Source organism: Rhea americana, unplaced genomic scaffold (assembly GCF_003343005.1).
Source record: "Rhea americana isolate MKP2758 unplaced genomic scaffold, rheAme1 scaffold_338, whole genome shotgun sequence".
In the NCBI taxonomy this organism is placed as follows: Eukaryota; Metazoa; Chordata; class Aves; order Rheiformes; family Rheidae; genus Rhea; species Rhea americana.
The window spans coordinates 617,062-689,150 of record NW_028186466.1 but is presented as its reverse complement, the minus strand read 5'-3'; the positions used below and the strand labels follow the sequence as shown (position 1 = coordinate 689,150).

The following is a 72,089-nucleotide window of genomic DNA, read 5'->3' as shown; positions in this document are numbered from 1 at the left end:
TCTTGACAAGTCTAAAATAGACAAAGGAATAATTTGATAATTAGGAAGTGTAATACAACATTTTATAAAATAACAAAATTCAGAATGTAGGTATCTGAATAAATACATGTTAACTTATATAACTGCTTGTGCCTATATGTACTATATTTTCCTCATCAACAAAGAAGGGATATTAGATTTTGTGTAAAGATTACTCTTAGTTAAAAATTTCATAATTGTTGCCAAACAATGAGAATCAACTTTTCCTTTAGGAAGGGGGGAAAAAAAAGCATGCTTAGAAAATAGGATTAACATTGCCTACTTAATTCAAATTTACTCACTTGGTGACTTAAACCATGATTAAAATCCCTATTACAAATTATTTTGGTATGAATTAAACTACTATAAATTATTCACATCAAACCACCCTGCTGTCATTCTCCAGCCTTTTATTGTTGTTATTCCGATGATCATCATTTTTAGAGTATTATATTTCAAAGCTTTTAACAATGATTCCCTGGCCATCTTCCCAGCTTTACTTTACCTAGTGAACTACTGGTTTTATTTCCATATCCTTCAACCATGCCACTCCACACACATGGAATTACTTCTTTTGGGCAACAAAAACAATTCTGAATAGGTCATCTTCCTTTTTGATACCCACCTCCTCTGTGCCTCCATTCTTTGTAATACTGATGTTACATCAGCATGTAAAAATGCATGTAATCTTCCTCTGTGTGGTACCTCCACAGCTGCCCTGCTGACAATTTGATCACAGGTTTCATCTTCCCTGTCTGTGATTATTGACATCCCAAGTATCTAATCTCCAATTTGTGGGGAACAGGCACAAAACAATAGCTCCCATTTACCACTTGCTCCTTAAAAATTATTTTCCAAAATTTTAAACTGCTCTCCCTCACAGCCTCTAAGAATCTAGCAAAGGCTTTCTCCTCCTCCCACTGACTATACTGGGCATTCTGCAGTTATGTACTTCACTGATCCTTCCTCTTATTTTCCATTCCACTTGTGAATATGTTTTCTTATTTATCTACACATCACATCTTAATTTTTCTCTTCTAATGACTAATTCTCCTGGTCAATGGCACTTACCTCAATGAAGCAACATTTGGGTATAAGGGCAGCATAGCAATTAGGCAGAGCTGTTTTAAAGGGGCTGGGAACAGAACCGGAAACAGTTTGCCAAGAAAGGAGGGGATAACACAACTATTTTTCCTCTGTATCAGGTAAGAAGGAAAACTGTGGTAGGTTTGTTTAAGGGAACAGAAGYACAAGGTCAGATCTTTTGCTTCTTTGCAAGACCAGTTCCTGTGCCTTCAGTTTTGAATAACAGTGGAAAATGCTAGCGTTTAACTCCTCCTCAAATTCGTAAACACTCATCTTTTTTTTCATGAATATTCATTTAGATGTTAAGCATGTGCAAGCAGGTTCACATTCTGCAAACATTTACATCCAGAGCCCAAAACAAACGTGTCTTTTGGTTGGCTCTGTACTTCCAAATCATGTGACTTAACTGCCTGTAAGTCTCATTTAAATCTGGGTTTCTTTCTTAGCTTTTGTTATTTTGGAATTTTTTCTCATTTCCCATATTCTCTGATTATTAGGCAGCAAAACTGCAAACTACAACCTTTGCCATTATTCCAAGCAACCATCAGTCCTCATTTATGAAAGCGAAGCTGAGGCTACAGGGTGAGTTGGGGAAAGATAACGATCATGTACCACATCAGCCTCTGCATTCAGATCTCCATGTGGGGCTGACCAGCCCAGCTGCCTGCAGCTCCTTGTCCTCTCCTCTCCCCCAGTACTTTTCAGGTTGCCATGGGGCAAAATGATGGATACCTGTATACAGCAGTAAGAAAGCTGCATAAAAGGCCTAGGGTATGGGGAATGTGGCGGTAATAACAAAAGCCATGACATTTTGGATCTTTGTTTCTGACTGCATCATGATGCCTGGATGAGGACAGATACTGCATTTGCAGCTAATTGGGCTGTATCTAAATGAGCATGAGCCATGCCGGGGTGGCGGTATGTGCCAGGGTGCAAGGTGAGCACCCAGAGGCACACTGGGGGGCGCACAGCGTGTCCCACACATCATGTGCTCCCCCTGCCTTTGCTCAGCAGCCCACCTGGCCCCCACCCCCTTAGCACAGCCGGGGAGGGGGGTGGGATTTGGAAAGGATTAAATATAATGATTAAAAAGCCTCAGACAGGGCAGAAATCTCACTGCCTCTGCTGCATCATTTCTAATGCCATCTGAAGGGAAACCCACTGCAGCCCAATTTCAGTCTCCCTAAGCTCCCCATGCGGGACTAGGGAAAGTGGTGGGGGTGCAAGACAGTGCCCTGGGGGGCAGTAGGCTCCAGAGCAGCGGTGAGGAGGGAGGCCAGGCAGCGAAGGATGGGGGATGGGGATCCTGGCTGGGCAGCGAAAGGCCCAGCATGGGACAAACGCCGGGGCGCGGGTGCAGGCCTGCTACGCTGGGCGCGGTCGCTGCCGGCCGGGGCCTCAAGGGTTACAACCATAGAGCCGACAGACTCCGCGGCAGAGCGGGGGGCAGGAAGTGCTCGCCGGTGCTGTGGGGATGCAGCTGRTGGCTGTGGCGGCCTCCGCTAGCTAGGCGCTGCCTCAGCCTGCGGCCGGCACTGCCCGCCTGTAGCTTGGCCCGTGGCAGATGGACAGAAGCCATCATCAGACCAGGTGAGCATACTGGGACTGCAGAGGGCTGCCCTGGGGCTGCCAGACCCCCCTGCTCAGTCTCCCTGTGGGTCTCTCCCCTACCCGCCCTGGTGCCGGCGAGGAGTTACCAGGGCTGTGTCATGGTGGAACTGCAGTGCTGTCCTGGCTAAGGGTGTCTCTTGGCAGCTGGAGAGAGGGGGACACGCACTGATGGTACACAGTGGCTGGGAGTGGGGTGGCAGAGAGCAGTGGTGGCTGGGAGCAGGGTGGTGGAGGGCGGTGTGTATCTTGACTCACCCCCTGTCCCCACAGGTGATGGCAGCATGAGTGAGCATGAGGAGGACAACCCCCAGCCAGGTGGTGCAGCAGCAGCCCGACCCCATGGGGCCCTCTCGAACTTCTTTGTGAGGGAAGTATCATCAGCAGGCTGCGATCCGGGAATCGCCTGTATGCAGCCAGACCTCCTCTCAGCAGAGACAAGGCCAGAGAAGGCTCCTCGCTGCGGCTTCCGGAAGCGGAAGGACACAGTGGTCCACCAGAGAGCATTCATGGGAGAGAAACCATACATCTGTGTTGAGTGCGGGCAAAGCTTCAACCGCAGCTCGGACCTCATCCGCCACCAGAGGATCCACACGGGGGAGAAGCCATATGTATGTGCCGACTGTGGGAAAAGCTTCAGCCGCCGCTCTCACCTCATCCAGCACCAGCGTGTCCACACAGGTGAGCGGCCATACCAGTGCAAGGACTGTGGGAAGAGCTTCAGCCAGAGTACCCACTTGGTGCAGCACCAGCGCAACCATACTGGTGAGAGGCCTTATGTGTGCGCCAAGTGTGGGAGGAATTTCTATCAGAACTCAGGCCTGCTCCGCCATGCCAACTTCCACACGGGCGAGAAGCCCTATAAGTGCCCCCAGTGTGGGAAGCGCTTCAGTGACAGCTCCAACCTCATTGCTCACCAGCGGCTCCACACGGGAGAGAAGCCCTACAAGTGTGCTGACTGCAACAAGTGCTTCAGTGAGAGCTCCAAGCTGGTCATTCACCGGCGCATCCACACTGGTGAGAAGCCTTACTTGTGTGCTGACTGTGGGAAGAGTTTCAGCCAGCGTTCACACCTTGTTCAACACCGTCGCACCCACACCGGGGAGAAGCCCTACAAATGTACTGAGTGTGGGACCTGCTTCAGTGACAACTCTACCCTCATCCGTCACCGTCGCACCCACACTGGGGAGAAACCTTTCAAGTGTTCCCAGTGTGGGAAGAGTTTCAGTCGCAACTCCTATTTAGTCTCACATCAGCGAGTGCATGTGTGGTAGGCAGTATCACTAGGTGTGGGCTGTGGATCTTCTAGGACGCAGCTCCTGATCCAGACCTGTTCAAAATGTATCTAAGGGAGGAGAAGTGTAGATGAGGGTATGTCTATGGGTACCAGACTCTAGGCCCCTGGGTTGTTGTAAGCAGCCAGCCAGAACAGTACCTGTGGCCTGTGTTGCCACTTTTAGCCATCTCCTTCTCTCAGTGTACCTCAGGCATAGGCAGAAAATAGGCAGTAGTTCTGGTGAGTAAGTTCTGGATCCCAAGGTCCTGTCCTCCTTTCTTCCAAGTACTAGGCCTGGGTTCTGTCTGCCACATGACCAATGTGCAGGCATTTCCCTCCACCTTCCTGTGACAGGTGCCTGGAGAAAATGTGCAATATGATRAGAAGCTGCTTGCATGTGCTATTCTGTGACCAAACATCAAATGTCAGGCAAGATGCCTGTGTCTTGGTCGTGTAATATATGCCTAGGTGGCCATGTCAAGGAAAATAGGATGGGAAATGGGGTTCTTGAATGACTCCTCAAGGAGCACACTTAGCTGAAATGTTGTGGCCTATACAATGTTGTATAGGTTTATGGAAGCTCACCATGCCATAATGTTGTGATCCAGCTATGATGGTCAGGATGGCCAAAGCTAAATAAGTCTTACTGAGAGGCTGGAGACTGTATCAYGCACAGGCAGTGTGCGGGCCAACTTGGAGCACAGGCAAAGGTCACTTCAGTCTGCTTGCAAAAGGAAAGTGTAGACATACCTGAACCAAGGAAGGAATGCATTCAAAAGGTTGCTGCAGATGCTGCTGGGATGGTGGGAATGGCGTGGGGGAGCTATGTGATAGGGACAAGGCTCATTCCGGAACTCTCAGAACTGGTAGGTAACTGATACAGAAAATTGTCTAACCTGGAGGTTWAAAAAAAAAATCAGAATTACATTTGCTGCTGCTAAGGCTGTGGTACACAACTTGACAGGTGTATGCAGTTTGCCCCTAAGTTTGTGCTGATGTGGCCTCCTGGTTCTGCAGAATTCAGATTCACACATATGGCCCAAGGGGGCTTGTATAAGCTATTGTTGTGAAATGGGACAGAACAGCAGCATACTGAAACTGATTTGATTCCATACCAGTATTTCCCAAGTCCTGTTTTGACCAGTGTTTGTGTGTGTGTAAATAACATCAATATGGTTGTATTCACATATATATGAACTTGCTTTTATAGAAGTGTATCTTTACACTCAAATGTGAACATTCACACAGGCACACACCCTGGTAGTGGTCAAAAGGGCTAGCTGTATGACAACATACCATATCAGTACTTCTGAAAACTTTAAACATTCTGTATATAGTAGCACTTCTCAATAAGAAGCCGCAAGAGATATACTTGTATCAAAACACTTAAAATTTCGTATCCAGACATTCAATTTTACTCTGATTGCTTGGTGTATGTATAGGATCTGGAATTGTTCCTATAAATGTGTACACATATGTGTATAAACACACAAAATGGTGGCACCTATAGTTGTAAAAAATGACTTCTAAATGGCACTCCATGTCATTTTACATACGTGCATATCAACTGCATTTGAAAGAAGTACCTCACTGATTAGGGTTTTAACAAGGAATTGCAATGCAACACTTTGTTTATATTTTTGACTCTGTTTCTGATGATTATTTAGTGATGATACCTGACTGGTGTGCTTGTCCAACATTGTGGGAGCTTAGAAAAGATTTTGAGTTTTGTGGTGTATTTACTAGTCCTGCAACTGGCCCCATGGCTTCAGTATGTCTTTGGAACAGAGCAATACATACTGAAGCCATTGGAAGGACTGGGGCTAGGATGGGGAAAAGACTAAGGGAATAAAGATACGAAGGAGATCTAGGGATTTGAGCAGCTGCTGGCCAGGGATGCTTGTGAATGGCTTGTTCTGCAGCTAGTTCGGCAGAACTTACTGCTCTCCAAGGGACTGGCTTCCTTTCTGCAAGCTGCTTCTTTACACTCAACTGCTGATAAAAATGTTATTTTCATATTAAAAAAAAAAAAAATCTTGGGGGGGAGCATGTTTACAGCTCCTAAAGGAACAAGGCACCTTTTTGTGCGGCCGCTCAGGGAAGTAGAAAGAGCTTTCTGAAATGAAGTGGGCTTTGTTTGCACAGGAACCAAAGCCTTCATTTGGAAATGCACATTTTTATTTTTAGATTTCTCCCCTCCCCTCTTTTCCCTCTACCTGCCCCCCACCCCTGATAGATGGCTTCAAACAGCGTTTTCTTGGTTTCTAACTTTATTCTGGAAAGTATTTTGGAAATGTGACTAATGGTCATCTAGTTGGTTCCAGAAGCTTCAAGATTTTTATTTACAAGCAGACTTTAAAAAGGAATACTACAGTTTTCAGTTGATAGGTTCATTTTCAACTGAATTCAGAGGTCCAGATATAGAACTGATCAATTTGTGTGGGCCTGTCCCATTCTGGTTTGTTTCCTAAAGGAAATCTACAGCACTATAAATGTCTGCTTGGCTGAGATGGCCTGCTGGCCTGGGAAAGTCATCTTGTGAATGCATTTTTTCTTTGGGAAGTCCACTGTAGCAGATAAAGGAAATCACATTTGGGTCTGCATATGAGGGCGAGCTCAAAAGGGAAATCCTCACATCAACATTCTGGTTTGAGAGGCCAACTGTCCTTGAACACTCCTTCACAATAGTCTTCAGAGCATCTCTTTTCTTTCTACATGCTTTGTGAAGTGCTGTGTATACTTAACAGTGCTCTATAAATTAAAACTAATGATGTGCATTTATTTCTAAGATCTTTGTGAACTTATTTAAATCTGTGTACCAAATCAAGGTGGCCCTAGGGTTTTCAGCCCATTGCCTGTGCAGTAGACTTAGTTGGTAGGATCAGATGTAAGCACCATCAGTGTAAGCACCATCTCTGGATGTCCTTTCCACAGCCAGTGTTAGTTTTCCCTGTTCAGTGTCACTTGGCTGAAATCATTCACTTTCCCCAGATGGTCTTCCCTTTCTTGTTCATGACCATCTAGCTTGAGGATCTGGGTACCACTCTTTCTTTGCTGTTGCAGAAGTTATAGGGTATGTTCCTCTTCTTCCAGGAGTTATAATCACCTTGTGGGCAGCAGAAAGTCATAAGCCAAATTCAGAAGATGGTGGTATGGGCATGTACAAAAGGTCAAGAACCGCAGCAGCTAGCTTACTGGCTTCTCTACTTGCTGTCTCCTCCCTCAGGACTGTAGACGGAGACTACTGGGGAAAAATCAAAAGGTAATAAGCTACTGTCATTTCAGCAGAGTATCCCTAGCTCACTGCATTCTAGGCCCTTCGTCCCCAGCTCATGCGCAAATCCTCCTACCGGTTGAGGGAGTTCTGCAATTTCATATTGTGCTATTGGTGCTTAAATACTGCAATGATGCTATAGCACTTTAGAAATGCCTAGGATAGATGGACAAATGGATGAATGATGTCTCTGGAATTRTTTTTTTTCATCCCAGTGTCCTTCATTCTATTTTTTTCTCTCTCCCCCTCCCCCCCACCCCGAGTGACTTCTTGAGCATCCCAGTTTCTTCTTTTCTTTTCAGGCTCTTGATAGGACCAAATCTGGAAATACATATGTCATCCTTCATGGAGGGATGACTACTACTTAGCACAGCTGATGTATAATGCAAATACGGATCCAGAGGTGAGGGTTATTCTTAGAATTTCTCTTCAATTTCATCTGTTGTATCTGCATGAATCTGAAAAGCTGGAGGATGGTACATACCACTCACCATGGCTTCACAAGAGAAAGTAGCAGAATCTTATTCTGGAGTGAAATAGCAACCTACTGTTAAATGAACTTTTTTCTAGCAGAGCTGCCAGCTGCTCTGGGATTACCTTTCCAGTTCTGTCACCTGGGTTGTATGGGATGCAGTTTTGCAGCCCCCTGCTAGCAAAGTGTATGTAATAGAGATCACTGAAATGCATCTTCTTTAACATTCCACCTTGCTTCATTGTTTATAATTGGGGAAAAATATTTCTCTGATCTTAAGTGAGAGGTGTGTTTTCTGTGTTTAATACATTAGAAGATGTATTTAATACACATTCCCTAAAGCAAATTTTGTAGATATATCAAGCAAACAAAACTGTCCCTGCAAGCACACCAGACTATTCACTGTGGCACTTTTTCCCTTTTGTCCTTACTATACTGATAGTACCAGTACCAGTTGCAACTACTGTAGCTAGCTCTGGCAGTTTTTTTAGGTGTGGAAATATCACTGTAACTTTACCTAAGGTCATATAGTCTTGACTCCCAAAATTCAATTTTTCTAGAGCCGAGTATACAGCAGAGCAGCTTAGTAACATACTCTAGGAATATGTTACTAAGGTGAGTCTCTGTTGATAACGCATTGGTCATTCATCTTGACCAATAAAAACTGCCTTTTCAGCCACAAGTCTGAGCATAAAACATGAATTCAGCTGTAAAACTCACCTAAGAAACTGTTTTAACTCTAATCTATGCTGATCTTTGTGTTGCCACAGTTACATTAGCATGAGTTTCAGTTACTGAACTATAGATGAGTCCTTTTGTGTTTCCCTGTGCTTTAGCATTTCTATAACCTGAACATCATACATCATGTAAGTCAGCTGATCCACCTCTCCGTTGTCCCTCCCCTTTTCTCATGAAAGTGCTTGTTGGCTTTTTGCTGGCCTTTTTTTTTAATAGTAAATGCCTGCAGCCCATGTTGAATCCACCTGGTAACATTGCTCTTGCAATCCTGATGGACTTTAGCAAATGGCCATTTTCCTCCCACAGATCTGACCTGTTTAGGACACTAATGCATGTGAATAGATGTGAGATACTAGGAACAAAGGAGACTTTTCAGAGGAAGAAAAATTTTACTCTTTCTTCGTGAGGTTTGTTATGGAGGAATCAAAAACCTGGGAAAAAGTTCAAAAGGAATGGCTTATGTGAAATATTTTTTACTGGAATGAATAGTAAAGAAAATGTCATACTGAAGATGCTACACTTAGATTCTCAATAATGTCTTTTATAAAAAAATAGTTCAAGTGAACTTGCGGCACTTCATATCTTGTATCTGCCTACAATTTCTGCATAGTGCAGGCCAACTTAACTGGTCACTTTTTCTGTTCTGCTGTGTTAGCTATATATTAGGCATTAATATGCGTAGCTTGTACATGTCTTACAAACCTAACTTTTTCTATCTCTATCCTGTAGCATACTGCGCACCTCTAAGTAAATACTGTTTCTCCCTTCTGCAGAGAGAATCTGGATCAGTAATGCCAACATTGATTATCTGGAAAAAATTTATTGTTTCCTATTTGAAGCATACTAGTAGGCAAAACAAACAAACCAAAATACCAGGTACATACCTTAGGCTGAGGTCTGGTGAGCATTGTAAGCTGACCCGATTTACAGCTGCTCCTTGAAAGGGCCTTCCTTTTCCTTCCTGTCCCACTAGCCATGCATTCCCATCCACTCTGGATTGGCATTATTGCTGCTTTAGCAGCACAGTAAATTGACTCACAAAATGCCCAGTCAATTTTCTGCTGGATCAGTTCCTTGAACTGGTTCATTGTAGGCTCTCTGAGTACTAATTAGCAACATGACCGTGGACTGACTTAAAGTGACTGTAAAACTGCAGCCTGGAGATGCGGGGATGATTCCTTAGATCTTACAAGCACTGTTTTGCTCCAGCAGGGCCAGACAGTCCTAAGCTTGCTCTAAGTGGTCAGCAGAAGATCCTATAGCTGCAGATAGCTGACTGCCTGAGGGACTGTGAGGGCACACTGGGATGGATGGGGTAGCATGGTCAGAGCACAGAAACCCTTCAAAAGTAGATAAAAGCACCAATAAGTTACAGCAGGCCATACCAGCTCCTCTTATCTTCATGAACTGAAAAAGTGCAAAGATGTGCAGACTTCTATGTTCTCTTTCCTTTGGCACTCTGTGAAAAGCAGAGCTCAACTGCGCCACTTAAGACTTGTTTGAACAGCTGTGTGTACAGGCAATTCAAAATAATTCTACCATTCCACAGCCCTGCTTGCAAATCTGTCTGGCTTGGCTGCATAGCTGTAGGGAATTAGCTGAAGTAACTTTCCTCTGGAAAAGTAAAGCGTGCAGAACTCACATTTATAAGGCCTGACCACATAAGGGGTTTCTGTTTGGAAATACAGCTGGTCTGATCCATAACAAGCTTCTTCAGAAAGGATTTCTCTGGTTATGGTACAAGTGCACAACTTGGTCCCACTGCCCTGAGCAGTGGGGGTATGAATGGCATGGTATTAAGAATGGCAATGCAGCCAAAGCAAAGGTGCTGTGAGACATTATGCTATCTGAAAGGTGAAGAGTTGAGCCAGTCACTATGTGAGGGAAACAGAAGAGGTTGAGTGAGGACAAACATCTAGGACAAAAAATTGGAGAGTTGGATTTTCTAATCATGAGGCTGATGGGAAGACAAGATATACTGGAGGTGGTAACAGCTGCATGTGAAAGGGTCACCATTCTTCAGGACCCCAAGGARTTGCTCCCTTTTTTGGCTTTCTGGAGCTCTTGCAATTTCCCTACTGCTAGTGATGGGTTGCAGTGGGCAACTACTTGCTATGTTTGCACCTCAAGCTGATCTTCACCAAAATACTGCTGTACTGTCTAACCATATTTCAGGTGGTGCCGTTTCCCATCTCCAAGCATAGAACTGCAGAAGAGGCTTTCTCTGTCCATCCCTCTTCTGTCAACATTTTCCCTCACAAAAAACCAGCCTCTCCTTACTCACCCCAAATCCAGCAAATAAAACATACGTCTGCCTTTCTGAAGGGCAGAGCTTTGGACAGACCAATGTCATTTGATCTGCCTTTTCCTAGCCTTAGCACAAACAAACCTTTATGTGACCATAGGCCAAACAGGAAGGACAGGCCAGTTTACATTTTTTTTTAAAGAAGAGCTTTTTTAATAACTGTCAAAAGAAGAGAAATAGCAATAGCGATGGGAATGCTGATGGTAGAAAGGGAAGGAAGGAAAAATAGAACATTTTTTCCTTGTATCTAGAGTGATAAGGATTAAAAACACTGACTACTCAACCTCACTTTCTTAGAAAGATGTAGCAAGAGGATAAAATATGGATAACCTTGTTCTGGACCCTTGAAATCTAAGGAGTTACTAAGCATGATTGCAATGAAGTTACATCTCATGCCTATTCTGAGCAGGTTGCCATGAGCTCGTTCAGGGTTTGGCTTAGGGTAATCACATCTCACAGGTACCTTGTCATTGCTCTTTTCTGAGTAATATGTGATGTAGCTGCTAATGTTAATATAACTGTGGGCTTCAACTGCACCTTCCATCCCAGAGTAGAGAGAGTGACTAATGTGTGAGAAGAAAGGGTGAATTCCTGTCTCTAGAGAGGTAGCCTGAAACTCCTCAGGCTCTGAAGCCCTTGGTGCTACCCCTTCACTACTATCAGTGCTCAGGCCAACGAGCTCCTAGCAGGGCTGTTCTTGGGATGGCCAAGGCACAAGGAGGAGGGCAGGAAAAGGAAATGGTTAATATTTGTAAATACTCATTCCAAGAGGCACAAACCAAAGAGCCAGAAGAAGCCGGAAGAAATGTAGATATGGCTTGGAATGAAAGAGGAGATGAATAATTACAGAAGCTCCCCTCCTAGCATATGAGAAGAGATCACATCACTGCTACTGTCATCTCATAGCCTAGTGTGGGTTCAAGGCAGTGACAGTACTGATTTTCCAGAGCTGAGAAGAAGAGATGGACTTCTGGACTACATCCACAATTTGTTACCTCACTCCTGTAACACTAAGCTGTTCAGTACATGCCTGCAAAGAATACCCACCTATTCTCTAGTTAGTGTCCCTATATCTTCAGTATCCTTCCAGCACTTAGAAAAAAAAGTATAATTAGAAATTATAGCAACTTTCTTCCCAACCCACAGAATAAGCAACATAACTCAGCTGGTAAGTTCATAGTATACGACCATTTATTTTTGTCTCACATCCAACATGTGAAGGACTGCTAAAGCAAAGCTTGTGTGAAGACACTCTGTGCTGGGTCTGTGCACAGTGAGGTTTACTGTATTGGCACTTATGAAATCAGGTGAAGGATTCCTGCCTCCATTCACAGGGCTCCTTCAATTGCCTGCAAAAATCATATTTCTTGTGGAAAACGTGCATCTCTGAGGCCATGCTTGCATGATTTCCTGCAGTTCCAAATAGCTCTGTCTGACTTGTGACAACAGATTACTTTGGATGGCTGAAGCTGTTGCCATCCCCAGCCCCCCGCTGGGTTATTTTTAACCTGGATTGCTTCCCTGAGCCAGTGCTCAGCACAGTCCCACGAACAGCATTGCTGGCATCAGTGAAGGAAAATGGTGTATTGCAGTGGGGGGAGGGTGCTAACAAACAGCTAAAGAGCACAGCAGTTCCTTAAAATTGCCACCATGCCATCCACATCATGAAACACCTGCCCCGGGGGAGCAAAAATAATCTAAGAGAAAGCAGAACCATGGCATTAAACAGAATTGTCCTTAACACACAAGAAATATTTCCAAAGGAGGAAGACCAGTTTATGAACCTTTTATTTTCCAAGTGTACAACTGAAGTCAGTGCTCAGCTCTTGTTAAGTCGCTTGGAGGGAAAGATCTGCCATGTCTCTCCTACTCATCCTATTGAGGCTGTGGTTCCACCTGCATTTATTTCTAAAGCAGTATCAGTTTGAGTCTCCCTCATCTCCTCTTCCCTCTGGGCCATTTATTCCCGTGTACTGTGTGTTGTGCCAGTGTGGCTGTCTGTGCAGCTACATTGTGAAGCAGCATGGAGAGTTTCAGTGGCTGAAGAGTAACTATTCCCACCCTAATTCAGGTTATTTTTAGCTGGATCAGTTCCTCATCCAATTCACTCTATGGTCATATAAACAGCTGTGTCAGCATGACAGAGAAAATTTTGGAGGAGAGGGAAGCAGAGGCTTAAACTAGCTTAATCATCACTACTCCCAAACTATCACTTTGAATGCTTAACAACAATTATTTAAAAATCTCTATAGCCTCCTCTCTTTCACCTTATGTAAGAAAGAAGGCTTAGGGAACTTCACAGGGTTGTAACACAAAGAGGAAATAGCACTGTGTCTATTTTTGGCTGCAAATTTCTCAGTGAATCAAGGGAAGCTGAATGCAAGGAGCCTAACTGAGCCTGCTGCTATGAATAGCATCTGGAGGACCTTACAGCTTGCCTACGTACTTGTAGTTTTGCTAGCCTACATGCTTAAATGTCACATCACATAGAGATCAAAATTTGCCATCTTAGTAGTCTGTCTGGTCTCCAAGCATGAGTAGTTCTCTAGATGTGTGCAAGATGTGTTTAGAAAGTGCTCTTGTGATGATCTGCTGGCTTTTTATACCAACATGAGTCTTGCTTTGTGCTGCTGTGAGCATGCAGCACAAGAAGTGAGGCAACGGCATCATCTCTGCACACTGCCCTGCAAAGCAATACTGTTTTCATGTGCTACAGCTTAGCATAACCCTGACTGCTTCACCCCTTCTTCCTGCTCCCCTCCTGGATCTAGCACACCCTTGTGGATGGGGTAGACCAAAAAAGTGCTCAGCTGTGGCGGTTTGGCTTAGTCTTCTGTGCTGTTGTCCCTGACCTGAAAACTTTTCTTATCACAAGGAAGTTTGATATAATATGGGTAGATTTTGTTTCTCTTTTTCCCCTTCCCTGAGCCTTTTCCTCCTGGGATGCTCTCTCCTACTTGCTTTCCTCCCTCCTCAGTCATATGGTTCAGTAGACAGTGCATGAAGGGGAGTTCCTTCTATGTTTATGGAGACCATTGCATTGGGGAAAAGTATTGCAGGTAAGGGATTAGTGTGACTCAACTGAAAATATGTCAGAGTGAGTATATCCAAAGGCCATATGTTTCAATTCATGTTTTTTCTAGAAAACTCTTGTAGATGACCAGAAAAGACCAAAGACCACAGCAGTCTCAGAGACTGAAAAAAAAAAGAAGGGAAGGTGTTGCATTGCAAAATGCTGAGGAAAAAACAAAGAACAGCCTTAAGCACTTATTCAGAACTGCACATTGTGGATAAACATACCACTAATTCTGTACTATCATTACTGTACATCAAAATGCACTGTACACCAAAATGCCAATTCTAGTTAGCTAGATCCTAGTGACATATGATAGCATGGTCAAATAGCATGCCTGGACACACTAAATATGGCTAAATACTGGCCACTATCAAAAGACCATTCATAATCATGAGATAGAGCTTAAAGATGGAGTGGAAAGTATAACTAACAACCTAGAGAGTTATTCAAAAACAAAAACTTTGCTTAGTTAATAAAAATCATTCATTGTGGTATGCATCCTGCTCCTGTAGGCTGTCTTGGCAACTGCTGCTGCAGGGAAGATTGGCTGGATATGCTGATAGATGAAACTTTTGCACCACCTGAAGGCGAAAGGAAAGGATTTCATGAGACAGTGACTCCTGTCCACATTCCATTCAAAACGGAATATAAAGCTATCAGCTGAAGAAGAAATGCCACAGCACTAAAACCCCTGACTTACTGCCACATTTACTTCTTTAAGACTGCATTAAAAAAAGACATACAAAAATTCACGTTTTCATGTGGTCTCAAGGAAAAAAGCTTCCCCAGGAAGATAATGAGAAAATATGAGGCATAATAGCACATTATCTAGTTAGAAATCAGGCCTGTTTCTGGAGACCGTGGTCTGACACAAGCACAAGAGTAGTTGAGAGCGCAGGTATGCTATTATTTATCTGGCGACTAGCTGTTATGGGCTGTGGCTGGTCAGGACTAGATGTAGAGGGATAGGGGAACAGTAACATGAAAAGATCAGTCACAGATGCTGGGGGGGAAGCTAGAACGAAGACAAAGACAAAAACTGGCATGGGCAATAGGCTGGGGAATGGACTGCTAAAAATCAATGCAAAAGGGAAAGAGGCATCCAGGATGGTCACCAGCTGTTTAGGTGATTTATTGTGGATTCAGCAGTTACAAAAGGAAATTGAAAGGGAAAAAAGGCATCTCTTTTTCCTTACGTTGGTGTTTCTGAAGATGCAACTCTGGCGCCACTGCTGTGGCATCAAGGCAGTTTGAAAGTTTTCTGTCCTCACCTGATTCCAACAAATCCCTCCCATCTCCAAGCAACAGATCTGTGTCTGTTCTCCCACCCAAAAAAACAAAAAACAAACAAAAAAACCCTCAGAAAACCTGGTGTCAGAAATACATGTCAATTAGCCTTGTTTCTTATTGTGTCTATCTATGTGAAGTGAACTGCTTGCCATCTTTTCCAAAAATCTGCTGTCTTCTAGGTGAGATTCACCTGCAGTGCCCATTTTCTCAGTCTCAGAGGAACTGCAGAGACCTAGCTGTGGTTTTTCTCAGAGGTCCTTGAGGTCAAATGAGAGATTTTACACATTCATGTGATGTCATTCAGAAATGACCTGCAGATGAAGAATTTTCCCTTCCTTGGGTAGTGTTTTTTTGCCTTTGGGTAGGGATATTTTATATTGTCTAATATTTTATATTGTGGGGTTGTTGGAGTTAGTACCTAAATACCTAATTCAGCCCTCACATAGCAAAATTAATGTCTACTGAGTTAACCGGTATTGTAGATGGAGTTTTGCCTAGAGTCTTTCAGAAGCTGTGCATCCTTTCGATGAGAGGGTGTGACCAGTAACCCACAGCTTTCCAAGCGTCTCAGCTACCTTACTGCATTAGCCCCACTGTGGCCTTCTCAAATATTGCACAGAAAACTGGTCAGCTAGAGCATCATGTTCAGAAGCATCATTATTAGCATTCTGTGAAGGGGAGGGGGAAAGAGGGTGAAAATCAAAGTTGTCTGTGAAATAACATTGCCTCAAAAATAACTTTGGGTCAAAATATTTTAATTTTATTTTCATTTTAACTTTATATACTTCCATAATTTAGTTACATTTAAGAAATAACATTTAATCATAATGAACAAAAATATGAACATTATGATATTAATCTATGAATAAAAATGGAAATATTCAGTCTTTGAAAAATAGTTTTGATATTTTTCCAAAAATAACCTTTCCAATTAAAATCTTTCTCACAATAAATACCTGCCACTGAAGTTCATACTACTCTTGTTACCTTCTACAGCTTCTCTATGATCATCAGCTTTATCTCAGCCTCTTTTGCCTTCTCATAGTGCATAATTACCAGATGTGAACCTTTAGTTCTTAATCTATCAGCAAAGACCAGAGCGTTGTTAACACTCAGAAAAGTTTAGATCTGGATCCCTACAACAGCTTGCATGCCTATTCTTATTCAATTGGAAAGAACATAAGGAGATATTAAATCAAGATTTTAACACCAAAGTTGGTGCTAGCTAAGGCTAGAAGTTGTGGCTCTTTTGAAATGACCAAGGTTAGCTTCCCATATCTATTGCAATAGATGGAAGAAGCAGAGCTGCAGTGGAGTGCATTTGATACTCATGCCATTTTAAGACTAGGAGAAAAGTGGAAAAAATGTTAGTCATTCCTAATTTGCACAGTGGATTTGCATCTGCTTTGGTCTCTTCTCTACAATCATGACTACAGCTGCAAAGTGTAATCTCTGGAACTAGGGACAAAGCTGCCATTTATAGTTTTAGAGTTTGTCCCAGGAACTCAAAAAGCTATATGAATATTGGCTTTTGTGATCTCTGTTCTGCATCCAGGGTTCCCCAGTCACCCACAGCAAGAGTTAAAAATAAATAAATTAATAAAAAGGGAAGAAAAGTGGCTAGAAAATAAATAATTTAATCTAAAAGGTATGGAATGTGAACTCTCTATAATACTATATCCAGAGCTGAAGAACTGAGCCTAAGTTCCTCTTTCAATACTTTCTCTAGCAGGATTCTTAAGTAATTAATATTCAGTAATAAAGCATATACAAGATTTAGACAAAACAATGCCACCAAAAAAACAGTTAAAAAACAGAAAAAAATATGCCCTTGAACATGAAGGTCCATTTTGACTGTAAATCTCACCCTTTCCTTTACAAGCAAACAGCATTTAGATTTTTTGTGAAAGCAAGAAAACCTTAAAAACAAATATTAAAAACCCTACAATTATAAAGCTTATAGGTCAGGGAGTGAAAGTCCAGCATTGCATGCTATCAATAGGCCAGTGAGTAACACCTCATCTAAAAAGACTTCTATCAAATCTAGAGGTTGGAGCTCAAATACTGAGGACCTGCTTCATGCTGCAGTAGTTTCATCCCATCATAATACACATATTTCATGATCTGTCTTTCAATTAGACTCTGGTCAGATGGGACTTGGAAGTCTTGAAAAAAGAGATTCCTGCTCTAGGAGCCCAGAGACCCTCCTGAGTAATAGAGAACACCAATAGAGGGGTTTCATCTGGGAGCCTGCATATCTGCCAGCAGCTGCAGGTGGAGAAAAGCAAGAGTTTGATGAGCGCATGTCCATACCGGCCCAAGGCCCAGGGATTGACTTGTCTATGGCAGTTACCTGCATTAGATACAGTCAGCTGAGGAAAAAAAGGGGGGATCCAATCACGTTGCACCTAACACAATCAGACACCACAAAAAGCAGATCAGAAGGCTCTGTCCTTTACACAAATACAAAAAACATTTGAGAAGAGACTTTTACATTTTTTTCTAATCACACATATCTACATTTCTATTTATATGACTACTCCATGAGTTACTTGCATGACACTTAATTTGACTATAAACAAACTGTAAATGAAATTCTGTCTGCTGGCTGTTGGGATGTCTTTTAAACGTTGGTCTATAATCCTTCTCATGAGTAAATTGAAGACCACATTTTATACAGATACATACTTTAAAAGCAAACTTTCATACAAATAAATATTAAAAAATATAAAAAATAACAATGAATGCAGCTCATCAATAGCATAGCAGGAAAAAAAGCTGCTTTTATTTCCAAAACCGTAGGCTGAAACTAATAACAAACAACACCTTTACAACAAGGTATTAATGATAATATTAGTAATAATGAGCTAACTATATACTTTTCAGGGTCTTGATTTAGATATTTAAGGTTTGAGTTTGCAACACTGCACAGGAATGGGTTTTACACCCCTGTCCGCCATAGTAGCTGATGTAAGGACAGGCAAGAGCCCAATTTTGGGCTAGATGATCTGAATCGAGCCTGGAACTTGCTTCTTCTAAAATGACAGCAAGATATCTGAGGAAAGAGTGGGTGATTYCCCTGAACCTGGGAATTAAGGATTACAACTGGAGAGCAAGGATGTCCATGCTTGATACTTGGACTGGGAAATAGCAGAAGCTGGGGGCCTGGCACCTCACTGCATTTGGTGCAGCAGGGCCTAAGTCAGGCACCCAGCACTGCTGTCCTGATTATGCAAAAGATTTAGCTGCTGGTCAAAAAAGATGAAACACCAAAGGGTCCACATGGAGCAGAGGCCTGTAATTGTCCTGTGTATGAGAAGCTCTCCTAGAACCTTATTCAGCACCAGAGAATGCACATGTAAGAGAAACCTTACAGGTGAGACAAATATGGCAAAAGTTTTGGAAGGAAATCGCAGTGGATCCAGCATCTGAGAAAGATAAGTTGTCCTGAGCTCCTGGGCTAGGAGGAAAAAGGCATTCTCCTTTCCCTCAGTAAAAAATCTTCCATCAGCACAGTGAAGGAGACCAGTTATTGCCAGTAGCTGAGATTGTCTGCAGTCACCCATGGCACTAGAGCTCCAATTCACAAAGTTACTTAAGCAGCCACTTATTTAAGCCTCAAATGCTTTAATTATCTCCCTCTATTTCTTCCTTCTTTTTTCATAAAAAARTAACAAATCTCCCTGACCCTTTCCATCCTTTGCCTTTTTTCCCTTTTCTCATGACTTCCTCTCTTTCTTTCTCCCCTTGACTATGTGAATCCAGCTCACAAGTCTTTTAGGAAGGCTATGTGATGAGGAACACCTCCCTTCATAGCAGCAGAGCCAAAACATCCTCTGCTTCACACCCACTGGATTCTTTGAAATACTTCTGGAAATTAAGAGACTTCATATCAATTGTTTCATATACAGATATCATCTGAGAAGGTGATACTATACTTTGTCCTGGAAGAATGGTGTTTGCTTGCAAAGTAGAAAGAAAGAAGTGGACAGAACAGCAGTGACCACTGCAAGGATGCCATGCAGAAGGCTTTTGACCTGGTGTTCTTACTGGGTGAATGCTTGTTTTAATTTGACTAGCCAAGAGTACACATGCATTTAACAGATCAGAATACCATCTGCTTCCCATCCCCTAGTATTTCCAGTCCCCAAACCTGTTGTGACTAGAAGGAACAAGGAGAGCCTTGTATCTACAGCCTCAGGCCAATGAAAGACAAGCTCTGAGATCAATCCATACATGCTCAAAATAAATTATTTTACTAACTGAAACAATGAACAAAGTAAATTGTCATGGTCACTCACAGATAATGATTATAAATTCAGCTGTCCATAACCTAGAGTAGTGTGGAGTTGGGACAGTCTAGATATTGGGAGAAAGTGGTTGATATGGATATCATGGACATGCTAAGAAACACACTGAAGTGATGCTGGAATGACTAAATGAGCTTTGTAGAGCCTATTGACTCTGGCTCCTAGTGATTTGGGTGTCTCTGCATCTATCTCACCAGTGCTCTGAGATCCACCTGGGCCTGTAAGCTCAGGCACAGTGGTACATGAAAACACAGCTAGCTCACATCTGTCTGGAGACACAGGATGAAAGGTCCTCTGGGAGGTGGGAACATCAGGGAGTGTGGTGCACTGCCAGGCTCCATCCCTATGGCCAGCACTGTGTCAGTAATACTAGTGCATGGTCTCTTAATATCTCAAAGATCCTACTGTTTATAAGCTTCCCACAGCTTATAAACCTTGCTAGGTCTGAGCTGACTCTGTGGGAAGCCATTCAGGTGCCTCTGCGTCTTTCTCCAAAACTTATAGCTCCATCAGGGCACATTGGCTTGGACCCTTCATCACGCACTTCCAGACCCAAGTTTACTCTGAAACAGTCTAGGCATGTCTCTACTTATAATCCCTATCAGGCCAAGATGTGCCTTCTCAGAGTCAACTCTGGTATCTCTGCATTCAGGGATAATATATCCACAAATAGGATAAGCTATCTAGAGGTATTGAGGGTTGACAATATTTAGCATTGAAAGAACACTTGGAACATTCAAAGTCAGAAAATACTATCTAATGAGGATATCACTCCTTTGCAAAAGAGACTGTGGAGTAAAATTTATCACCTTGTTTTATGATGAACATACCAGTCTAGAAAGAGGTTAGAACACTGATCAAGGACTCTGGACATGTGGGATCACTTGTTATCTCTGCTTCTGGCCCAATGGACTAATTTGTGCAAGGCTTTTCATGTACCACAGTTTTCTCCTTCCCAGTTTTCCCTGTTTGCAAAACTGGAGGCAGTGGCATGCATCTGATGGGAAGAACTACTATATAAAACAGAGATATTACAAAGACAAAGGCTGTATGAGAACTGGTGGCAGAACAAAGACGAGAAACAGGAATTGCAGGCTATGAGCTCTATGTTTAGTTCTGTCAGTCATTATCATTCAACCTGAGAACCCTTAATTTGAAGAATTGGTTCCAGACTTTCACTCTTATTAATGCTATTCTTTATACGGTGTTTGTTTGGGGGAGGAATCATATCTGTCAACTTTTTTTTTTTTTTTTCCTGTTCTAGCTGATGAGATTGAGATTGTCTTGATTGAAAGTAAGGAGAACCCTCATTACAGAATTCATATGAAAATGAACATGTTTCAACCTTTACACTCACCAACAGATCATGGGTCTTTGGAGATCATTTTGCTTTTGATGAGAATCACTAACGAGGGAAAAGGAGATCCACAGAATGGAGAACCTTAAAGTGCTGAGAGAGGAAGAGAATGGGTAAACAAAAGAGCAGGATGGATGCAGTCATCAGGATACTGAAGTGGGGCATAAACAATGTTGGGATCTTTGGAATGTTAAGAGGCCATCTAGGTGCTAGATTGGTAATGAACTTGTGTATCTGGGGTACCTGCTCAGTATAGAAAAAGCAGTAACTGAATGCATGGTTAGTGCTGAGAAAGAATAATGTGACAGATTCTAAACTCGTTATGAATCACTATTTGCACTTTATTAGTTGTTAGCTGTAGCCTATAAGTACTTCAGATCTTAGACTATGACCAACCTTACAGAGTTGGTCTCCTTCACCTTCTACTCAACAGATATCAAATATCTAAATCTCCAGTCCACTGACTGATAGTTGTGAAAAGCTAAGCATGAAGAAGTTTTTTTTTGGTCTTTGTTTCTTCGTTCTCTCAAATGCTTTCTCGGCTGCTTTGGGGACTGCAACTGACCTATCCCAGGGGATGTGATAATTTCAGAAACGACAGAGGAGATTCTCCATGTGATAAATGCACTGCAAGCATAGGACAAAGATGTGGTCCCCACCTCAGACAGATTACAATCTAAGCCCCTACTGTAACGTACTAAGGTTTGGATTTTTTTCCCCCCAAGGTAGGCAAAAAAACCTCTTTTCACAGAGTCATTTTATTTTTATGTTTTACTTGCAGTATTATTCTTAATTAAGTACAAAGGGAAATAAAAATACCAGAGTGTGAACCACAAAAAGGCCCTTTTTGTGAGTTAATGACAAAAGCTTACTTCATGAAAAATGTGCCTTTGCTTACATGAAACAATCTTTCTCCAGTTTACTCCTCCAACAATAGCACCACAGCCTCAGACAAGTTATACTTCCCCACCACTATGTGGATGGTCTTAATTCTCTGGAAGCTCACATCTGAGAGCTCAGCTCTGGCCCCTCACCAAATATTAGTGCTTACAACCCATCATATGGGAAAGGTTTCATTTTTCATGATTGAGGGATGTGGGTGAGGGCCAGGGGGATCCTCTCCCTGTTTAAAACACTGGGTTAAAGATAGCATTAGAAGGAAGGGCACAAAAGAAGAGATGTAGTATATCTAGTAAGGGGGGTGTCATAGCATTGCCTTTGGTAGCTTTAGTGCTGGAACTACAGTAGCCCACAATAACGTATTTATTTATCGTGACTTGTTATTGTCAGGAATGGGAGAAATGACTGTTGCTACAGGAGAGAGTACTATAAAACTTGCATTCTGTACCTAACAACACCTCTTTGTGCTGGCAAAGACTAAGGACAGGTTTTTTTTAGGCTAATATTGACCCAACTCTCCACAGAAAGACTGAGTAGGCAGTCTGTGCCCCACACATCTCTCTGCTGACTCAAGTTAGCTTGACTTGTATGCATTGGCTGAACAAGAGGATCTCAGTTTCTTTTGTGTCTACTGAGATCACTGAGATTTTATTTAAAAAACCTGAAACTGAACTGAACTGAACTGAAATGAAATTGTAGGTCATTCTTGAACACTCTTACAGTGTTCAAAAGCAGTAGTGCTACTGCTTTTAAGTTTAAACAGTGCTAATTTGTGAATGAGTTACCTTCCCCAAACCTAAAGAAAAATATCTCCTGTGACCAGGGAGGAAGAGGTAAGTTGATTTTTAAACCTGCTGGTGTGACACTATATAGACTTCACTAGAATGTAGGAATATATATGAAAATAAGATATTTGTGCTGATTTTATCTCAACTGAATGCAACCAAAGAGAATCATAAATGGCTTCCCAATAGGGGGCACTATGTTATTACATACAGAAATCTAGAGAACTCCACTTTTAGGAAGTGTCATGCAAGGAGAATAAACGTAGAGGAAGGCGCTTTTCAGTTTTGTTAGTTTTCCTCTGCAAAAACTAATCTCAGGAAAAAATAATACTTGTTTATGTAATCAAAAGCTATATTATTATGCATAATTATATGCATCAAAAAAGCCAAAATAGAAAGCCCAAACCCTTCATCCAGGATGCAAGAAGAATTCTGAATTTCTGAACTTTTAAGTGCATGATTTTACTGCCACTCAAGATTCTCTTAATACAAGCCAGGGACTCTTGTGTGCCGTTTCTTAATTAGCTGGGAAACATCTTTCTATGGACTGGACAGAGATTAATTTATTTGTGGGCTGGATTTTGTGTCTAGTCAACAGGAGGAAGGAAGGCAAAGGGCTGGTCTGAGTTATAAGTAGTACTGACCTATACCACAAGCAACAATGCTTAGATGGATTTTATCAAAGGAGAATCTCAGCTAGGAGGAAACAGTTTCCCACCACAGTGGTTTCTAAATGAGCAGGGATGGGCAAGAGGGTGCTGAGGCAAGGGCAAAACTGCTGTTTTGGGCTTGAGGGAAAGCTTTTGTTTCCATTTTCTTACTTTTGATGCTCACGCTAAGGGGCTACAGCTGCATGCATGAGAAAAGCCTGCATGTGTGCATGCTGCACATCTGTGCTTTTTCATATGCAGCTCCTACACACCAAGTTCCTCCCTCCTAGGTTGGTCCAGGGGGCTATTTCGCAAGCCTCTCGAAAGCAGTATGTTCTCTCTTTTGCCTTCAACCTCCATCCTGGATTTTGCTGAGGTCCTACCTACCGCTTGCTGTTTGAGCAGCTCTGAGCTAGAACAAGATTGTGTGGAGTGGTGTGACTATGTCCATATCCCACCTTATACTTACAATAATTTATTTCTAGTGCTCACAGCTGATCAGAAAGCTCAAAGAAATGACCACAGGATAACTGTCTTACCTGAATCAAAAGAAAGCAGAAGGGAGGGATGAAGTTTCCTAGTTGCTCCATTATAATTATTAATTTGTTGCCAGCATCCCTTCCACAAAGGACTTTGTGTCGTACACACAGAGCTAACTTAGCTATTGCCATGCCTAGCCATATATATGAGATAAACACAGAGGAAGATCCTGCTCTTGCCTTAGTAATGGATGGAAGTTAAAAAGAGTCTCAGTAGCCTTTAGCCTTCTCCTGGGCTTCTGAAAGGATGCTATAGGAGGAGAAAGGAAGAAAATTGGCCACTGTCACTGATCCTCTCTGCTTAGGCTTTTCCTCACTCCTAAGGAAGGACAGAAAACATTAGTGTGTGAGGTTCAGGTAATGGGCAAGGCTATTAGAGACTCTGACCCTGCAATTGTAAGTGTATGAATATGAAAAAGAGAGAGAGGCATGTGTTTGTAATGAGGTGAGAAACAATTTACTTCATCAAGATACAGAATTAGGGCTCTGATTCATGTTTGTAGGAGGATTTAGCCAGGTCTATTCAAGCAGTTATCCCTCACACAGATGTCTGCCCTACCCCTCACCTGTCACTATGCACGGGGGTTGGCCAAACATGACATGAGGCAGATTCCAGTTTGCCTGCTTACAGACAGGCCTGTTAGCACAAATCCCCAGTGACCTCCTCCATACACCAGTGTTAGGATCTCTCCTCATCCCAGCAGGCCAAGTTTGGAGGTCATTCACTCAATCAGTCTGCACAGAGAATTTGATTCCAAAACTTCGATAGGGTCAGTAGTCCTACAAGAGAAAAGAGAGGAAATGATAGTTAAGTATCAAGACTATTTACAGAGGTCCCTTCATGAATTACAGCCATATAGTTTGAGCTCTGAATGAAACCTCAGGAAAAAAAAAGAGGAAAAAAATACATAAGAACAAAGCTGTCAAACAATTAGCATCTTATTCAGGAGAAGCAACACTCAAGACAGGGCTTTTAAGAACCAGATCCCAGCTGACAGCTCAAGAGACATCCCAACAGCCTCCTGTCTCCACCAGGCTTCCAAACATTTGGATTTAGCTCCTGCTCCCCTACCCTTCCCCCAGAAGTCTCATCTCTGCTCCTGCAGTGCAGTTCACTACCTTCTCAGCTGTGTAGTCACAGATCTTTGAAGTTCTCTTGTATCTGAGATCACAAAAATAACTTTGGGTAAACACAGCTTTTTGCATTCCTCTTGCAGTGTTCATAATCACAAATGCAGAAATAAGAGGACTCTAAAAGTCAGAGAGCTGCACGTGACTTTCTTGGAATTTCAGTCTGTAAGAGTTACTTGTCAGGAGCAAGCAGCAGGAACTAGAGGTCCTTTGCATATAACATGTCAGTGAGGATTAAGCGTAAACCCAAAGATTATTTCAAAATTGTAACTGGGCTAGAAATTTCCTATGTTAATTGGCATAAAGGAACAGTTGTTTGGAAATGTGTGCAAAATTAACATTTGATAGGATTTTTCAAAAATTATTTGATGTATTTCTGGATACTAAAACCAATGTTGTATGTTCTGGATTCCCAGGAATTAATACTTTTGACGATGAAGTAAAAGCCAAGCTGATTAAAAATTTTCTTCTCTCTGTCCTTACAGACTACTCATTCCCAGCTACATAAGTTTTGTTTCCATAATATGTTTTTGTACCTTTGGAAGCATTTTAGTGATTTGCATCATCATTTTTTTTAACCTTTTTTTATTCTTAGAATCCTTGTTTACAGCTATTGTCTTGCATTTCCTAGTTACCTTTTATAGACCCTGTTCAGGTGGCCCAGGGACCTCCTGATGTGTGTGGACAGCATGCCAGAAATTACTGCTGTAATCTTACTCAGTGAAATACACAGGTACCAACATTGAATATAAAGTACCAGAGAATGCCTCAATGATTGTTCTTGGTGGTAAACCATCTTTTCATTGCACTATTTCAAGCTTTACATTTTGGAAAAAAAGAAATCTCAAACTCATGTTATTTAGCTGGTGGGAAACTTCCATACAGATACCCATACATTACTCAGCTGGGAATAGGGTTTGAAAAGCATTTTTCAGCAGGAAAGAGTATGATTTACATTATATATATCAAATGTAATATTTGTAATTACTGCTGGGGAAAATCTTTACAAGAATTTCAAGGCTCATTACTATTTTATTGGAAATGTAGACACTAAGTTGTCAAATGCTGTTGGTGAGTAGGAAACAGGTTGCTTTCACCACAGTATGCATCATCCAGGATTGAGTAATTGCTTCTGGGATATAACCCATATAGTTACAATTTTTAAAACTATATATATTTATTCTTGCATGTGCAAGAGATCTCTATTTTATTACTCTTAATAATATGATGTTTAATTGAATTAGACTAAGCTTTAAGCTATTCCTTTTTGTCTTTTAGAACACTGTATAAGGAAATAAAAATAAAGTTTTGGATTGTGTTTTGCTATAGCTAATCATACACAATCCTATGTAAGAGAAGGACTGAATATGTTGCAGATTTTTTTTCTTTCTTTGGTTTGTACATAATGTTATGACTAGTTCACAGTAACTTGTCTTGCTTTTTGCTTTGTCAGCAATATTTTCACCCTCAGCAAAAAAATAAAGACTGAAGCTATTTTGTCTGCCATTGGATGCAAGCTATTCCTGGCTCTATTTCAAGCAAAATTCGTAAAGGTCATGAAAATCAACATTTTTACATGTGAAGCCTACACCTTACTGAACTCCTGTTACAAGCAGTCATTTTCCTTGACAACAGTCTGGATTACCCAGAAAAAGCTGCAGCTATGATTGTAACTAGGAAAACTCATCAGCCTCAGCCAGGCCCAAGTCCATTTACACAAAATAAGAATTACCTTTTTGCTTTTAAAACAGGTAGTAGCTTTACAATCAAGTGAATCATTGGGCAATGTCCTGGCTAAATGGATGCATGCAAATTAAAATATGCTTTTTTCCACATAATGCGGTTGACAGTCTACAGATGAGCCCTTACCCCTGTGCCTCTAACGGGAGACTTTCTCTTTGATTTTGAACTCTTTTCTATTTGTTTAAAGTCCCTCTGTAGCATCTGTAAGAAAGTGGGCTTTAGTAAATACTGCTGATTTAGGAGTATGGTCCAATTTGCACACCAGACAAAAACACTGTTATTATTCTGGAAGAAATTTCTATAAGATAGTAAACAGGCCACTAGTTCTTCATCCGTCCTGCCAAGGCAGATATTCATATTAGTTGGTTCATACAGTTCATAGTTCAGAATGACATAAAATTATTACTACATGGCACATATCCACTTGGACAAAGTGTCCCTACTACTTTTTGTAAGAAAAAAAAAAGTCCACAAAGTTGAATAAAGATTATAAAGGCATATAGTTTAAGTGCATAATTTTGTTTCTGATTTTATTTTGTAACAGAAAACAGTGTTGTGTATAGGTCTTTTGGTGGCTGCTGACTGTTTGGGATTCCTAAGAGAGAAGCACTTGAGAATAAAATAGGAACAGCCCATTTCAGGCTGTAATTGCTTTTCTTGAGATGTACAATGTTCTTTGGCAAGAAGTGTGATTTTAAATTCAGATGATTTCAGTAAACCTTGTTTATAACTGCTTTCACATAGGAAAGCATCACTAGCTGTATTACCTGAAGGACTTTTCAAGTTCTATGTTTTCCTGATCTCTGCTGTCATGGACATTCACTGGAACAAATTTCAGGGAAGACCACAGAGATCAGTATTCATGTATGTAAAGTCTATACTCTCTTGAATTCCTGGGATAAGTGACAGCTTTGGCAGACAACACGTGGAATTCACTATTACAACTGCATCCTCAACTGTAATTGAAGCCAATTTTCAGATTAAGACAGGCCAAATCCATTTCCACACACTAAGAATTACAACAAAAGTAAGCAAAGAAACAAAAGCTAAAAATACTGTTCCTGCATAGCTGCCATCATGTGGAGAAATCAGAACATGAAATGCATCTGAATTTGAACTAGGGGAGCTCAAACCCATACCTCTGAGAAAGAGTTTACATACTAAAACCTTATTATTCCATTACATCTTCTCTGTCCTGTAAGAATGAATCCAAAGGAATCATTACAGGAATCTAGATAGGATCTCTGTTAATATTATGAAGGCTGTATTCATTATGTGAGATAACAACAAAAAAACTCAGTGAACTCCATAAATCCGCCATTCTTACCTCTTTTACTCCAGTATTTGTGATGACTCAGTAAGGTGCTAGTGACTACAAACCCAGCAAGAGCATAGGACCTGTGGCCTTAAGCATGAGTTGAGGCCTGGAGGAGTCTGCATTTCTTCAAACGTGCTGCAGAGAGACCTCTGAAAATTCATGGCTTTGGATGCTGGGACTCTGCTAACTACTGGCAGCAAGTAATAAATAAGGGGTATTCTGATCATAAGAGATGATCAGAATTTACAGCCCACATTTACCATTGAGCATTCGCAGCAAACCCTAGGGGAAACGAAGGAAACATCCAGTACTTGGCACACTCTGCAGATGCATGTTTCAGTTACATATGTTGGTTAGGTTTCCTCTGTTTTAAAAGGGGGGTTTCTGGTCATAGACACAGGTTAGTGTTTCCTGGGAGGAAGGTGTATCTCCTAAACACACCTCAGAAAGTTATTTGGTTTTTCCAGGAGTGGGGGCTCAAGCAGATGACATCATTTAATTTTAAGATAGCCTTGGATCTGCTAGTACTTCTATCATGTCAGTAGCTTATATAATAGTTACTAAAACTACTATGTTCTGTCCTACTGTCTATATAGCTTTTTGCATTTCCAGTTGTCTCCTCTGTACACAGTTAAAAGCTAAACTCCTAATAATGTCTGAAGTGGAGTGGTGAAGGCAGAGTATGGAGCAACACAGGCCTCTACCTGGATGGGATGTTTACAGGGAGGATGCACATACAGGAAAAGAAAGTCTGAGTGGGAGGCCAGGATTTGAACTACCTCTCAGCCAGCTGAGGTAGTGAGGAGTACAGGGAACCATAGGAAGCAGGAGCCCATCAGGGCATAGGAGGGATGGACCTGATTGTGAATAGGGTGGATGGTAAAGCAATACAAAGGAGCTTAAGGGAATGGGGCTCTTGGCAGTAGCTCTTGGAATATGAGTGTTTCCTTGGCAGAAAAGTGAGATGCTGGCTATTCAGGTGGTGCAGTCCACGGTTTGGAGAGTTGGGAAACAATACTGCCCAAAGCAGTTGGGGGGGAGAGGGAGGGAAGGGAGAGAGGTTCTTGCTGTCTATCTTCCTTCTTGCAGTTACTGTCTGCTGGCTTTCATCCTGCTTGCAGAGGATCCCTGTGCTGTGGGCCCTACTGGCCAAAAATGTTGATTCACATAGCTCACCTTCCTAGAGGAAAAGGGTGAGTATTCCCAGAATGGGACAGGATCTACTCTTCATTTCTACACTCCATAAGGAAGTACCTTAATGGCACTGCAGAAATTCCAGTAGGTGAGAACAGAAGGTAGGAGTTCATTTCCCACTGAATTAGGTAGGCAGGGAGGGCTTGGCCAACAAAAGGATATAGATATTGTGACACTAGGAGCTGCAGGACATAACTTTGGGGCACTTCTTCATTCTAGGGAATCCATGAAGACAAGTTAAGCCCTCAGATTCCCTGTGTGATGAGCAGGGAAAGCAAGGCATCTCAGCATACGATCCAGAAAAGCACATAGAAAACAGCCTCTGAAGACAGCTGGAGATACCAAGGAGAATGGTGAAACTTAAGCCCTTCTTAGACTCTCAGATGCACTTTCTAGATGATAGAGAGGTGCCATTTTCCAGTCAGTATCCCCAGGGCCTAGTTAGAGCACCAGCCCAAGATCCAGAGTTGATTTCCCCAATCTCTTCCCCATGGGAATTTGAAGCATCCATTTCCTCTCAGTCATCTGTAAACAGCAGAGACATAGAATAGGAATATCAGTTAAAGAACCTATTCCACGTGATGAAATTATTTGTGCACACGAATGAAAGCATTAACTAAATCAGAAAGCACTAACAAGGAAGAACATGATTTTGTAATTGGCTGCCTCAGGCTTTCACTGTGCTACTTCCAGGGAAAGTGTCCTGCATGGGAAATCCCACACTGGTCCTGCAGTGTGGGCTGCTCTCCAGTGTTTCCATTAAGGTCCCCCTCGTCTTTTACTAAACTGTTCAAAGCRTGTCCTGGAGAATATACATTTGCAAGTCTTATGAAACAATTAGGAAAAAAACTCAGGGAACAGGGAGTATTGGATATCAATTCAAGGAGACAGAAAATACAATACAATATCATTTCCTTCCTCAGTCTGACAAAGTCCTTTGCTCACCTTGCATTCTGTGTAAGCAAAAATCTAAACTGTAACAAAGGAATTCTTGCATAAATCCTGTACTCCTTAAAGCAAATCCAAGCACCTGTGCAGCAAGCAATATAATGGTGGGGGGTGGGGGGGAGGGAAGAAGAGAGTTATAACCAAGCAACCTACTCTGTTTTGTCATGGAATGAAAACCTTAACTTGCCCCTTCTTTCATGATTGCAATAAATCTGTCTTCTCCATTTCTTCTTTCCCTGTATTTTTTTTTCTTTTCTCTGCCCACCTCTGTTCCACTCTCCCAAGTGAGAGAATTCTCTTTACATAATCTCCCTATAGTTGAAGTCATGTTGATAGATGGAGACAAAGCTTTCCTCATGGGGAACTGATGCGCTGTCCCCTTTCAGTACACAACTGGGCACAACAAACCCAGAAAGCTTTGATGCAGCCAGGATCCTCCAGATATTTATCTGTGTGCTGAGGAGGGCAGGATGCCTGACAACAATAGCCATCAATTCAAATTTTAATAGAACCTAACCAGTTTCTCAACCCAAATCCCATTCACTTTCTTCTGAATTCAGATGTCTAATTTAGATTTATTTTACAGTCTCAGACAAAATATTGAGATCTCTGAGGTCTGCTGCTGCAGAGGCAGAGCCCTGGCACTCTTCAAATATCTGGTGCTCTTCCTGAAAATCTGTCTGCCTATTGAAGGGAGGACATTAAATACAAAGCAGAAGGGCTCACACACTCAAAATTAACGAGTGACCTTAAAGACAGAGAGCCAAGAGACTCAGGCAAGTAAGACCCATTTAGGAAATAAACAAAAGGGGAGTCCTCTCTGGTAAACCAGTCCAGGGACCTGATAGAGGCTGAGATCACTGGGGTCAGGTATACCTGCTCTGTGCATGCTTTCAAGACAAAATAAACTAGCATTAATTGTGTTTTGCACCTCAAACCCAGCAGAGAAGCCCTCACCATTGCCTCAGTTACAATAATTAAAAAATCTTACACTCAGATTAATATGTATATATGTGTGTATATATGTATATTTATATTTATGGAGGCACCGGGAGCTGTAATGAGCGCCGGGCTGCTGCGTTCCGTGCGTCTTTGCCCCGGTATCTTCTACCCGCGGCCGCCGAGTGAAGCCCGCTCGCCGCTGGCGGCGGCAGCCGGGCTGCGCCCCGCACACCAATCACCGGGGCCCGCCTGCCTTCCTGTAGGTGTGCCCGGCGCACCTGGGGAGTCTCGGCACTCATGACATACCTTCAGCCCCGCGCAAGGCAAGCAAACTTCGGGCGGGGGCCGCGAACAGAACGGCGTCAGGGGGGCAGCGCTAACCCCGGCCCGAGGATGTGAGCCCGGCGCAGGTAGGGGCGCCCTGGGCGGCTCCGCGGCGTGGCGGGGCCCGGCCCGGCCCGGTCCGACCCGGCCCGGCGTTGTCGTGTTCCCGGGAGAGGCGGGGAGCGGCGCGGGCCTGACACAGGATCCTCGCGGTGCCCGGGCACCGGGGGCCGCTGTCCCCGGGCCGACGCAGCGGGTAGGGCGACCCACCATTTTGGGATCTGCTGGGGAGGAGGAGGAGGAGGAGGAGGAGGAGGGATCTCTCCAGGGAAAAGAGCTTTTGCTCCTTCCGATGTGGGACGCTGCGGCCTGGTGCACTGCTCCGCGGGAAGCTCGTCCCGCGGCAGTGTGACCGGTGGTGGGTGGGTGTGGTGCGAGTGGAGGGCTGCCGTAAGGGGGATATGGCCCCCAGAGAGCAGGGAACGGGAAACAGCTCTTTGCAGGAGGCAGTGCCTGAGATGCCTCTGTGAGCCCCTGGCAGGTTTGTGCCTCCAGAGGCTGTGACAAAGGGGAGCTTTTGCTTCAGCCCCCAGAGCAGGCCAGCTTGGGGGTGAGTCCTCAGAGAACCTCAAGCACTTGTAGTGGCCTTTATGGGATGCTGAGGTTCAATGTCCCATAAAGAGATCACTTTCTTCCCCCTCCTCCCAGTAGCAGGTAGGGCCTGAACTGTAGGCCTTGTCCTAGGTTCAGCTGCCAGCAATCCAAGTGTCTTTCTATAAAAACAGTGCCTCCCACACATGGTGAGAGCTACAGTGCTTGCTGGGCTTTCAGTTCCTGGCAGGCTGCTGAGGGCAGAGGCCAGGCAGTCTCAGGGCTGTATCTGAACTCTGGACACCTTGTTGTTTTCCTCCTTGCTTTACTTGCTGGTGTCTTGTGACTTTTATGGCCTGTCAGAGAGGGGAAAGCAGAGGAATGAAAGGCATGATACTTGTGCTGCACACTTCCTGTCTTATTCCTAGAGCTGCTTAGGAGTCCCTGGCTGCTGTAGTGCATCTGTCAGAGGCCTTGGTGCCCCCAACAATCTGCTGGGGGCTTTTGGAATCCTATTCCTCTGGCCTAACCTGTCCTGCCCCCAGCACCAATGTTATCCTTGTGCTTGATGCTTCATTTGTTCTCAGAAGTTGGATAAGACCTGGATTAAACCTGGTAGAGAATACAGGAAAGGAGATTAGATTCTGCTGTGTGGTAAGAGTTGTCACTGGCTCTGTCAAGGATTTGCTGGATGTGGATGCTGTTGCCTTCTGCTTGGACTGTGTGCCAGTTCCTCTCTGACCAAGCCACAGCTGTATCATTTTATGTAAGTTTTGTAACCTCATTCTCTGATGGTTTGGAGTTTCTTTTTAACAAAGTGGCTTGTTGGAGATAAGGCTTGGATAAGGGCAATCCTTTTGAAGGGTTGCATGGGATGTGGCTCAGGTTGGAGAAATAATGTATGGGTGACCCAGATTTCAGGGCTGGAACTGAACTGGATGAGGAAGCATCTSTAAATCAATCTTGAAGTTGTATCAAAACTGAATTAATTCTTAAACTTAGATTAAACTGAGTTAATTCTTAATTATTATTAATGCTTGGAACAGCATAGTTGACTTACATAAAGAACACATTTTGCTGATTCCTGACCAAGGCTAGTATTTGTAGTGCTGTTTATACAATAGCCTGATGAGCTTCGTGAATCTGTGAGTGGGCTTACACAATGTAATTGCCAGTGACAGCAGGGGCCTAGATGTGAGCTTAGTGTTCCTGCTTTAGCCCACTGCTTTGGCTCTCTGAAATAATGGGACTTGTGCTCCCTCTGAGAAGCTCTTCTAAAGCCTTTCAGGCTTCGCTGGTAGGAGTCTTTTTCTTGGCCTTTCTTAATTTCATCCTATAAAATTTAGCTGGATATTCTTGCTCTTGTCCTGTCAAGTCTTCTCCTTCTTAGGCTTGTTTCAAGTGCTCATGTGTTGTTGTGTGGGTTTTTTTTAAATGTACTCCAGAACTTGTTTTTAAAATGGGCTATTTTATTTCGTTTGTGTTCATGTAAATTGTGTTCATTGGCTGTTCTAAGCAAAACTTAGTGAACACCTGGGAATTAATTTCAAAATCATAACTAGAATCAATATTCATAGGAAAAAAACTGATTCCAAGAGTTTTGCTTTTTGAAGTCTGGTATTTTTCCAATTCCATGTTCACTATTTAGGCATGCTTATTAAAATAAGATGTGTAATTTAGCTAAACAGTAACTGATACATCATTTTGTAATCCTTTCAGCTTTCCTTGCTGAACTCTACTGTATCTTTTAATGAAGTACTTGCAAATGAATTCTCTTCCAATATAGCTGTGCCCTGTTGTTTCTGCACTTGGGCCATACAGAGAGAAATTGTTTCCCTGTTTTGTGAGGTGATCGTGCAGTTTTTATGTTCAAGATTCAGCCATTTGGGGACAGACAGCTTATTCTGACCCCCTGCAGGTACTTAGATTTATAGCTGGTTATTACTGCATCAAATCAGAAATTCTATTAGAGAAGCACCCAGTCTTGGTTTCATGATATCAAAAGGTAGACTGCACTGGTTCTCCAGGTAAATTATTCCAGTAGGTGATTACCCTCACAAATGTCTTATCTGAATCTATCCAGCCTGGTTTCTAACCACAAGGTCGTGTTTCAAATTTTCATGCCAGATTAAAGAGCCTGCTGCTACCAGGATGACACATTCCAGCAAAAAGATGGCCTATTGTACTGCAAATTTGCAGTTGTTATCCATGCCAACCTCTTAGTTCTGCTAATAGGCAATCATGGAATAAGGCAGTCATGAGATAACTGGTGTAATTTAGAGCAGTAGCTAAGCACTTCTCACTGGGGAGGCCACGCTCAGACAGGGTTTTTAGAGAAATGTGAGTGTATAACTTCTCTTGCTTGGAGTGCAGATTCACATTATGTTTAATTTAGTATAACTATAGGCTACTACTGAAAGGAATGATCCAGTCTTCTCTCATTTAGTCCTGACTGCAGGCTCCTACCCTTTCCCTTGTTTTAGATCTAGTGATCGAGCAGCTTTGGATCAATTTGGTCACTGATCCAACTGAAAACCAACCCCCTGCCCTAATCAAAAGTATTGCTCTGCTTTTGGATCAGGAAGCTGGACCAACCTGCCCTGTGGCCAGCTGGTGCTAGGTCTAATACATAAGGGTGGCCTGCAGCTGGGGATGAGAAATGCGAAGAGGGACTGCCTCTTTCAGTAGTGACTTGTGCTTATGTGGGATTAGATGCAAGAGGGAATCATGCACTTCTGGGTTCAGATAAACAGGCAGTAGTTGCACAAATTCTCTCAGCTGGCACTGCTGTTGAAAGAAGCTGTCATGCGTATCCCTAATAATCTGTGTCAGTTCCCCAGTCTGATTCACATTAGGTTGTACACATGCTTGTACCACCAGAAGAGAAAGGATGCTGGGAAGGCTATGAAAGAGGAGGGCAGAGGATGTGACCCCTTTTGGCTGCTGTGTCTGCTTATGATAAGAGTTTGGGAAACTAAGGCTTGAGTTACTGGAATTGTCACAAACATACCTTAGCTTAAATCTTAATGGAAGCTAACTTATTTTTACCTCTGCTTTGCAGCAAATGTATGAGAATAGCTGCCCTGATTTGCTCATTAGCCTAGGTTAACTCAATTGCTTGTCTTGGGAGAATTGGATTTAGTCAAGGCTAGATTTAGATCTTTGGCAAGAAGTGTGTGTTGGAACTAGACTTTCTGTGTGAAAGTGTGTAACATAAAAAGAAAGTCTGTATCTTGATTGTGATGTATCTGATGGCTATGAAAGGTTCATCAGTGCAGGAAAGTTCCTAGTTACACYTTTTCATTCTAGATATGAAGATCTTAGTGCTTTTCAGTTCCTGAGCTAGGTGAGTATGCTTCTGGAATAACTTTGTTAATCTTGTCATTTACAGATGATTCCAGCTTTCTTCTAGGGGAATTAGTTTACTGGGAAAAAATCTATTCCCCATCTATTATTTTAAACAATGTAACATCAACTACACCCCTGAATCTTGTAGGGGATGTAGAACTTATCCCTATGGTAAAGAGTGGTTTCAAACTCACAGGGAGTAGATTACAGCTAAATAAAATCGAAGAGGAAATCGTTATGACTGCAGTGCCAGATCAGTGCAAAGTCTGGGGAAGGCTACTGGTTTTGATAGCAGGAAAAATTTGAAACAGGGAAAGGTGATTACCCCAACATGGGTGTATGTCTATTTACAAATACATATATGTGTGTATTTAAAATAGTGTTTTGATGCTAAAAGAGGTTGAGGAGTAGGGGTAATAGGAAACTAATTGCATTCAGTTCTCATATACTAGCCAAGTGAGAGAAGACATGAACCTACTGCTCAGAGAATTCTGTATTAAAGCGGACTTAGCCATAAATTAACTTCCTGGAAGTGTATCCCATCTGCAGCAAGTCACGTAAACATAAGTGGTGACCATGAAAATATTCAGATATCAAACTACCTCTTTGTCGTCTCAGACTTGTAGATGGAATGAACTAAGATTCCAAAATATTTCAGTATGGAGGGGAGGGGATTAGGATCAAGGGGTTTTCCAGGCATTAGAGATGTTTGGGTTCCTTCCCTATGTTACACAAAATGGGGAGTTGGAAGCATCTTCTCATTTTCCAGGTGACTGTCCTATCATGGGGAAAACTGATACAGGGAATTGAAGAGCACCCTTGTCACAAATGCCTTCTCTTCTGCTCCCCTCACCACCAAAAAAATTCTCAAAAATTTGTGTATATAGGAGGAAGGAAGTGACCACTGAGGTTGTATCATCACAGAAGAACACTATTAATGGAGATGTGAAATTCACTTTAGTTCAGAACAGGAAATGCCTGTACCAGCAGAAGATCCTGGTTCGTGTCAGGCTATGATTCTTCTAGATTTCAGAAGCCCTGCGATGATCTGAACTTTCTTTCATCATCTGACTTGTGGCTCAAGGCCTGAGTCTGGTTTACAAGCAGACCTGTAACTTGTTGGACGTAGTCATTTTTAACAGCTGCCAGAAGGTGGCTACACTAGCTACACTTGCATATTCACCTAATAATAAAAACAAATTACTCAAATCACTGCTAAACTAACCTGTGCAGCACTTGTGGGAGGAGGGGTGTCTAGAAGAAGATGCTTTGTCCTTGATGTTGAAATTCTAGAAACATTTGGGCAGCTACAAAAAAATGAGTATATGTAAGCTTGATAGCACACTCTATAATCACMAAAAATTACAGGTGAAACAATTGGAAGTGCATGGAAATATTCTTCAAATAGCATAATGCTTAACAAAGCCTTAAGTCTGTATGTATTACAGATGTCTGCCCTGTGAGGAGGTGTGGTAGAAACTTGGTGCTAACTATTGGTTACAGTAGTAAGACTATGACTTTGTTGATACACTTCATTCACAGAAGGAAGGATGCCCTAACCATACTGGTGCCCAGCAAAGCTCTGACGCTGTCTCTAGGGGCCCTGGTCTGTAAGCAGAATCATTCTACCATAGATCAAACTTGAGCTTCTGTCTATACACAAACATTTTACTCTCTTAACTCCAGTAGTATAGGTATTCTATAGTATAGGTATCTCAGGGTAACTCTAGATCTTTAAAATATAATCTAGCTGCAATGTTGGAGTCAATCTCCTTTCTAAAGTACTCTGAGGTCACCATCATTTTTTGCAGGTGAGGACTGCCTGGTTATATAGCAGCAAAGCTGAGAAAGTACAGTGTGTATGTGCTTCCTTGCTGTTTTTATAAAAGAAGATGCTCTAACTATACTGTGAGTCCTGCAGGACAGGAATTGTGCAGTGTTTAGAACAATGAAGATTAGATCCTGATTGTTGGTATTATAGTAAATATCATTCATGGAAGAGTTTATATGTTTTAGAAAGGTACATTTTTCCCTCCTTCCATTTTCTCTCCAGGAAAGGTGTTTTCTCCTGGAAAACTGTTTCAAGTATAGGCAATGGGAGGAAGATGAATTACAGTGGGAAGAAGGGGTCATCTTCAGGATGGGAGGTGGAAACAGTAATGAGAAAGCTGCAGTACAGTGCAGAACCCTGTTAAAACTGTACCTTGAGACATAGCTTGGGGGGCAGTGGGGAGGATGGCTGTGGGCAGAAAGATGAAGAGAAGTGGGAGTACCCCTCTGTAGGTCATAGCCTGTTTTCTAAAGGCACAAGTGATTCAGGGAGATGGATTCAACCCTCAAGTCACTCAGTAATTTCTTAACACCACCTAGTGTTGTGTGTTGAATGATAGGAAATATATTACTGTACTGTCATTCTTTGTCATCCGTGAATACCAGTGGGAAGAGGGAATATTGTCTCAGGATGCATGAAAGGATTGGAGAGGAAGCTATAAGGTATTCCTGGAAGCACAGAGTCAAAGGTATGTTCCACTGACTTCTTGTAGGTTTTTTCCAGCTTGCCTCATTCTAGCCTTTMTGTATGATCTGAGAGGCTGACCTTTCTTCAAGAGCCCTCCTGTGGTCTGCCTTTTCCTCCTGCCTCTGCAGTGAGTAGAACGAGCAGTGTCCACTTTGCGTTACAAAGAAAGGAAGATAAACAGTTTGGACGCATGCTGGAGCAATGAATACAGCTTATCTTGGAAGAGCGAGGCCACCTGCACTAGTTATGTTATTGTAGGATGTACTGTGACTAGACAGAGGGTAGAGTGAAGGCTGTAAAAAGCAGCCTGAGATTGTGATTGCCTGTAAAGGAAAATCATGACAGCTGAGCTGCTCAGCGGGTATTATCAAATGTATCAGAGCTGTTTTTCCTTAATTTTATATGCAGTGTCATTTTTAGCTTTTCAGCTGCTGAATATATAATAATAGTGATATCAAAGACAAAAATAGGCATCAGCATGTAAAAAGGGAAAAGCAAATTCACTCTGTCTCAGTGATAGTCATAGCAAAATCGTAAACAATCAAACAATAAAAATACGCTTTTGAAGACTCAAAAGAGTGCAAGGTCTGATGGGTCACGTGTGCAATGAAAACTGGCAATAGCAGAAACCTCAAGTTCAGCAAGGCAATATGAAAGAAAACCTTGTTCTGAAATGTACTATTTTTTACTAATGTGTTTTTTTAATAATTTAAAAGGCAAAATTCTAAAGTTTGTTTATGACTGAAAAAGAATGAACAAAGCACATTTTAAATAAGTGTGTACTAACACACTGAGTGTCTGGGATTTGATAGAGCTGTGATTTTTTTTTTAATTGAAGTTAAGCAGTAATCTTGAACAAAAAGTTAAAAAAAATAGTTTCATAAAATTTAACTGCTTCTGAATGGATTCAGATACTTAATGAGCGTAGCATGACTAAAAAGTTGCAATGTTGCCAACACATGATTTCCCCCCCCCTCCTTTTATTACCAGTAATGCATATAGGAGTCTTAAATCCACAGGTTCAGAATTAACGGGTTATGTGAGAACTGTAGGGTGTGGGATGGTTTATTGTTTTTGTTCTTTTTTTTTTTTTTTTTAATTTAATCCATATTGATTGGGGGGGGGGAAGCTTCAAATGAGGTATAAGTGTAACCTGAAAGCTCAGAAAGCATGGAAAGAAAAATCCCAAAGGTCTCTTCTCTTGAGCAGGGGACTTAAAAAAGGAGGGAATCTCATCTGAATCTGTGTCCACACACAGTAGGAAATAACAGCCTTGAGTATCTGATGTACTATGAAGTTATGGGTCAGGTTCTTTCATTTACTGACAGGACAGTGAGATTGCTGCAGTGTGGCATGGTGTGTTACAAGACTAACACTGGTCCAGAATGGTCCAGAAAAATAGTCTGAAACAAATATTTATGGACACTACTTTCTACTTTGTGCTAAGTATCTCTGTAGCACAAAAGGAAAACATTTTACTAAAACATTTTGTATCTTGAAGAGCTTGGAAGAAAAAGACCAAATAAAGGTATAAAATGAACAGGGAGTATATATATATATATTTTTGGGTGAGGAATTGTTCAAATTAGACTTTGCTTATGGCTGCACTTGGATACAGAGTTTTTAATAGGGCCTTGCATATTCAGTGCAAACTGAGCAGACACTCCCTGCCTAATCTGCAAAAAATTCCTGGGAGATAGGAGAGTTAACATTACCCCAGTTTCACCCTCAAGTAGGCAGAAGGTGCTAGTAAAAGAGGTGAAATTAGGAACTGGGGATTCTGCTGAATGAGTTCCAGGGATGAATGGACAAATCTAGGTTGTCCTGGGAGGAAGGGAGCAGGGAAGCTTATAAATCTAAGCATTTTGTAGATCCTTCCTTTAATGAATAACAATAGGGAGAACTGAAGGAGGGAAATTTCCCAATACCATAATGTGCATGTTCCCATTTCAACCAGTATTATGTTACTGATGATCACAATGCCCCTTTGTGGACCTGTTTGTTTAACGTGCCTAGGTGACCRCAACTGTGTTTAACTTTTCATAAGCTGTAACTGTGAGTAGAAGCAAGGTTTGGAAACATCAGTCCTGTGGGTGCATCTTTGTCACCTTCCATTGGGGTAAATTCTAGTAGAGCAGGAATATCAAAAAAACATAATTCCTGATCCAACTATAGCTGTAATCACACCATCTTAAATGTGACTGTTTCTTGAGAGCAGATGTACGGTGATCTGTGTCATACCTCATGTGTAAAGCACTGCCAAGGGTGACAGAGTAGACTTGTCACATCAGACATGTCACCACTGAGCTGAAGCTCAACAGTGTTGTAGCAGTCCTTGCCAGATGCAACTGTCAGCTCTGCAGAACATGATCTACGGCAAAGAGAGTCACTGCCCCTAGAATAGTAGCTGGGCTCAGGTTGTGAAACCCACCTACTTCACTGCCCCTCCTTACCTAGGACTTATGCCTCAGCTGCTGCCTCTTCATCATGCTGTGAGGGAGAGACCTCGTTTGTCTTGCCTTCAGCTTTCTGCTTGGTTGCAACTCATTTTCTCTTGCTGAGCAGGGGCTTTGCACAACTTGCTCACTTGTGCCCGCAGCCTGTCCACTAACATTCTGGCCAGCTGGCTAGGAATTCCTCTGTCAGAGGAATGGATGAAGACTCATTTTCATTATGGCAGAGGTGTTGGAGAGAAAACTCTGAGGGGAGCTCTGATTCTTTCCTCTCTCCTCTGCATAGTCTACTGGTTTTCTTTTTGCACCATCTCAATCCTTCACTCTTCTTGTTGCTCTTAGCTTTTCCAAACTAGAAGGATCATACCAGATTGCTTCACTGCACTTGAATCACTACACGTAACAGCAAAGAATACAGTCTGCTGTGTGCCAAGTTTGATTAATTTGTGCAGGTGAATTTAATGGGCAGTGGCAGAAGTTATGACCGAAAGCTACCTGGGATGCTGAACTGGAGAAACTCTGCTGTACCTTATTGAACTCAGGAGAGATGAGTGTTTATATGTTTGTTTATGCTCCACTGATCAAAGCATGCTGCAGGTAATGGGAAAGATAACAAGCTAAGTTTTAGATTTTATTTAACTGATGCCTCTACTTCCCAGGGGAAGTTCCTCATTCATRTTAAAGAATGCATACCTTCAATTAGAATATAGTATAGTATGCAGACTTCTGTAGGTTGGTGGATGCAAGTGTATTGAGGACTTTGCATTCCTTAGCTTGAGATTACATTATTTTGTGATTATGTCATAAAGGAAGTAGAGGAAACTTTATCAGGTTTCTAGTATACTGTTAGTCACGATGACTGTTAGGAGTCTGCTGTTCCAACTTCTCACTAACACACTGAAGTCATGAGCATGAGTGAGTTTAGACACATAGGCCTTATTTTACTCCTCTGTATCTCCATTTGGCAGGGTGGGGCCTGGGACAGGAAAGAGTTTTACATGCCACAGGGATGAGCAAAAAGAGACTGTAGGCCAGTCAACAGTCAGAGATGATGTCTTCAAAGACTGCCAAAGGGCAATCTCAGGATTTTAATTGATCAGCTGAAGAACCACGAAGAAGTACTATTTTAGGCAATCTTGAAGAATGGCAGTGGGAAGCAGTCTGCCCCTCATTCATATGCAGAAAAATGAAAATAGAGGCAGGAGGGATTAAAGTATCTGTATTTGTGCCTTATTTATTAAACCTCTTTTAAAAATTAGAGTGGGAAAATACTGTAATTAGTACATCATAGAAATGCTAATGATATTTCTAAGCTGGTAGAAATTTTTTGCTTTTAAGTAATATAAACAAGGAGCTCTGTTGCACATGAAAACACACAGGCAGACTTTTTGCCTGTTGACAGATGGACAGATGGAGGTAGCCCAGTCAGGTCAACAATACTGTTTTTTTTTTTTTTTTTTTTAAAAAAAAAAAGGCTGGGCCTTTAGGGCTCTGGCGATAATATATAACTGAAGAATCTGTGTTTTAATGAAGATACAGAAAGAGCTTAGGTTACTAGAGGAAAAAGGTTAGGAAATGACTGTGACTTCTCTGCTTTTTATAATATGTTATGTTAAATGGTCTGTTAAGAACTAATGCTAAATATGTATTACAGCTATGAGCTTTAATTATCTACTACTATAATTTTGAATAAATTAATGGTAATTGGTGATAATAATTATAAAAACTTCACAAGACTAATGTATACTGGTTACACCATTTTAAACATTGATTTATAGAATTTTTCACTGTTCATTCTGAAATGAAAGGTCACAAAAATGCCTTCCTCTTCTCCCATTTGGAATATTTCTGTGCTAGACTTTGTGAAGGGATTGAGAAGGTTTCCAAAGCTTTTCTTACCATTGTTGTTTGTTTTCAGAGGTGCTCACAGAGGGCTCCTTTGAGTTGATCTGGCTTCCGTGCAGTTTCTCTTTAGATCAAGCCCTTTACTGGGGAGAGAGAGCTCTGCTCATCTGGGAATGATACCGTAAGTGGTGACACTGAGATCAGGAAACTTTAAACTTTGAAAAAACGACTCCCTTCAAAATGCTTGTAGATACGATTAGAGTGTCCAGCTTCAGATATTGTGAGCTTAAAATCTGAACCAATGATGAAAACATCACTATGCATGTTCTGCTAGTGGAAATGTGCCCTGATGCCTGTATTTTGCACCTGCTTGCTGGAGTGCACCTGATCCTTAGTTTTAGGCACTTGGCTGCAACAAACTGATCAATTTTTTTTTTTTTTTTTGGTCCTCTTGGGTTGTTTTCTTCCTGAACCGTCTCTGTATTCACATAAGCACAGGCACATCGGAGAAGGTGGGAATGTGTAGTAAGGGTGGATGCAAGCACAGCAGCCTCAACCTATATTGCTTAATCTGTTCTGGATTTTGGGGCCTTGTGTTATGTTTTAATTTAAATTTATTAAGACCTGATTCCAAGTGGTGCTGAGTAGGCTGTACAGACTGTGACAGCAAAAGAAATGGAAGGAGCTCTACATCTTTGCAGGACTGGGCCATATCCAGATGAACCTAACAGGGTATCTGCAAATGCCTGAATTGAGCCTCATGAATTTGATTAAGTTTTGTTAATGCACTTCTACCACAGCATATTTCTCTGCTAATCTCATAGTTACTGGTATATGTAGCTCACTTGATCAGGTCTAAATACTTTGCAATTGGATTCAGTGTTGTCAGTCCCAACTGCTACCTCCCCTCTTTCTCTCTACTCCCTCCCTCCCAAAAAAAAGGACAAAACAATAATCATTTTTTTTCTTTGAGGGCTGTTGGGAGAGGGAGGTTTGCCCTTACTCCCATTAGTCATGAGTTAAGCCTTAACATTTTGTTTTTTTAAAAAAGATAATATAAGATCTTGCTTTTAGGCTTTTGAGCCCCAATTTCTGTGAGGTTTTTTTTTGTGGGGATGGGCTTTTCCACACCCATAAGGCCAGACATACATTTTTCTTAATTGTAAGCCAAAATTCCCATATTACCACGATTCTAAGAATTGAGATTATATGAAAACCAAAAAATATTGTGATGCCCACAATAAACTATGCCAGTTGGGCATGCAGGAATTATGCTGTGAGTAACATTAAAATTTCCATGTGTCTGCATTAGTACCTTGCTATTCAGCACCCACACAAATTTTTTGGCTTTGGGTGTGTGAAGCTATTTTTCCACAGGGAGAGAGAAAGGGTCCTCTCTGGTACTTTCCCACATTTACATTTCTTATACCATTTTATTTTTATTTACTACACTTTCCTCCCAATAGCAAACACGTCTCATTGTGCTTGTTAGCATCTTCGATCTAGGTATACCAATAACATTTCCAAGAAAGAACAGTTCATTCCCTGACAAGCTAGGTTAGAGGAGGGTTGTACCAAAGCCTATTTTCCCCGCACACTTCCCTTAACTCCTTTTGGATGGATTTTTTTTTTCCTTTATCTGCAGTTTTCAGTGAAAAGCCGCACCATTGCTGCAGTATTCCCAACTATTTTTGATTTTGATGTCTCATTTTTTAACATCTATCATAAATCTGGTTACTGGAGTCACTAAATGTTTTTAAAATGTGGGGAGCTAATGCTGGAAATGTATTCTATAATCACAAAATGAGGACTAACAAGATTTTTTTTTTTTTTAGTTGCTATCTCATGATATGTTGATACCAAACTATTTTTCACTGTTAACTCTATTTGATGGTACTAACAGCATTGAAGCCAGATACATGGTACTGGTTTCTGCTATAGGTATGCTGGTGAGGACTGATGAAGCTGGGCTAATAGAAGTTGTTAGGATGGTGTAGTATATGAGTGCAGTTTTGTTGGTAATGTTAGGATTTGTTTCAGTTGCATAGGATATGCTCTACCTATGTTGATACAAAGCCACAGTTTTGCCAGTATACTTACAGCTGGGAACATTTTTTCATATAGCTTATCCATAGTTCTGTACTGCTAAACTGTTCTACATATGTTCTGTTTTGTAGCGGTTCTGACTGATATCAGTAATGGCAGCAAGAAATCTTACCATTTGCAAGGTGGAATTTGAACAGGTTGTGAAAGAGGTTATAATATGTGTTTGCCAAAAACATCAGACAGAATAACTTAGGAGGCCCTTTCTGCAGGGATAGACAGTGTGTTCCCATTCAGTTTACTGAATGCTGTTCCTCCTTATCTGTTGTAGCTTAACTGTGCTCAGGACTGGTATAGGTAATGTGACAAGGCCTGTACTCTGCAGTGGTTCCACCTGGGCAAGGCCAAGCTTTCAAGTGTTTTCCAAGCCCTTTGATGTTTTAATGGTATTTGCATCTGTCAAGATGGTTTGGTGCAAACATTAGCATTTTTTATTCCAAGACTCAAAAACAGCAGCATGGGGATTCTGGCTCATGCTTCTCTAACACAGTTTTTTTAAAAAAAAAAAAAAGACTGAATTTTCTGTAGCTACCTAAAGAATCTCCACCATCTAGACCCTGGATCACTGTTTAAAGAAAAACTGGGAACCCTAGTTCACAGCAAACCTTCTGTCTAGGAATGTGTATAGCATGTTCCACAGCTTTCAGCAGCCAATAGCAAACATATATTTTGCATATATGTAAGCATACATAGCAAACATTTTGGAAGTCTTTGTCTCCTTTTGGGCTCCAGATGTGTTTCTGTTAGTGCTCTCTTTATCCCCAAAGTTTGTAGAGACAGCTACATAGAGCAGCTTGTGGTGACTCCATCCATTGCCTTCACTGGGGGAATTCTTTCTCTGTCTGTCCAGTACTGCTAATATTCTTCTAAGTAGACTTAGCTACTCTAAGGATCTCTACTAAGCCTCAGCAGTGAGAACTACATACCATTCTTGTCTGTTCTCATAACTAGAAGACTGCAGAATACCAAGGCTTATCCAGTGCTTCCATGAATATAAAACCAAAGCTGTCCTTAAAGTGAGCCATTTTTTCTGATATGCATATGGCTCCATTTGTCTTAAGACTGAATCATTTTTGTTGCGTCTCTGGGAAGTGCAGTGTGCAATCCAAGCAAGGGTCTTTATTCACTGCTTGGCAAACATTCAGTAGCAGCTGTAGTTTTGTACTCTAAAAATACTTCATTAAAAAAAATAGTATTAAATATTATAATCCATTTAAATGGAAATAAGTATAGGAAAAAGATCCTTGTTATTTTTTGTCAATTAGTGAATCATTAGATAATTAATAGCTTCGGTGTATCTTGACTGTGCCTTCCATTAGTGGAAATTAGTGAGATGTTACTGGGAACCTTACTAGTCAGGCAGACTGCCTGCACCTGTGTGGCAGGGAGGTCTTGTTCATTTCTTATGAGCTGCAGTAGCAGCTCAGGTGTTTTTTCCAGGAGATCAGATAGTATCAACATGACAGGTTATTTCTGTTTCCTGGTCGAAAATACTTGAGGAGGGTACTAGTTCCCAGAATACTAATAGCATGTAGACACAGTCTTGCAGTCTACATTATTTTGGCACACTTTTTTTTTTTTTTTAAGATTACTTTTCCTATTCTATATGTTTTCTCCGTTGACAAGTTCCATTTGCTCTCCCTATCTCCAAGAGCATTTCTAAGTAACATTATTTCCCTTCTTCATTCTTATCTCTAGTGCTTGTTGTAATCTCTTCCTGAGCTCAAGTGTTGACCCCACTATTTCACCTCTCTTAATGGGCTGTATAGTGATAGAATAGTCCAGTGGTACATGACGATCACCAGCTTTGACCCAGTGGCCATTTTCTGCAGCAGAAGACTTGCARTAGGCTTCTCTTCCATGGTGTGAACATCAAGGTGGGAAAACATCTTGAAACATGCCACGGAGAAGCTATATGGCTGCATAGCTGGAGAACAACAACAAAACAATGAGACTTGTGGTAGGGCACATCTTTGTGTTAGAACAGTCCTCAATCCTTTTCAAAGTGTTTTACCAAACTGAATCAAAACATGGCTTCTATGTAGGGATGTTAACTCTGGTAGCAACTTTCCTACACAATTAGCTCTGGATTTTGTGTGGAGAAAGGCAGATGCTAAGCTTGCCTGAGCCAACCTGACTCCTCTTAAAACAGATCTGAACTATGTGATGGAGACACAATTAAGCTGGGAAGAAACAGAAGGGACTCAGCATGCTCTAATTTCCTATTTCTTGTCAGGCAAATGTTACACCCTGCACTGAGATTTGTTTTCCTTGCAGCTGTTGGTTGGTACCTAAGCTGCAGCACTTCAAGCTGGCTTAGGCATTTATGTACCAAGCTGTGGTCACATCAGCTTGGGTATGTCCAAGCTGTAGATTCTCAGCCTTTGTTTTATTAAAAAGATTGCATGGTTAAGAACATCATAACTGCCTGCAAGCAGTGTGGATTTCTCCTATGTATTACAGCTAAAAGGTTTTGCTATTCTGTCTTTAAAAAAACTACGAGAGCAAAAGAGGAGCAGCAGGTGTACCAAGCCACAGGCTCCAGGGAGCCATGCATGTCTTTGTGGCCACCCCAGCAGCTCCTTCCTCCCTCTAGGAGGTTTCTGGTGTCTCTCCGTGAGGCTGTGAATGGAATGTGCCTCTGCTGGGGCACACCATTGGCCTCACTTGTGCCCCAAGCCCGTCTGGCCACCAACGCCATGCGAAGTCAGGACAAGCTGTGTCTAACTTGGAGCTGCTCTGGTTTGCACAGTCACCTGCATTGCTGCCCCCGCCCCTGAGAGAGGGCCAATTGGCTGGCCAAGCCAAGCAACTCAACCTGCAGCATGCCTTTGTTCAGCTCCAGCTCGCAGGCTTGTAATTGCAGGGCAGGGCTTTCTCAGCCAGAAGTGAGTTTAAAACAGCTTGGGTGTGTTAATGTGTGCTCCCGTCCAGCTTAGCACTGCCAGAGCCTGTGGCAGGAGGAACAGGAGCACCACGTGTTCCCTGGCACAGACTAAGGCCTGCATGCAGRTGAGAAAGCCAGGATTGTGCAGGAAGGCGAAGAAGGCAAAGAAAGTTAGGTTTCTCACACTCTTTGGAGAATGAGGATTTGGGGGCTTGTTTAACTCTAGAATTAAATATTGCATTAATCCTAAGTAACTCTGTGTGGACGTATTAATTCTAGAATAAGAGCACTTTGTTTCCTGACTAATTGGAGGGCTTGTCTGTGCTTGAGCATGCTTGTTTTTTCCTCAGGCTTTCTGTTTGGGGGAGTGTCTATGAAGGACACAATTAGGTACTTCCTATTTAAAACCAGAAATTTTTGTCATCTCCATCCAGATTAACTGATCCACATTGGAAGGAAGTATGATATTCACATTGTTTTCTGTAATCTCAAAAGAGTAGCGTATGGATGTGTGCACCATCACAGGAATTGCTTTGTCCACTATTGCTTTCACTGTTACTCTCTTTTGCTTAGCTGGCTACCTTCTTCACCCATCCCCTCTCCAATTTTCTGCTCACTATTGCAGTGCAACCAAATACTACCTGTGTTTTTTCATGATGGCATGCAGCCAGCTGCACCCCATTGCCATTCCAGCTTGTGCCCAGTCATGTTACACAGCAGCTGCTTCCTCCTATTTTGTGGTGGTGAGCTAAGGTCCCACACTTCAGGCCCTCTTGGGGGAAAAGCGTGGCTAGTCTTATCTAAATAGGAACCATCAGTCCACCTCACTTCAGAAGTCATGTCAGAGCATAAGTTGGAGAGATGGCATGCTGAATATCTGATCCAGAGAGATGTGAAAGAATGGCAGCCCCAGGAGTGATAACAGTGAGACTTCCAGGAAAGTTTGCATAGCCTGCTCCTACATGCTTTTCTGTCATACTCAGCCCTACTGCAAATGCTAACTAAAAGATTTCTCCAGCAAGATCAGCTCCTGGGCCTTCGGTACCAAGCAGACTCTCAGGTAGAGGAACAAACTGGCTTGTGGTTGGAACGTAAGGTGGCAGTGCTCCAAAAGGGATCTCTCCCAGTAACTACTAGGCTCCTGTATACTGCTTCTCTGTATATGTCTGCTGCAGGTGCAAGGTTGTGCTTTTTTAATTTTCTTTCAATCTCTATGAAATCCTCATTGCAGGGAGATTTACATCTTTAACCTCTGTGCACAAGCCCTCACAGAGGAGCTCAACTGTGTTCCAGAACAGATGCACAGGGCCCTCTCCACTGTTGCTATAGAAAGTTTTCCTGTCCTCTCCTGCTCAACTTCCCAAAGCTTGTTTCTTGTTCTTCCTGAGGTGTGCATGACACCTGGCAGCAATAATACGAGACAAATCTCACTTAGCAATTTCCAGTGTTAATAAACTGCATACTCCCCTCTACTCTTCTGTGTCCCAGTATCATTGTGGAACTGCTTCAGCTGCAGCTTTAAACTAATCCTTTCACCCATCCAAATACCTTGGCGTCAGAGCCTGGGAAGTAGAAGCTGGATCTTTCAGCTTAATAAGAGGAAATTCAGTGTTTACATCTGTGTAATGGCTCAATAAGCAAGAGCTCTTCCTCTCACAGTACAAGGCTCGAGTCTGAGGATTTTGCTGTTCAAAGCTTTTTACAGCATCTTGTCTATTAGTAATAAACCTTCCTTAGTACTCAGATTTTGTCCAAGACTACCAAGTTCCCTAATCAGTCTCTACTCTTGAGTAGCCAATTTTTGAAACTGTCATAAGCAGTATTTTTCTTTCCCTACAGCAGAGGAGACTCAAGCTAGACAGCAGGAACAGAGTAGCATGAGAATAATCTGATATGATCATGGAGCTTATAGTATAGGAAGGGTAAACATATCTATTTGGGATGACACTGGTATGAGTTGATCCTACCTTGGACAACTCTTCCAAGTTTATGACCCTGCTACTTTCTGTGTACTGCCAAACTATGGTTCTGTTTTGGAGTCTTTTTTTCTGACAGTACTGTGCATGTGCAACAGTGCATGTGCCCATGTGCAACAGTTTCAAAAGATGATTTATCAGCACCAAAGTAGCTGACTACTGACTGATAACAGTAAAATATGTCAGAAGCCCTGTGTATAGTTTCCAATTAAACATCTCTCTCAAGCACATAATGTTCATTGAAATTATAACTATTTACAAYTAATCTCAATTAGAGAGGAGAAAAAAAATCCAGAATGCTAAATAATCCCATTTTGAGATTATTAAAATGAAAGATTATATGAGGAAAAATATCCAGGAATAAAGTTAACCGATGAACTCCATTTTTATCTTGAAACTCTGGGGGAAAAAAAATGCTAACCTTAATTTTTAGGGAAGTTAAGATTGTTAAAGAAAGTAAAAGTGTATGGATTCAGTTGTCTGTTTTCAGTGGAGAGAAGAATTTTTTTTTGCACAAATAGTATGAACTTTCCAGGCCTTGTAGCTTTTGTGCTTCTAGGCAACTAGTAGGTTTTTTACCTGAAGAAATGTGGAATGGTTTCTTTGACCAAATGATGCAGACTACACACCAGCATCTGGAAGCTTTGACAACTGTAAGATAGGATGAAGGAGGAAAACACAGACTCTGCTCAGGGAGGAATCTGACTGTGGCTGCATATTGTAGCAAGTCCTTCAGGGCTAAATTACACACTTTGGCATGACTGCAAGGGTGCCCAGTGTATGTAAAGCAGCAATTTATAAGCTATTTCTGGTAAGGAGAGGATAGAGAATAGAGAAGAAGGACTGGAACACTAGAGAAATGTTCCAAAAGCAGAGGAAAGATGGGGAGGAGAGCCACTAAGGTTGGTTTCTTTCTCCTGTCTCTTAAGGTGGGGATCGTGGATCACAGGATATGTAGAATCCAGGAAGAAAAGAAATACTGAATCAGATTCTACCATCCTTTCTGACAAATTCCCCAGTATACATTCCCTAGTACTTTGTTATGTCTGATCTTCAAATGCATTAATGGATGGAAAATTTTGGTATATCTTTTAGATTGTCCAATAATCCTGAGGGTTCTCCCCTCCCTCTGGAAGGCAGTCTAAATCATGATCTTATTTCTCTTTATTCTGTTGTTATGTCCACACACACCAAAGTTATTCCTCTTAACTCATGTGATTTACAGTCTTCAAGTATCTTGTGTCTTATGTCATGTTCTAGTTATCTGTTAATAAAATCCCTATATTCCTAGTCCTCATTAATCAGTTCCTGTGATCAGTTGTGKTAAGTCCCTCTGTTACACCTGAGTGCATAGAAATCTAGTAAAGATCTCAGCTTTAAAGTATGGGCTTCTCCCTGTTGATATTGAGACCTCTTTATATAGAGAGATCTCCAAGTAATCTCAGCTAGCTATTGGAAGAGTCAGTGAGTATCATTCATGCATCAAAAATTGATGGAGATTGATCATTTTCTTGTTCTCTGAATGCCTTCTGGTTTTGCTTTTCGGGTTTGAGATGGTTAGGAATAACTGACACTTTCCAGAAGTTGTGCTGCAACTGGGTATAGAGATGCTGTCATCCCTCTACTCTTTGACAAAAGTCACCTTCTGAATTTGCATATAAAACTAAAAAGGCTCTAGTAGATTTATTTTGGTGTTATCGTCATACTGAAAACTTGAGTGTTTGCCTATCCTCACACATAGTGTTTGTTTTCCAACTGTTATCACCCTAAGTATGTATTTTGCTTTTTTATCAGCTACGGTAGTATGTGTGTGTTAAAGTTTCTTAAGGCAATTAGATCTGCCAAATCATTCTGCAGTAGTAACAAAAATATGCACTTTTCATTGACAGGATGTGTCACTGATGGAGTCTGAAGAAGCCAATGAGGGAGGTACTACTCCCCTAGAAGCCAGCAGCACCACTGAGGAGCCCTGGGATTCCACGGTAGCCAGAAAAGAACATCATGGTCCTCACACAGCAGTCCAGATGAACACCAGTCCATCCAACTCTGCAAAGGGAGCAGAGTACAACACTCCTCAGGTCTGCCTTTCTACTCCAGGGGAAGCAACAAAGATGCTGGGCAGACCCTCTAATTCTGTGCAAAAAGTGTCAGCAGGACTGCAACTGGAGCAAAGTGATGTGGGGCCTCAAAGAGGACTCTCAGAATGTGAAGGAGAAATACTTTTGCAGGAGGATGGACTGGATTACTCTCTGAAACTTGACCAAGTTGAGCTTGGTGACCTGGAAAGCAACCAGGACTCTTTTCCCAGCACAGTCCAGGACAGCAACATCATTTTGCAGGCTGTGGAACTTGGCACTGAATGTCTTCAGTGCTGTACAGAACACATGGCTTTTCACAGCTCAGATGCTCAGGCCCAGTTTCCAAAATCTCCTTTAGATGATGCTATTTCCACTCAGAGAGAACCAGCTAAGTGTTTTGTGGTGTGTAAAACAATTTCAGAGGGCCACTATATGGCTGAGCCTTTTCTGGATAAGATCTTGACAGAGTCTTTGCAGGAGATTGAAACTACTGGTGAGCAACAAAGCAGCACAAAAGTGATACTAGCAACTGATGAGCAGCCTACATCAAAGGTAGTAGAAGAAGACATGGCTAAGCCTAACACTTCTGAAGATGCTAAGGAAAGCACAAGAGCACTCCAGGGTCAGGCAGGGAATACAGAGTCTTCCTCTTCCCATGATGTGTCTTCCTCCTTAACAGATGGCAGCCAGATAAGTTCACTACATGCAGAAGGAAACATCTCAGTTAGTGAGAGAAGGAACAGCAGTGTGGTCAAGGACCAGGGAATAGTGATGGTTCCTAAGCAAAACTCACCTATTTCTGAAAACCCTCATCTTGAAGAAGAAGACCACAGAAAAATAGGGGGCAGACCTGCCTTTCCAATAGAGAGTGCTATCCAAACAAAGGATGCTGCTAAAAAAATGGAAGAAGTGAATGATTCACAGCATGAGCAACCAGAACAACAGGAACCGGAACAGGAGGAGGCAGAGGAAGAGGAGGAGAAGAAAGAGCTCAAAGAGCAGAATCTGCAGGAAAAACAGAAACTAGAGCCGGAGCCCAAAGATCAGAAAAACAAGGAATGGAAAGAGTTGGAACAAGAACCGCAGAAGGAAGCACTTGAACTGGGGGCTCTGTCATCAGCCTTCAGTTCAAAGATATCTTCTATTCCAAGGTACAAATGGGACTCCTGTGATTTGGAGAATGTTTCTTTAGCTGAGCAAAAAAAACCAGCATTTCTTCCTGGGGAATCTGTCTCTGTGAGTCAGCTGCCTGGTGAAGATGTGCTGCTGAAAGCCTATGTCACAGCAGCAGATTCTGGATGTCGACCAGCTGTTATCAGTCCTCTGTCAACAAATAGACTGAACTCAGTGGGTGAAACTCCCATGGTGCCCCCACACACATGCCATACCTCTGACCAGGCAGAAGACTTGGAAGACTCTGGCCACTTTTCCATCAGTGGTCAGGATAGTGCAGAAGCTGACTGGGATTACAAAACAAGACTGAGCAAGGAGGATGAGCGCAGTGACGGACACAGAAAGACAGTCCAGAAGCTTGATAAAAGAGATGCTTCACTCTGCAAAGGAATGGCGGTATCCTTTAATGCAGGGAACTCAGGGGCTTCTCTTCCGGCATACTCTTCCTGTGGTACCATGCACTTGGAGTCACCTGGTCCCATAGATGCTCATCCCATTACAGCAAATTCAGGAAAAGCTGTGCTTCGTGACTTCATTATACCCTCAGAGTTCACCTCAGTAGCTTCAGCATCTGGCCCACATCAAGAGGATGGTGATGGAACATCCTCAGTGAGCCGTGAGGACTGTCTGGGTGCTGACTTGGACAAACTGCTAGATTCTACAGAGAAGCTAGCCAACCAAGCTGTTTCTTTGTGCGTGCAGGACCCAGCATCAGGGGAAACTGGTATTTTAACTACTCATCCGGGGGAGGCTTACATTTCCGATGAACTGCTTACCTCTGAAGAAGGCTTTCATGAAGCGCTTACTGGTCTATCTTCTTTCTCTGTAGAATACATGAGCTCTCCTCCTCAGGAGGAGAGCCATCCTGGAGATATCGGGAGAGTGACTTTTGTTGCAGGGCCTCTAGAATCACCACAAACACCGGACAGGATTTCCACTCCCCTGAGCTACCCAGAAACACCTCAGCAGTACCTGAAACCCCTAGAAAAGTTTGCCATTATCCAAGGAAGTGAAACRAAAGAAAATGTTGCTCGTGAGGCACAACAGATGCCTTTACTTGATCAGTGTGACTGGAATTTAAACCAAGAAGAATCTGGATCCACAATCTCCAGTGTCCTGAGCACCCTAACTTGGCCCTGTGAAGAAGCTATAGTACTTGTTGTGAACCAGCAAGGAGCAGCTCTCTCTCCTACACCTGAATCAAGCCTACCTCTGGTATCTGAGCCTGATGTCAAACAGCTTCCACATCCTCTATCTGATGTCAAAAGGCCCAGCCAGATTTTGGCCTCTGCACTTAATGCAAACCACCTTCCCCAGACTCCAAACCTTGACAGTGACCAGCCACTAGGTCTTGTACCCTACTCCAGTCCACATCTAAACTATGATATAGACAATAATGACTTACGAGCCATTCCTCCTTCTATGAGCCGCCCCCTCCAGACTGTCACCGCTGTATCTGATTCTAACTCTGTGGCCTCTGCTCTCAATGCAGAAGTAGCAGAGAAAGATGTTCTTGTTCCAGCAACTAAAGAGTGGGATCTCTGTGACTCAGATACCCAGAATACAGAGATTTCTGATGATTCAGGGGTCAGTCTCTTGGCCAAAAACTTTTCTGCCATTGGAAATGAGCCATTGGCCAGCTGCTCTGATACCAGTCCTGAAACAACAGATCAGTACATGGATATAAAATGTGGAAAATCCTCACCTGACTACACCTCTTGGTCCTTGCTGGAAGGCTTGAGAATGTCCAGGGATGCCAAAAATAGAGACTCTGTACAGCCACTTCGGATGCTAGCATTCACCAATCCAATTCACTTTCTCCAGCTCAGCCCTCCATCACCACCAACTACTAGAACACCCTGCAAAGAAGAGGTTGCAGGAGAAGTGCAGTGGGAGCAACAGGCAGACACCTTTAGCATGGACACAAAGAGCATCTCAGCTCTGGCAATGATTACAGTGAAAACAGAAGCTGAGAGGAGGGTCAAGCAAAGGCTGGAAAGACAAAAAGAACACCATTCAGTAGCTCAGCCAAAGGAGGGAGTGACCAGACATTCACCCTTGGAAAAATCATCAAGCTGGCCAGATAAAAAAATGATCAGGATGGTTGCACAGGAGCCAGGAGCCAGTCAAGAAAACCCGATTAAACACAGAGTAAAAAGCAAGGACTGGCACCGGCAGGGCCTGAAAAGGATATCAATACCATCAGATACCTTGCAGGGTGAGATGTCTTTTCCTTTCCTTCAAAACTTACTGCAGATACAGAAACCTATCATAAAATAGCCAATATGATATAGAGTCACGAGCATTTAGGGGTCAGCATTGCTCTTGTGCATTTCTGGTAATACTACTGCCTCCAACCTGTATCTCTCTTGATGTCCTGCTCCAAGCTCCACACACATAGCTCTCTGATCCCTCATCCCTTAGTATCACATCCAGTTGCTTCTCCTAAATCTCTTCCTTGTTTAATGATCTGTTGCACTTGATAACACAAGTTATTTTGGCATACCTGCTGAAATTAATTTCTTCATAGAGCTCAGTTCATAACAGTTTCTGCTAGTCATCTCAGCCACCATCTCATGGCTATTCCATTTTGCTATGCGTCAGTAATGGCCCATTTCCAAGCAATAAGGAACACACATGCACACACCCTCAGTAGCCTCTATCTGTTGTAGCATGTTTTAGTTTCTTGTTTATTGCCACCTCCCTTTATTTTGCAACTGATGCCTTTGGTTCCAATTTGACCTTCTGAAAGAGAAGATCCTCCTGAGAACATACAATTTGAGATTCAAGATAAGAGTGCAAATCTGTCAATCCAATATCCCAGCTTGTGTAAAAGCTAATTCACTGATGTAATGAATAGGAAACTTATGTCCTCTGTAATGAAGCTCATTCAAATTGTACTTTCTGTGAGGGTGCATGTCTGTTCTTCATTATATCTTACATGAATGATACTTCTAACATGCTTCTCAGCTCTTACTTAGTTCATTTTTTAAGCTCAACAAAATGCTGGAGTTTTGGAATACAGAAGAGGAGGATAGTGTCAGGGAGCGTAAAGGGTTTGGCTTTAGCATGTCAATCAAGATTTATTCACATATTTAGCCTGTAAAATTTTGGTTCCAGATTTTAAAACATTAAAAGCAACAATATTCTCTTGCTCCTGATCCATATTTGGAGCTCATGTATTTGTGTGTGTGTTGTTGACCCAGAAATAAAGGTCAGGAGGGCAGCTATACTCCTGCCCAAACCACCAATTAGGTAGGGTTAAGTAAGTAGTATCTGTGTATAATTTGGCTTGTAGCTTGACTCTACAATCAGACTTCTATGTTTACTTTCTGATTATCTTATATGCAGAAATCTCTCCTGCCCCTTCAGAGGAAGAAGCACTGAAGGCACACAAGGAGCCATCAGTCAGTTCAGAAACAGTTACAATGCGGTGAGTCTCGCGGTCCTCTTTGCTTTTACCCCAGCTTTATGTAGCACAGACACCTGAAAGTGTCCATTGTCCTGAACCAAAGATGATGATAAACATTAGAAAGCTATAATGAAATAAGTTATGGTTGCATCCATATCTTCTGGGAGGCGATCCCACTCCAACAGAAGTATTTGTGTCCCTTTAGTACAGAGTCTCCCTCAAAGCAGAGTTTGTCCTTTGTAATAGAAGTAAAGTATGTGGAGCTTGAGCTTGTTGGAGAGAGAAGTCCCTGTAGTGTGAGGTATGTTACTAAGACTTGGATAAACTAACTCTTCATTCACTCTGTTTCCAAATCCTTGTTCTCTGACAGAGAGAAGAAACCTGCAGATGCAAAGGAGAATTTCAAACGCCGGCACTCCAAACTGATCAACTCCTGTGAGTACCTTCTGCCCCAGGTGCTGTGGCAGACCCCTATCCTCCATCGTCTCCCACCCTTGCAGTAAGCACAAAGCAGAGGGGATCCAGAGGCTGTTGCCATACAGCAGCAGGCAGGGAGTATTAGAGAAGGTATTTAAAGGGGGCAAGGAAACAGAAGTCCTGCAATACACTTGGTGCTTGTGAGCTCTGMTGGTCTAATGCATTCGTTAGTGACATTCACAGTGACATTTACAGAGCTTTCTGCAGAGAGGAAGAAAGCTATAGAAAGAATAAATGTATATACCTCTCTTTACAGCAAGGTTGCTGTATCAGGAGTACAGTGATGTGGTTCTGAACAAGGCCATTCAGAACCAGAAGAGAGTGGATTCTTTCTCAGAGGATATAGAGTCAAGTTTCCCAAGCTCCCCAAGGCTACGGAGAAAAGTGCTCTCTCCTCAGGACTCATATTTGCAACGTCTGTCAGTCTCATCTAATGCATCCCTCTGGCAGGACATCCCCATGATACGAGGCAGCAGAATGCTACTCAACATGTCTCGTGATGAGCAGAAGCTGCAAGAGGTAATGGGTAATGTGATAAGGACCTACCTTTATGAGTGGTTTGTACTCAAGAAAAAGGACTCTGAAGTATAGTTGAGGTGGAGAGCAAAAATGTGTGATGTAGGAATATAGATAGTTGAATGCATAGGTTGCTATAGCTAGCCATATAAGAGATATGGGGACTTGATACCAACAGTTACGAAGTAGTTCAGTGCTTAAGTTCACCACTGTATAAGAAGGAGTACCAGAGTAAGGACTGTAGGACATATCAGTAACTTCATGAAAAAAACATGGGGTTCTCAGAACTCTTATGAGGTAACAACAAGGAATTTTAAGCATGGTCACTATAAGAGAAACTACTAAAGACGACTCCTAGTGTTATCCTGCTTATGAGAAATGCATATATGAAACCATAATGAATTATAGTTCCTGTGACAGAGTGTGAGTTTACAGAATTGGCCTGTGTGAGCTGCAATGCCAAGAGGGAACAGTAAGTCATGTGTTCAGCAAAAAGACACATAGAGAAACTATGGGAAGTGGAAAGAATGTGTGGGGAATTGAAAAGCAGGTGAAGACCCAGGGAAAGACACAAAAAATGACAACATGGAAAATGTGACAGACAAGAAAAAGGATGAGGGCTATGTGGATGTTGGAAAATTCATGGGAGCAGGTAAAACAGAGAGCCTAAGGAAAGTTGAGGGGGGAATAAAAAGCAAAATAATAGCAAGTAGTTATTTTTTCTTTTAAGTCATACTGCAAGTTTGTCTTTCAAAATAAAAAGTTTGTATGTAACATTTTGCTTACCCTTCATTTCTGAAGGCTTTTTCCTATAATTAAAACTCCTATTTATTCATGTTGTCCAGTTAGTAGGAGCTTGGCTTTGTGTTGCATATAATGTGCTGCTACAAGGTACTTGCATCATGTATCAGGAAGGTTTCTTCATTTGCCCCTCAATCTTGTCTCAGTCAGATTGCCTAGTCTGCTAATGCTGTGCTCTCTTCTTTCTTTTTCTTTCAAGGCCAAGTTTGAGTTGATAATGTCTGAGGCTTCATACCTCCGCAGTTTAAATGTGGCAGTGGATCACTTCCAGCGATCATCAGAGCTCCAAGCAGTGCTCTCTAATCAGGAGCGTCAGTGGCTTTTCTCCCGTCTTCAGGATGTACGTGATGTCAGTGCCAGGTGAGATGCATTTTTTTTTCTTTCCTTTTTTTTTTCCTTCTTTTTCTAGGACTAACRCTCCTCTCTGAATTTCTGAAGCACAGATGCAGCCTGGAAACTGCTAATCTGTCATTTCTATCTCACTCTTGTTCTCCATGCTCACTGAGCATTGAGATAGATGCACATATATAGCATGATGTGATGGGTTACCAATACTGCCCTGAAAGGAACTGTTTCACCTTTTTAGGTGACAGGAAAATGTAAATCTTTGTGTTAAATTCCAGAAAATATGATGCAATTGTGCAAGGAGATCTTTGCAGGAGATGAAAACATTCAAAATGCTACTGTTGCCTTTTGGCCCTAACTACAACCAAACCTAACTAGTCTTCAGTGTAAAACCAAATGCATCTCCTGCCAAATACAAGAAGTGTCTTGTAGCTATCTAGAAGCAGCTGCAGCAGAAACAGCTGCTGACCTCCTCTGCCTGAAAAAAAAAATGAAAAAAATTACAGCCATCACTTGACAAAACCTAATGTAAATCAATTGAGCATAAGTCATAAAATTTAGGTGTGACCTCACATGCAAAGAGTCCTGTAGGTTGTAGGTTCTGTTCTCCTTTTCTTCCATGATACTTTGCTACATTCCATCCTGAGGTTTACTACTACATTTTCCATTTCTGCTTGTGGGATTATTATGGTGGTATCAATCAACTTTCAATTGTTTGCTGACCATGCCTGGAAAAGCAGCAAATATGATTTCACAAGCACAATAATACATTTTGCCTCTGCTTCTTCCTTGCTGAGCATAAGTCTATATCTAATCCCAAATTGTCATTGTACAGGCATTGTGCTCTCTTTAAAAATAAAGAGGTATCTTGTGCTTATATGCAGGTTGTCAGGATTGTGGACTTTGCTAAATAACTGACCACCATGCTCTGTATTTCCCTCTCCTTTTATGGCAACACATATATGCTGCAGTTTCCTCTTTGACTTGGAGGAAAGATTTGAGGAGGACATGTTCACCTTCCATGTGTGCGATGTGGCTCTGAAACACGCCTCTGAGTTCCGGAGGGTGTATCTACCATATGTAACAAACCAGACGTACCAGGAGCAAACCTTCCAGCGGTTACTGTACGTTTTCTTGTTTGTTTGCCCCTTGTCCCCTCCCTGTCCTCCTTGCTGCACTTCTGATGTGCGTTTTTTCAGGTGAGGGGAAACATAGCAGGTCTGGGCTGTTTGCTGGCACTCATACTCTGCTCCCAAGAGAGCAGGCAGGAACCTCTTTCAATGTGATAGCATTTGGGACAGCAGGACAGAACTGTTGCAGGCTCCTTTTTATAGTATCAGAAGGGGAATTATTAATAAATAACTTGATCATTTGTGAGCTTCTCTGTCTCTCTCTGCTCTCTACTGAAGAGGCAAAGATGACTCTCCTGGACAGTGGTTTTCACTCTGTGATCTTAAGACTACTAAGACCATGAAAAAAAATAATTAAAAGTACACACGTTGCCACTAGACTTAAATTAGCTATCCGAAGCCTTTAAAATGGATCCTAGCGCCAGAGAACACATTTGGTCTTCCTTGCTTTAGATGATGGAGTAAGCATTTCTTGTCTTCCTCTTCCATGCCCAGTGGCACAACTAAACATTGCTCAGGCATGGGCCCATACTGGAACAAGGTTTTCCGAGTACTTCTGCACTGTTTCCCTCCATAACAATGCAATTCCAATGAAGCTGTATTGATTGCAGGAAATCTGTTCCAGGACACTTCACAACAGGCTGTTCAAGCACTGTCTGTGGGTGCTGCAGACTGGCAGAGACCTTGTCTTACAACTGATTCCCCTCAGGCAAGGCTCAGTTCAATATGGAAAGGACCTCCAGGATACTGTCCAGGGCAATGCGGGCCCGATAGCTGCTTGTGAGGCACTTCTGCTGGGCCTAAAACCTTCCTCCCCATATCTTCAAGGAGATTGGCTATTCTGGTAGAAGATGCTACTCACATACTATTAACCTTGTATCTACTATATATCTTCCATACTACTGCCCAACACACAAAACTGGATGGCAGTGGCTATGCCTAAGAGGGTTAGAGACAATGTAAGGGGGAAGGCAGCCCCTCCCAGAAGCAGCAACCTTCTGCTCATAAACAGAGCAGCGTCAGGTCTGCTGCTGCCCTTGTCAAGAAAGGGGAGGCAGCTGTTTCTAAACCCTAGATAAAGCTGCTGGAGCTGGACCACTCAGTGTAAGGAAACACCAACCACCACTGTTTCTGTGAAAGATGCCTTTTGGTAGAGGGAAGTGCAAAACAGATGTTACTTCTGGCCTTTATTCCAGAGGACTCTGCCCCAAAGAAGAAAGATACAATTATAGCTGTACTGTCTTTCTTCTGTATCCGTTAGAAACCCATACTTCCTTGTCCTCAAAAGAGTGTCTCAGTTTCTTGACTTCTCTTGCCTCACAGACAAAACCTGACCCTAGGACCCCCCTCCCCTACTTCTGTGTTAGGAAGAGTATTCATTTGTTCTGATGCCCAGGTATCTTCTCTCTTTACCACCCCCACAGAAATGGAAATGCAGGGTTCCAGCAAGTCCTAGAGAGACTGGAAAGTGATCCAGTATGCCAGCGCCTCTCACTTAAATCCTTCCTCATTCTCCCTTTCCAGCGCATCACTCGACTCAAACTCCTCCTACAGGTAACTGTACTGCTTCTCTGCTTTCCTACAACTTCTCTTAAGCTACCCTTCGGGTCTGGAAGCCATATAAATATGAGCCAGCTCAAAGCACTGTGAGAAGAGACTGCATATAGGCTTCAGCATTGCATTTGTGATACATCTGGCTAGATGCTATAAAGCCACTCCACTGTGGCTTTGCAAAAACAAACCTATTTAGCAGCATACAAATGTCTGCTGTGCATTAGAGGAGCACCATGAATTGGTTATGATAGCCCCTATGAACCAGTGCAATTTGTATGACTGCTAGGACTCTATTGCAACATTATTTCAGTTATATTCCAATAAATAATTTAGTCTTCTCAGAACACGTTGCTTTCAATTTTATTGAACTAATTTGGCATTCTGCTAGGAGAACAATATAACTATTCCTTTGGTTCCTTTCTGTAGGGCAGCATGCCTCTACTCTCTGCCCGCAATATTGAGTAACAGGAGCCTTCCTGATAAGCGACTAGCAGGTCCCCCAAAAGACAGTTCTGAGCTCTGTGAAATTCTTCTTTTTGATTATTCATGACTTTTTTGGAACAGTGGAAAAGGGGTATCAAGCAAAGAGAAGTTCTGCTCTTAAGTCTGTTTTATGCTTGGATTAGCAGTTGCTTCCCCATGCCATGTATCTTGTTGTACATGGCAGTTAAGTCTATGAGGATTTTCAGGGATGCCCCATTCAATACAGCTTGTCAGATACATTCTGCATCTGCTAGATTTTGGTTTTGTTATCCCCATATCTCATCACTTACTACTGCTTTAGCCTTCCTATAGGCTGGCATCTTGGTGTCTCTTGTCTTCCCCTCCTAGACACATGCATCTAGCTTTCCCTGTCTGCCTTATGAAAAACATATGCATTCTACTGCAGAATATTCTGAAGAGAACCCGGCCTGGATCTGAGGAGGAAGTGCAAGCAACACAAGCTTACGATGCACTTGAAAAGGTAAGGCTATTGATCCATTCTCATGTGCCTGTGTCATCGATCCTCACCCTTGTGAGCCTTTGTTGTTGATTCTCACCAGTAACAAATCAGTGTGTTCATGTGACTCTCCTGTATGTGCATTGGTAGCTGTCAGCAGAAAACACTAAAGGAGGTGTCAGCTGGGATGCAACTAAATGTTGTACCACTGATATCAAACTACTTTTTCCAGGACTTGCTAACTCTCTTCAGTCTCCTAATCACCGTTCCTCCTTCATGGTCCTAGAATCATAGAATCGGTAAGGTTGGAAGGGACCTCCGGAGATCATCTAGTCCAACCCCCCTGCTCAGCAGGGTCACTTAGAGCATGGGTCCTTACCCTTGTTTTTAATTAACTATCACTCTCTACCACCCCAAAAAACTCTTGCTTAAAAAAAAAAGTAGGGCAAGACACCATTCTGTCCATTGCATTCCTTCCCCTAGCCTATTTATTAAGGTGACAAGATTATGTAAGGCAACAAGCAGGATTGCAACCCTGGACTTCAGGAGAGCAGATTTTGGGTTCTTCAGAGACCTACTTGGAGGAATCTCATGGGTCAAGGCCCTAGAAGGAAGGGGGGTCCAGGAGAGCTGGCTAGTATTCAAACATCACTTCCTCCAAGCTCAAAAGCGGTGCATCCCAACGAGAAAGAAGCCCATCAAAGGGGGCAGGAGACCTGCATGGGTGAGCAAGGAGCTCCTGGCTAAATTCAGACAGAAGAAGAAAGTACATAGAATGTTATAGAGGGAACAGGCTGCTTGGGAGGATTACAGGAATGCTGTCAGAGTATGCAGAGATGCGACGAGGAAGGCTAAGGCCCAGTTGGAATTGAGTCTGGCAAGGGATGTCAAGGACAATAGGAAGGGCTTCTTCAAATACATCAAATACATCTTGCTTCAAAACAGCAAGAGGAGGACTGGGGAAAATGTGGGCCCACTACTGAATGGGTTGGGGGGCTCTGCTGACAAAGGCTACAGAGAAGGCAGAATTACTGAATGCCTCCTTTGCTTCAGTCTTCACTGCTAAGGGCAGCCCTCAAGAATCCCAGAGCCTCGAGGCAAGATTTTCCTTTGGTGGAGGAGAATAGGAGTAGAAATCTTCTGGGCAAACTTGACATCCACAAATCCATGGGCCTGGATGGAATGCACCCGCAAGTACTGAGGGAGCTGGCAGATGTTGTTGGCAGGCCACTCTCCATCATCTTTGAAAGGTGCTGGAGGACTAGAGAGGTGCCTGAGGACTGGAAGAAAGCCAGTGTCACTCCGGTCTTCAAAAAGGGCAAGAAGGAGGACCCAGGCAACTCTAGGCCAGTCAGCCTCACCTCCATCCCCAGAAAGGTGATGGAACAGCTCCTCCTGGATGTCATCTCCAGACATATGGAGGAAAAGAAATTGAACCACAGGAAGTTCCGCCTGAATGTGAGGGGGGAATTTCTTCATTGTGAGAGTAACAGATCCCTGCAACAGGTTGCCCAGAGAGGTTGCAGAGTGTCCTTCTCTAGAGATATTTAAAGCGTGCCTGGATGAAATCCTGTCTAACATGTTCTAGGTGACCCTGCTTGAGCAGAGAGGTTGGACTAGATGATCTCCAGAGGTCCCTTCCAACCTTACTGATTCTATGATTCAAATTTGTCAAGAGACAACTTGTTATCCAGAATTAGTACAGCAGCATAAAGCAAACTTGTTCCAGCTAGCTTGTTTTCCATCTAGATATCATTTGACCTTCTTGGTGTGTCACTCTCCTTCTTACAATCCCTCCCCTATTCTCTGCTGCAAAGCTGTCGATCAATTTAACATGATATATACCTCCTTAAAACTCCCACAGCTGCATGTGCCTGCTGTACAGCTCCCATAACATTGCAGTCTGAGACAGGTGGGTAAGATGTCACACATTGAATCCATAGGCTCCAGCTGTGTTCAAGCCAGCTGTATCTCCAGGACTTGTTTTGTTTTCCTTTCTTTCCCTCCTTTTGGGTATGCATATCATGTATATGTTATACTGTTATACAGCTGCCCTATATCACCTCAGTCAGCTACTTATGCAACTTAAAGACTTAAGTACCTTTGCTTCATTTCAGAGGTACTACAGAATCTGGATTGTGGAAAACTGGGGGCTAACATTTATCTGATCAGCCTTCTGTGTGTTGACGGTGCAGTTTGTAGTAAGAGCTGCTTCCAAATGACCAGCAGTTCAACCTCTGTCACCTGAAATGAGAAGTCTCTATCCTTCCCAAAGTTAAAACAATACTTTAGAGAGTTCATCTGAAGAACATAGTCCTTAAGACAGACAGACAATCTCTGTGGGTATGGAGAAGCCTAGTATGCTCTCTTGCAAAAAGTACTTCTTTGCAGATGAGGATACTCAAGAGATTGTGCCACTTGCACTGACTTTTCAGGGCCCGCTAGTAGCRGTACTGATTCCACCAAGCAGTTCTACTCCCACCTCATTGATCGTTCCCTCTCCTCTGCAGCTCATCAAGGATTGCAATGAAAATGTCCAGCGCATGAAGAGCACTGAAGAGCTGATCTACCTCAGCCAGAAGATTGAATTTGAGTGCAAGGTGAGCTTGTCTGTTCCCTGGACCTTGCTCTAGACTGTCATAGCTTAATGCTTTTTATCTCTTCCCTTACAAAGTCAAGTGTCCTCCTTTCTGTTCTCCTTCTCAAGCACATACAGAACTGAGAAGCCAGGGTATCATACACAAGTAAGCTCCTCATCAACACTTTCCTTGTCCAATCATTTGTGTTGGCTTTAAGCTGAAGACTCCTTCCATGACTTGCTACTGTCTAGCTGGAGAGATGAAAGCATTCTTCCTCTAGTGAAAGAGGCAAATGCAAATCCAAAACGAATGCTGGTTTCATGGTGTACTCTCAACATAAACATTCATTTCTGTCTTKCAGATATTCCCACTCATCTCACAGTCAAGGCGCCTTGTGAAGTGCGGTGAATTGACAGCACTGGACTTCAACACCTTGAGTCCAAAATGGAAAGTCACCACCCGCCCCATCTACCTACATCTCTTCAATGACTGCCTGCTCTTGTCCCGGCCAAAGGAGTGAGTGCTCCAACACAATTCTTGCTAATCCTTTAAAAATCTGGACTGTTTTGGTGAGAGTCCTTTCCCTCTGCCTGCCAACAAGTGGCAGTATTTGCCAAGTTACTCTCCTAATCCTACATTACATGAGTATTATGAAAGGATGTGGAACCTGCTAATCTCTCTTAATTACCACATATAATAATGTAATAATATACCTTCCGGTCCTCAGTGCAATGTTTATCCATCTCTATAATGTGAAACAATTTAATGATAAGAATTTATTCTAATTTTACTAAGTGGTAAATAATTTCTTCTTTAAAGACAGTATGAAGAGCAGTGAATATGCAAATTACTGGTATGTCACAAGACTGAATGCTTTTTTTTCCCCCCCAAGAAAAAACTGTAAGCTATCAAATAAAATTCTGACAAGACAGAGCTCAGTATTTCCATCCTTTTCATTAAGAAAAATCCCCACTTTTCTCTGGACTTCTAATAAGATTTCCAGCAAGAACAAAGCTTAAGGTGTCTAAAGCAGATGAAGATTCTTCAAAAGCTTCTTGCTTTCTTGACATCAGGAAACTCATAGAATCAGTAAGGTTGGACTAGATGATCTCCAGAGGTCCCTTCCAACTCCCCCCACTCAAACAGGATCACATACAGCATTTTAGGCAGGATTGCATCCAGGCAGGCTTTGAGTATCTCCAGAGAAGGAGACTCTGCAACCTCTCTGGGGAAACCTTCCAGTGCTCTGTCACAGTGAAGAAATTCCCCCTCACATTCAGGTGGAACTTCCTGTGGTTCAATTTCTGCCCATTGCCTCTTGTCCTGTCACATGGGACAACTGAAAAGTTTGTCTCCATCCCCTTGACACCCTCCCTTCAGGTACTTATACACATTGATAAGATCCCCCCCCCTCAGCCTTCTCTTCTCCAGGCTAAACAGGCCCAGCTCTCGCATCTGTTCCTCACAGGGCAGATACTCCACTCCTCTGATCATCTTCGTAGCCCTGCATTGGACTCTCTCCAGTAGCTCCATGTCTCTCTTGTACTGGGGAGCCCAGAACTGGACACAGTACTCAAGATGAGGCCTCACCAGGGCTGGGTAGAGCAACAGGATCACCTCCCTCGACCTGCTGGCAACACTCTTCCTAACGCACCCCACGAGACCATTGGCTTTCTTGGCCACAAGGGCACATTACTGGCTTATAGTCAACCTGTCATCCACCAGCACTCCCAGGACCTTCTCTGCAGAGCTGCTCTCCAGAAGGTCGGCCCCCAGCTTGTACTAATGCACAGGGTTATTTCTCCCTAGGTGCAGGACTCTGCACTTGCCCTTGTTGAACCTCAGGAGGTTCAACCTCTAGTTCCTCCTTTCTGTTCCCCATGCTCTGTGCATTGGTGTACAGGCATTTCAGAGAGGTAGTTGTGCATGCAGGTTTCCCAGGAAGGGTGTAAGGGGGTCCACTGTATAGATGGACTCATTTCTTAACCCTCATCACTTTAAAACTAACAGCTTGTTTTGTACTTTCTTTTTACCTGCAGAGGTGGACGTTTTGTTGTGTTTGACCATGCYGCTTTCTCAGATGTGCGTGGGGAGAAGTGTGAGATGAAACTGCATGGAACAAACAAAAACGTATTCCGTCTCTTTCTACTTCAGAATTACCAGGGCAAGAGAGTGGAGTTTCTATTCCGTACAGAAACACAGTAAGAGCTCAAGATTACCCTCAGTATACCCCAGTCCCACAGCTTCCTACAGCCCGAAGGTGTTGTCTCAACTACCTGAATGCTGAATATCAAATGCAGCTGCTGAGCAGAGAACTCAAGCTCATCCTCCAACTTGCTATAGTGAGCCCCTTGCTCTTCTCTCATTGTGGCTATTCACACTGCACTGCCACATTATATCATAACATTAGCCTTCAAAACCAGGAGTTTTCTGCCTTTTCCCWTCCCCTTTTTTCCATTTCCACTTCCCCTGCTTCAACTGAAGCCCCTCCTTCCTGATCCCTTTTGCAAGCAATCATGCACACATGCATATCCATCATCAGGCTGCTATCCCTCCTGTTGACTTCTGACATCTACATGGTGATGTTTTCCAGAAGTGAGAAGCTGCGGTGGATCTCTGCTTTGGCTCCTCCTCGAGGGGAACTGGACCTCCTGGAATGTCCTGGTGAGACTGTTTGGCTGTCCTACCAATGCAGGTGGGCTGGCTGAGAAAAGCTGGAGTCACTGCAAGGTGGAACATCCAAGAGTGACTACAAGGTGGAACATTTGCCTTTTTGTAAAGAAATAAGCTATTTACGGGCTTTCTCTGTGCCAGCCTCTGCCACTTGTTTTACCTGTTTTTACTCCTCATATTAGGTAGAAAAACAGTGATCTCCCTTCCAGTTCTTTGCTTTTCAGTGCCTGAGTAGTTCCTTATCTCCTTCCTCCTTTGGGCTGATGTACACATTACTGTTGCTTTCCTAGTGCACCATTATTGTCTCTTTCTTCTCCTTTAGATGCACCACAAGTTCAATGCATAAGGACATACAAGGCTCGAGAAAATGATGAGCTGGCTTTGGAGAAAGCAGATATTATCATGGTTATGCAGAGCAGCACTGATGGTGAGCAGAATAAACATAGCTATCTTAAATTAGGGGTAGGGAGTTATTTTGTTAATGCAAAGTTTTGATAATACAATCAAAATTTAGAAAGTCATGCCTGATTCTCTAATGCCTGATACTTWGGTTGGGAGGAAGAGGCCTTGCTCTAGACTTGCTGTTTAGAATGGGCTTATTGGGGGAAAAAAAGGGAAAATTCTTTGACTATTTTCCATCCTGTTGCATTTGTCCCCACACCCACAGGATGGATGGAAGGAGTGAAACTTTCAGACAGGGAGAGAGGCTGGTTCCCCTCAGAACACGTAGAATTGATCTCTAGCAAACATGCACGGCAGAAGAACCTCAAGGAGGAAGAACGCGTGAAGAATGCTAAACAGCAGGTCTTCTGCAATAAATAAGATTCTACTTTGTCTGAATCTGTACAGTCTCCCTGCCATGGACAAACCACCGTTTTCTACTGTGCCTAGGAAGAAACACCTCTGCAAATAGCATAATACAGCACTTGACAGAGCCAGGCGCTTTTGCCAAAGAATGCAGGAATCCAATCAAGAAAAATCATCCACTTCCTTTGTGTCATCATGATTATAGCACCAGAAGAAAAAGGTTGCATGTATTGCTTACTTTGTGGTAGTAGGAAGGGACTTTAATCATACAGAGGTCTGGAATCCAGACTTCTGAATATCTGTTCCTGGTTTTGCTATTGACAAGTTTCAGGATTTTGGGAAAACTGAGGCAGAATTCTGAAGAGACTTGCCCATCTGTGAAATGGGGGTAAACCTCACCTACCTCACTGGATGCTGTGAGGCTAAATTCAGTAGTATTAGTATAATAAGAGCTTCAAGTTCCTGAGAAGAAAACTGCTAAGTGCAAAGCACAATATAGTYAAGAAGCTTTCCATCTGAATATCCTCTTGATATTTTGATAGTTTTGATCTCCAAGGTCTAATTTCCATTGAGGACACTAACTACTGGACAGTAGAAGGTTTTTAAATAGGAATGGTGTTTCATTGTACCTGAATTTAACTCACTCTCAGTATAATGTTAGTCTGTGACAGCATTAGAAAATTCACTTAAGTTTTCAGAAGCTACTCTGATTTTCCCCCACCTTAAGAGGTATCAAGTTGGTGAACTTCACTTTCACAAAGGTCACCTCTCTTCTGAACAAGTGTCCCAGTAAGGCATCTGAACTCACATTTTTTTTTTTTACCCTTCCTCTTACTTAAAGTAGAACAGTCACATCTGACAAAGATTTTTATGACATGTTCGTACATGCCCTTTACCAAATAACCATGACTAAGACATATGCAATAAAGTGGCACTTTCCTGCTTTTCTTAATCTGATAGCTGATGTGGTATTGCATGCACTGTTTTGCACACTTACAGAAAATACGGACAGTTAGCCACTGTAGATAAAGTCAAAATATATACCAAGGATTTTGTTCTTTTGCAGAACTCTTGTTTTAACTCCAGTTTACATGCAGTCCTGCTTTTGTGCAGAACCTGCCTATTTGAGGACATGACTTCAACTGTAAAAATTTGTGTTAAATGTTTGCATTCAGTTACATCAATGCAAGATCAAGTATGAGAATCAATACACCAAAGAAAGCAATGTGTAGTCTTCTTGCCTTTAATATATTTGAAGAATTAGTTATCTTTGTATCTCCAGCTTTCTGTCTGTATAACATTCTGCCTTTAATTCCCATTTACATTGTACCTGGCATAGCTTATTCCAGCCTATTTATATCAATAATTTTAGCTGGATTAAAAACAAACAAAAAAAAACCAAAAAACAAACAAACAAACAAACAAAAAACTTTTAGTTCTAATAAACTCATGCACTTCTCCATTTAAGATATACAACCTTCTGCTTTGCTTGTAGTTTAGATTTTCATTTCAAATACAAGTAATTCACTATTTTCTGGATACATTAGGGTTTCTCTCCCCTCCCCCCATTTAACCCCCTTTTTGAGTGCAAATAGCTATACTGAACAGAAGCAGTGAAGCAAACTTGTTTTACCAGCCATCTCATAAGACTAAGAGCATTATTCTTAGTCTGTGTATGCCCCGATATGACTGCAGGTTCTATACTGGTAGTAGTCATCAGTGTATCAAGGTAAGCTAGCGGCGTGACATACAGAATATGGGAATTGAGTCTGCTATACCAGTAAATCAGGATGTGATGATCTGATAGTCAATGCTCCRGGCTACAATATGGCTATCCTTCTCTTTCCAGGAGAACTGAAACCTATGCCTAACTAAGAGCAAAAACAAAACCTATCCTCAAACCAAAATAAGTGACATGTGAAGTTATAATCCTCAACAAGCTCTGCGAATGTGCCATGTATGTTCATGAGATCTGATCTGTTTCTCTCAAATTGACCTATTGACCTGAATTCATGCAATACATAGAGGTATTCAGGATCATTGATGTCAAAAATGATACAAAACTGGGCAACAGGATCAAACCAGTATGTATTCACGTTAGGTCTTCTCATGCAGGCAGTCTGAGTTATACTATATCCATGCCATAGCCATTTCAGCTTCACCTTTGTCATCTGTATCTGAGGCAGGCCACAGAAACTGCCACTCTAAATCAGAGGCCACCTAGTTAAACATTTTAAAAGTTGAGAACCTACTCTTTGACTCTCAAAAATAAGCCATTAAGTCATTTATTGTCGTCTGTCTTCATTCTATCTTAAGTTCTGCATATGCTTCTTAGAATTCTTGTTGAGATAGAAAACTTTAAGGCCACAATGGTGGCCTTAACAGCTTCCATGCTGTTAAGCTTCAGTGCTTTTATGCTGTGTTTCAAAGATCAACTTTTCCCTGTCACAGGTATGTTATTAGTTTCCTAGTGTCAGGCTTTTATATTTTAGGCACAGTTAAGGACAAGCTTATGCATCAAAGAATAAGTGCTTATACACCGTTTTTCTTTCACTTGCAATATGTGAGATAGCCCACAGATTCTCCATTATCTCTACACAAGACCAATCTTGCTAGATCTAACCCCATCACCAAATTTCATGAACAAATCTGCACTGACTTTAATGCTTTTTGACTTTTGACTAAAAAGTTTCATGCCTTTGACTAAATTTATACAAGCCAAGACAATGTTCATCAGAAACCAGTAAAATTCCTCTAACCATTTCTTAGCACCTACACCTGCACATCAATTAGACAGAACAAAATAGACTGTGGATGAAGTGGATACTTTGTCATAATTATGAGTCAGGTTACATTATATAATGGAGATAACCCGATTTTCCATGGAATTAGTTTTATACAGAGACAGAAGGGTAGATTTTGTCATCCAGATCCCTATACTCTTCTGAGAAGATATGCAAAGAAGGTCCACAGAACAGATCACTATATGGGAAATGGCCTTTTCATGTTCATCAGCAGGAATGAATGTAATTCAGACATCAGCCCTACCTGTTCCTCTACATAATCAGCTTGAGGCAACTATTTGAAAGGTGACAGTGGCTACAAAAAGGAGCCAACTGCATCATAAATAAGAACTTCACAGCAGTATACATTTGAAGAGCCATAAAAACACTTAACAATACTTTTTAATGCTCCCTCCCTTTCCTGGAATGACACCACATATTGCAGTAGTAGCCATTATTTCAAGAAACATCTCCTCACATTTTAGGACATCCATGTGAACCAATGTGATGTCTGGCAAAGTCTAAGAAAAACAGGCTTTTGTTCATATAAACAAATAAAGGAGTCTTAAGAAGCAACCTCTTTCCCCTTTCAGTCATGGCCCTGATGAGCTTTAATAATCTTGACCTGCTTCCTCTACCTCTACCCACACAGCTGCTGTGTATTACTTCATGACCTGCTTTTAAGCTCAGGCCTGGACATCCAGACCCATGTTGCAGGTGTGCCTGTGCCCAGCCCTGTCTCTGTTTCATGCATGGACCTTGGACCTATGCTGCAGTCCTTTGTCTGCAGTACTCTCTGTGGCCCCCAACTCCTACTGCTCCTGACTGGGCCCCCTGGATAGATGCTGGACCTGGGTCACCACCTTTCCTAGTCTGAGACTGTCAGCCAACCCTGTTATCAGTACCCTGCTCTGTCCACCCTGTTTATATATCTAGGACTTCCTCTGGTTGCTGATGGCACTATCAGTGCTTGTGCTGGAGTCACACTGCCTCCTGGCTATTTTGCAAAGCAGCCCCATTTTTGCTGTTCCTTGTCACCCCTGACATGCTATATCCTCAATCAAAATGATACAGAAAAATCACCCCAATAATCCATCCAATAAAGCATTCCTACCAATATCATAAACCTTTCCGTGTTATATAAGCTAATAATGGTCTCTAGGTGAAAGTCATTAGTGATTTGTATTCAATTCTTGATATATTTTACTCAAATGCAGATAAAAATAAAATTCAAGGATGTTCACTAGGGCAGCCAAGATCTGCAAAGAGTAACCATGGAGGAACAAGAAATTAAGACTGGCATCTTACAATCCACTCCCCTCTGGGTGGATCCAGTGTTCACATAGACATTATTTCAAGCCTGCGAGCTTCAAATCCATATATGTGAGTTATCTGACAACAGCAAAGTAGAAGAGGGAAGGTTTACAGCAAATACAGTATTTTAAACTAAAAGTAATGGAAGGAAACTCAGATACATGTGTGAGGGAACAAAAGTACATCAAGATGTACTACTGCCACCCAACTATTAGAAAAAAAATTTTCGCACAAAATTTGGATGTTAATCTTTTATAGTCAGTGAAAAATATATGTATATAACTCTTAAAAGCAAATAAAAATCCACAGTCCCTGGAGATCGTGAATTGATCCCTCCTAAAAGAAAACAAAAATATTCTCTGCACTTCTTACTGCCTTTAGAATGCCAGAAGAAAATGACAAGACCAGAGCTCAGTAAATAACCACAAAATTGCTAGAAGACAGGAGCCCCTAGAGCAGTTAAAACTGTTTTATCTACTATTCAAGAGGTCCCATCTGCTCT

At 42.2% G+C, this 72,089-nt stretch overlaps 2 protein-coding genes across 2 annotated transcripts; both read left to right on the top strand.

Annotated features, from left to right (window-relative positions):
- The first annotated feature begins 2,580 nt into the window (after positions 1-2,580).
- Positions 2,581-6,768, top strand: LOC146592304 (uncharacterized). Its single transcript, XM_085311286.1, has 2 exons — positions 2,581-2,694; positions 2,986-6,768. The coding sequence occupies exon 2, from the start codon at positions 2,997-2,999 to the stop codon at positions 3,984-3,986; it is 990 nt and encodes a 329-aa protein (XP_085167412.1). The 5' UTR covers positions 2,581-2,694; positions 2,986-2,996; the 3' UTR covers positions 3,987-6,768.
- A 24,587-nt stretch (positions 6,769-31,355) lies between these two features.
- Positions 31,356-68,020, top strand: ARHGEF5 (Rho guanine nucleotide exchange factor 5). Its single transcript, XM_085311285.1, has 15 exons — positions 31,356-31,370; positions 50,895-54,474; positions 55,608-55,689; positions 56,039-56,103; positions 56,402-56,664; positions 57,662-57,822; positions 58,779-58,931; positions 60,362-60,491; positions 61,381-61,455; positions 63,942-64,031; positions 64,372-64,526; positions 66,050-66,211; positions 66,604-66,674; positions 67,006-67,110; positions 67,351-68,020. The coding sequence occupies exons 2-15, from the start codon at positions 50,907-50,909 to the stop codon at positions 67,503-67,505; spliced, it is 5,235 nt and encodes a 1,744-aa protein (XP_085167411.1). The 5' UTR covers positions 31,356-31,370; positions 50,895-50,906; the 3' UTR covers positions 67,506-68,020.
- Positions 68,021-72,089: the final 4,069 nt, after the last annotated feature.

What these genes read in the sequence shown, in the direction of transcription:
- LOC146592304 (XM_085311286.1), top strand. Translation starts at nt 2,997, where the DNA reads ATGAGTGAGCATGAGGAGGACAACCCCCAGCCAGGTGGTGCAGCAGCA.